The sequence below is a fragment of the Pollicipes pollicipes genome, unplaced genomic scaffold, assembly GCF_011947565.3.
Source record: "Pollicipes pollicipes isolate AB1234 unplaced genomic scaffold, Ppol_2.1 Scaffold_4881;HRSCAF=5763_pilon_pilon_pilon, whole genome shotgun sequence".
NCBI classification, from domain to species: domain Eukaryota; kingdom Metazoa; phylum Arthropoda; class Thecostraca; order Pollicipedomorpha; family Pollicipedidae; genus Pollicipes; species Pollicipes pollicipes.
In genome coordinates, this window is record NW_023596576.1 from 34,034,823 (window position 1) to 34,106,539 (window position 71,717).

A 71,717-nucleotide genomic window follows, 5' to 3' on the forward strand; every position below is an offset into this window, starting at 1 on the left:
ATCCGAAATAAAGGCATGAAACGAGACCTACTCATTTCTAAATTGCATTTTTGTCGGCACAGCAAACGAGAAATAGAAATAAGTATATGGTTAGTTCTGGAACAGATCTTGCATGGGTGCCGTCTTTTTCTTTGTCGAGGCAACATGCTATACGCCAAATAACTTATTTCCTTCAAAATGAAATTTATTCAAGCGTTTTGCACAGGTTTGAGACCAGCCACGGAAAGAACGTCACTTGTTTATGAAATGATTACAACATGGTACAATAAAGCAACAGCTAAGGGTTTCAAATTGACAGGTATAAGTTTTCTGTCAGTGTCAACGCCATTGTTAGGTCTAGAAATGTGGAAGCAAAGAAACTCATTTATACCCCTTAGATTTATTCCTCATCGCAGCCTCCGTGTTTGCTTTTCAACAGAAGTGACTAGCTAACTCTCATAACATAATTGCTTAGAACTTAGTGCATCTGTTTTGAACCTGCACCGCTCTTACAAGCAGCCATATATGAAATGCCGTCGGTTGCACATAACGCAATGTAAGCGTACTGTACGCTTTCCCAGGCTACATTTGCTCACCCACCGCGTGGGCTATATTTTTCTACTAGGGAGGCATTTAACACACCTGCTTTGCACGTCCTGGAGGTTGTCGTCTATAATTGGGGTCTCGACAGGTGTTTCACGTCGCAAGTCATAAATATTGTGCGTAGTGTCTGCTCGGCCATTGTGTGTTCCAAATGTGTCTTATGCGCTCGATTGCCATCTTCAAAAGCTTTGGCTTAAAGTCAAGAATTTATGAACGCTGTGGGCCCATTCATGCGGGGTCCATTCGGTATTCAGCTAAGATGCTGAAACTTAAGACCTTTACCTGGCTATGTGTTGGGCCTTCTTACACAATGTTGAGGTCATCATTACGAACAGTTTTTTCGCTTCTCATCGCGATTTTTCCTTTGCGATCTCACTAGGCATGATGTTTGTTGTTGTTGTTGTTGTTTGCGACATGATGCGGACGTGTTCTTACGAGCCTTAAAAATGGCATGCGTCTTATACATACCCGAATGGAATCTCATGTGCACTTGTAACTCCTTTGAAGCTCTGTGTGAGAATGTTGATGTGCCTCATGTATGCCGTTGGTTTTGGCATTCTGTGCATGTCAAAACCAACATCAACGAGAGTCGGGAAGATGACAGGAAGCGTTCTCTCAGTTGGACACGTCCAAAATCTAGTCTCGTCGTAAGGGGACCCGGTTCGCTGATCGGTGGCTGTCGTCACTACACACTCAGTGACGACACGCCGCACCTCTGACGACCGCCGAAGGCTAGTTAAGGCTAGGTTAACTAATCACTGCCAGCTGCAATTTACTACCAGCATTGCATGCGATATTGGCGTGAAGTTTTGGCGCCCGTAGCTGACAATAGGATTGGTAGTTGATTTAATCACGCCTAACAATCCAGTTAAGGGCACCATCTCGTGGGAGAAACAAAAAGCCGTCCGAAGCGCATTCATATAGCCCGTAACGCTGAACCTAAAGCACGGCAAGAAATTACATCAGGCTGCTAGGTAGCGTAAGTCTGCCTACAGTTTTAAAGTGATGTACATGTTGCTATCTGGTGTTAAAGATTGCTTTCGAACAAGGACGTAGATTATAAAATATAAGCACTGTACAGCACTCAGTATACGTTGTAGGTGGTGAAGATGGGAACGATATGCGTGCGACAAAAATACAGGGAAGCACCCAGCGGTTTCAAAAATAAATGTTGCCAGAGACGTACAACGGCTGTCGAGTTACTGCCGCAGAAATGGTAAGACAGCTGGAAACAGAACAAACAGAACTAGGTTTGATGAAGTTTGTGGCCAATTTTTGGCTAGCTTTCCGATAACCAGGGATCTGAAATCGTAGCTAAGAAGTCTCCGGGAACAGTGGAAGCCTAAGACATGTAACAGCTGCTCTGCCCTCGGCCAGGGACGACGACACGGCCAGGACGTCCGCAACGACAGCGGACCAGGGACGCCAACACGACCAGGGACGCCAACACAGCCAGGACATCCGCAACGACAGCGGGCCAGGGACGCCAACACGACCAGGGACGCCAACACGACCAGGGACGCCAACACGACCAGGGACGCCAACACAGCCAGGGCATCCGCAGCAGGTTGACAGCTGTGAGATACGCAAGTAGCTCCAACCTGACCAGAGGGGCCCAGACCACTCGCTGGCCGGGGCTCAGGAATCCCGATCTCCGTGTACCCTGACAGAGGTAACCGGACGGCCCGGCAGTCGCTCCACAGCCCTGCAAGCCGAGCGGAAGTGCCGAGTCGAACAGAGACAGTATGTGGTTATGTGGGCCGAGTCCCGGGCAAAAAAGGAGGACTTTGTTTCCACTGATGTCGGACGGCCCATGTCTGGTCATCAGTGCTGCGGGTAGCGGATAGTTGAAAGCAACGCCGCATGAAGCAGCCGCCAACCATCGCACGACTAAATGGTTATTGTCTCAAGATGACGGTTGAGTTAGATAAGACCTGTTCGTGTGCCATTTTACCTGGCTTGGCTTGCCATCCCCGACCGCTTCGGCTCTGTCATCAGCGATGCATTGGAGCTAACATCAGCACGCACCCTGCGTTTATGGACCTCACCAATCCATAAACCCCGCTCAGGACGGCCAAAACTACTTATGGCTTACATAGCCAACTAAGCAGACGGATGTTGGCTGAGTTTCATGTTTCCAGCTGCTGCCAGGCTGTACCCCGTCACCGGCGCCGACTTCTGACGTGTTCTGGAAGCACCTCCAGTTGCTACCTTGGCAGCACCACGATTAAAGCATGATGGAAATCCCGGGTCCCCTGGCATCAGATCATTCATTTATATATTGCCGGGTGGGCCTAGCCTCCGAAGTTTCTGCGGAACCAGCGCCCCGCCGGGTCACGCTGATTCGTCCGCATTTATGGCCGCGTTCGGTCGCTATGTGGGTGTGGCCAATCAGAGTATTACGAGCGTCCGGCCAGGGATGTCACGTGCCAGCCGAAGCTGCCCCTGCTCTTCCCCATTCATTGGCGACTCGTGGTGCATAGGTCACGGATGGTATATCCGAACCCTGAAGATATACCGCCCGTGAAGATGATAGAGGCGCATCCATGGTCTGCTAATTGACGTGCTCCCAACCCATGTGGGTAAGATTGTTTTCGATGCGCACACCTGGTTCTCACACATAGGCGAAAGAACTGGGCGGACAATGACCCAGCCAGCTGATGTTTGCCATTCATCCTAAGGTGATAAATTAAACCTTTATGTTAAGATTGATGTGACCTACGCGCTTTTTGAACGTTCCTGCATCCTAGTTCTACTAGCCTTCCTGAGACGAAATCATTCACACGAGCTATGTTTCCATGTGACAACCAGTACCTCGCCATTTGCTTTGGTGATGATTCACACGTGTGCTCTGTTGTGCATCTCCGGCAGTGGTGCAGGCAGGAGGGCACAAGTCCCCCTCTTAGGTCCTGATTTGAGGGACTATGGGGTATGAAGGACTAATCGGAGGTCAAATCAAGGGACTCAGCCCTACGGGCCGTGCCCTCAGATACCAGTCATAGGGCCCTTTGCGCTGATTGAGGGCCCCCGAGTCGATGAGGGCCTTTGTGTCGGTCAGGCGCCACCAGAACCAAACAGTCGACTACATGTCAGCCTGGGCCTGATGACCCATTTCCCAGGCAGGGAAGAGGCCAGGGCCCACGATTTACATTGGTCAGGCCCTTAAGTCAACGAGTGGTTCTCTGTGTCGGCCAGGGGCCCAGAGTGCTTAACAGGGGGGCCTGCGTTAGCAAAAGGTCCCGAGTCGGCCAGGAGCATTATTTGAGGGGCAGGAAGAGGGGTCCCAGGACTCCACTGGAATGCTGAAGGACCCGAAGGGCACAGAGGGTCCTTCGATCCTTAAGTCTTTTGAAGGATCCCGGCCCGTAGAGCCAAGATCTCGAATGTCAGTCTGAGGCCTTTTGCACCAATTGAGTACTCTTTGAAACAATGTGGGGCTCTGCTTCGACCAAAGGTTACCAAGACGGAACAATTGGATCTGTGTCGAACCGAGCACTGGGGGCCCATTTCCCAAATAAGAACAAGGTTGTAACCAGGGTTTGCATTGGTCGGAGTTCCTGAAACAAAAAAGATCCTATGTCGGTCAGAGGCCCTAGTGCCTAACAGGGAACACTGTCCCGTTAAGTGGTCCCGAGTCGGCTGGTGGCCATGTCCGAGAGGGCCCGACAGGCTCCACGCGACCAAAGATTAAAAGCCTCATTGGAAGGCTGAAGGGCCGGCAGGGCTCGAAGGACTGGTTGTAGGTCACATTAACACGCGCTCGGGTGGGAGGTCAATTTGACCCTCCACCCGAAGGTTTTTCCGGAATGATATCCTAACGGCACGGCGCAGCCGAGCTAAATCTTGCTCAGCTGTAGACAATTGAATAACAGATGGTTTGGCGCCAACAATTTAGATACGCCTTGTACAGTCGCTAACTTACAGCAGGTCAAAGTCGGGCCATGGATTCAGTGAAGTCAATATTACGGAATGGCTCAATATGATGCAACAACGATGCGTTAGACGAAGATAGACATCCCTGAGATAGTTTCTTAGGTAGCATTACAATTGAATGAACACATTCCATTGGACTGTAGTCAGGTATAAAAGTCAGACCACGGTCAAAACTAACCTGCTTTGTTACTCTAAGGCTTGCTGTATAAGATAGTTTTTGGTGCTCATTAAAATTCATTGATAACGGAATCCGCATTATGCATCTTTTATGGACTTCTCATAGGTCATGATAGGTCACCGACCTAAATGACCCAGTGTAACATTTTGTTTTTTAGGAACATACTATTTGGCGTAATTTTTGCCGCCCATTCAAATGCAAAACTCAAAGCAGTTTTGTATGATTTTGGTAACCATGACCTTCGAAAGGTCAAACAGTGTCACCGACCTTAAACGGGCATGCGGCCTTTTGCTTAGAACAGCTATCTAGGTTTTTGGGGGCACTTTGGAGACCAGCGCGGGGTTGAACCTTGTTTGACCTTGTTTGAGCTAATTTGACTCGAAGGCCATGACCCATGAACCTCAAACGTTGACGTAGGTAAGTTCAAGTACAGGCCAATATGTCCTGTAAATTTGGTGTCTCTAGCCTTCTTAGTTCCTGGGATCTCAGAGAAGTCAAATTGACCCCCATCCGAGCGAAGGGTATCCAACCGGCCACCTGGGCGCGTGTTAAGGGCCTTCAACCGTAAGACTGTTACCTTAAATGCCAGTCAGAGTTTCTCTTGCACCGATTGGGGAACACCGAGACAATGCGAGCCCCTATTTTGGTCAGAGACCACCAACATGAACAGTCGGCTCCGTGTCGGTTTGAGCCCAGGGGGCCATTTCTCAAGCAAGGACAACGCCGTAGCTAGCGATTTGCATTGGGCGGAATCCCTGAAACAATGAGGGGCCCTGTGACTGCCAGGGGCACAACATGTCTAACAGGGGGCACTGCCGGCAAGGGGTCCAGAGTCGGCCAGGGAAACATTTGCTGAACAGAGAAGAGGGACCGAGACAGGACCCCAAATGCCAGAGGGCCTTTTGCGTTGGTCGGGGCCCTTTGGCACTGAAATAAAACAATGGGACCTAATGATGAGAGTTCACAACGAGACCATAAAGGGGCTCTGTGTCGGTCAGGGCTCCCAGCACCGAACCCTCACCCGATTTCAGCCGACGGCCAGTTACGCCAAACTAGAGTCTTCGGGCCAATTATGAGACAGCCTGTGGCGATAGGGATCTTGTTGCGTCAGTGAGGGCTCCGTGTCGACCCGGCCAACTGCCCCGGTCGGAGAGCTTCCACATCAGGGAGGGGACCAATGAATGACGCGGCTCTTTTAGGCCCCCGACGAATCCATCGGAGGACCAGGTCGATCGACCATCCACCCCCGTGTTGTGAGATTTGCAGCTGGTAGGTAACCCGCGCTGGGACGGGATGGCCCTTAACAATCCTCGGCCTGAAACGGTAATGTACCTAGTGTTTTACGTCCACGGGACCCCTGACTCGGAAAAAGACAAGAGGTCTCATTAGTACTCAAAATAGTGGATCGAAATAAGGTCAGAATGCTTAAGGCTAGCACACACCTGCCTCAGAACGTCTGTCCTTTTGCAGGATTGACTTGTGAAAAATCCCTTAAAAGCTTTGAGCCCGCGCGCTCCCAATCTGAGGAGAAGGGATGCCGAAGGTTGAGGTTACACTTTCCGAAAAACCGAGCGGTGTTGGCCTTTGCAGATATCACGAGGTGGCGGGAGCTGGGCGCACGAGAACGATCGTCGTCAAATAATGCTCCGAAAGCCTTTCAAAATGAAACCGTGCCGTCCAAAGATTGGAAAGGGGCATATATTTCAACTTGATAATGTTGAGAATGTCCTCTGGGCAAATTAACAGCTCGAGCAATAAGAAAAAACGAGATTCTACATTTACCCTTCTAGCTCCACCATCGGATTCCAGAACCAGTTCGCGGCACTGTAAATGCTAATCCATTCCTATTATAAATATAAAAATCACTTGGTGTCTAGTGATATTGGATGACGCGGCTTACGCTGTCCCACTGACTGGCACCTCCGCTTTGAAACTTGCTAATCTATGTGTGCAAAAACCCTCCAGATGCGTCGTGCTACTCAATCGAGTCACTGAGCCAGTTGCAAAGTCTCTGAGGCAGCCACGCGATCCGCGGTTGCTGTGGTCGACTCCAGCAAAGCCTGTGAGACTGACAGTATCAGTGACCGCATGATCACCGAGTGTGCGGACGAGTTAGTTGCTCTGCTCTCCAAGGTTTGTAACCTCTCGGTGAATTCAGGTGTTTTCCGGGGAGGTGGAAGCTGGCAAACACATACCAATTTTAAGAAAGGCGACGAAAAGGGGTCGTTGAAATACCGAAGTATATCCCTGCTTCCTCTCTTCGGAAAGATACTGGAGCGGATTGCGTATGAGCTGTTGCGCCACGTCCCGCCTGTGTTGTGCCATCATCACCATGGTTTTATTCCTCGGCGTTCGTGCAGCACGAACTTATCCACTTACTTAATCGTTTTAGAGCACCACATCGGACGGATGCCACTTACACCGATTATTCAGCTGCTTTTCAGAGCGTTAACCATGAGTTCCTGATCCACAGGCTAAAGCAATCAAGCCATTTGAGGAGATCTGCACTGAAATGGTAGGTCTCGTATCTGTCCGACAGACGTCAGAAGGCTATCGTCAGCGGGAAAAAAGTTCCGATTGGAAACTGGTGACCTCCGAGGTTCCGGAAGGATCACCCTTGGCTCCCTCCTTTTTTCACGGCTTGTTGACGATCTTCCGTGCGTCATTGAATCCGGTTGTCTTTTGCATGCCGATGACGTGAAAATATTCCGCAAAATTGCGTCCCCGGCTGAGGGGCTGCTGCTGCAGGATGATCTGGATCATCTGGAAGTGTGGTCGGTCAAATGAGGCTGACACTCAACCCTGCAAAATTTAAAACGTTCATGATGATCCTCAGACGTGCTCCCGTCCAGAACAAACATTATATCGACAGAATTGAGCTTGAACCATTGTGTAAAATCAGTGACCTTGGCGTAACGCTGGATACCAAACGAACCTCTTTGACATAGTCAGTAGGGGCAATCGAGCACTCGATCTCCCTATTCCGTCCTTCCAAGTCGGTTCTAACTGATCAAAATTCAACTGAAGCGCAGTGATGGCTGTGTATTTTGCAAAAGTGCGGTCGGTTTCAGAATATTTCAGCGTGGTTTGGACGGGCTGGCCAATGCCCACACAGTGCCGGTTGATTGAGTGCAGCACAAGTTTACTCTTTCTGAGAAGCGTCTTCCAAGGTAAACTGGACTCTCAAATCTTGCTGAGCCGTTTCCCCTTATTTGCGCCACCTTGGTCGACCCGCACCGCAGCTCTGCTCCTGTTCCTCGCGCTCGTGTGCAAGCAGTACAGAGCGGTCTGATTTGCAGACTGTCAGGCGTTGAGAACGCTTTATTAGCTAAGACCACTAGCGCGGATATCTTTCACAACAGTCTTGGGTTTTTAGATTTCAAGTGATCAAGTGTGTTTTAACCCGTAGTTTCTTCATTTAGCCTTAAATGTCATTGTGCTCATTTTACTGCGTACTGTGTATTTATTGTATTATGTTTTATCGACGTCGCCTCTGAGTAGAGTGCTGCTCTGTTCGCGGTAAAAGAAAATAAAGAAAATAAAGAAATACAGAAAGAAAGAGATACACGACAGGACAGCTGTCTAAATGCTCAAATTAAGGCCCTAAAGCGTTCAAGGTACATAACGTCCGCCCCCGTTAGTTTTTCGACTCCAAAGACAACGGAATTCCACCTTCCGGTAGCTTGCGGCTTTTGTTACAAGTTGACATATGCGGGATTTTTTTGGGGGGGAAGGTTTCGCAATCAGGGGGCGATTGCCAATCCTTTTGCCCCCTCCCCATTATGAAGGAACTGGCCGTGCCCCTGATTCCTGGAACAACTATATTTGGACGGTGAATACCATCGACAGCCGTCGGCGCTAGCTGCAGTACTTGCTAATTTAGCGGAACTCGTCGATAGTTGTTTTGACATGTGGCAGACAGCCGACCAGCGGTATAATAAGGCGGGGTAGTAGGAGACAACGATCAAGTCTGAACACGTCTTGTGTTCTAACTGTCCTAAACGCAACATGTTGACGGCCCAGAGATGTAAGACACATTTTCTTAGCCCGCGCCCGGTCGGGGTATCAGACAACAGCGCGCGGTCGGGGTATCAGACAACAGCGCCCGGCCGGGGTATCAGACAACAGCGCTCGGCCGGGGTATCAGACAACAGCGCCCGGCCGGGGTATCAGACAACAGCGCTCGGCCGGAGTATCAGACAACAGCGCTCGGCCGGGGTATCAGACAACAGCGCAAGTTGTCACATGCAGGTTTTTTGGGGGGGAGGGGGAGGTTTCACAATCAGGGGCGATTATCAATCCTTTCGCCCCCTCCCCATTATGAAGGAACTGGTCCGTGCCCCTGATTCCTGGAACAACGATGCATACCATCGACAGCCGTCGGCGCTAGCCGCAGTACTTGCTAATTTAGCGGAACTCGTTGATAGTTGTTTTGACATGTGGCAGACAGCCGACCAGCGGTATAATAAGCCGGGGTAGTAGGAGATAACGATCACGTCTGAACACGTCTTGTGTTTTAACTGTCCTAAACGCAACATGTTGACGGCCCGGAGATGTAACACACATTTTCTTAGCCCGCGCTCGGCCGGGGTATCAGACAACAGCGTCCGGCCAGGGTATCAGACAACAGCGCCCGGCCGGGGTATCAGACAACAGCGCTCGGCCGGGGTATCAGACAACAGCGCCCGGCCGGGGTATCAGACAACAGCGTTCGGTCGGGGTGTCAGACAACAGCGCCCGGCCCTGGAAGGTTAACTTCCCTCCCCTGGGATCCCCAATTTTCAAACCTTGTACCAGAAAAAGATACCCTTGTGAAGGTCTGGCCAAATACTGAAGATGGCAATCAAATGCTTGAACTTGGCCACTTGTGAGGTCACCAGAGGTCACGAAAGGTCAAGCACGGGTCGTTGAGATAGATGCAGTTAAAACATATGACGACATGACAAGATGGATATTGAAAGCACAGACATAACCGTTAAAACTGTGGGGAGTCTCTTCCAATCATCTCTGTTGCGCCACATGGGTCAGGTCGGATCAGGTCACCGTTCAAAATTGGTCTTCCAGTAGCCTACAAGAACGATGCCTTTCTGCGCAACGTTCCTTTGACTAAGTTTATTTTATTAGTTGCAGCTCTAGGAAAAGTATTCCAGACACAAACACTTACTTTAGGGTGACTTAGAGTTCATCTGAGGTCAACTTAGGTCAAATTTAGAAACCGCTCAAGTGGAAATAGTTTAAGTGCTAACCGGGTCCATGTGGTTAGCCTAATGCTTTTCTGCCATTAGAAATAGCGTATTGTGCATCTACAGGACTGTTCAAGACCGCATAGCTGTTGTCTATACTACACATAGGTTCTTCGACGCTTGGCAAGGTATTAATAACAAGCTAAGAACAAGTGCGTTGGTACATAACATAAGACGTCATCAGCTTTACAAGCACAATAATGAGATGGTTACACGCGTTGCACTCGTTCATCTAGCCTCTCCGCTATTGGCAACTAGGTCACTGATCCTGGATGACCCCATATGACCGCGCGTGTCCTCACACGTTGTAAGGATATGACAACATGCTTTCGGTGTATTATTCGAATTATGCGTCCAAAATTAACTAAGAAAACTGTCTGTTATGAGCTCACCATTATTTTTCCAGAACGTGCCATAGAGATGGGTCATGATTTGGGCCAATGTCATGTGCTCTGTGGTCATATGATGGTTGTACATGTACGTTCGCACACTTTTCCACGGGTACGAACTTAAAAACTGCACCAAAGTACACACAAATTTGCGTTATTTACGAAAAATGGAGCAATCCACCTAACTTCAGGTAATTGATCACACATTTTCGGAAAACCGGAGAATTTAAACTGTACGTATTACCAGGTTCTATTACTGCGATAAGTCTGAACAAAGGCAAACGACACCCAAAAAAGTTTTACGCGGTCAAAGTATTTTAAAGGTTGATCTGATCTCTTTAATCTGACCTTGGTCACTGATCTTGGTAGATTTAAGTATTCTATTGGCACAAAGGCTGCTGAATTCATAGAGGAAGAGGTACAGAAAATTGTGTGCTGCTACGAGCGTTCCTTTTTTGACCTGCGCTCAAAAAACCGTAGGGCGAAGTTGAGTTTCCCGGCCGGCCGCGAGTTAAGTGGGCGAAATGTTTCCATTTTGGGAGACATATCTTCCGGTGAAGTCACGTCCTCAGGTGGGGGATGTATCTTCAAGAGGAGGGCGTGTCTCCAGGTGGGAATGTATCTCCAGGTGAGAGAAGACACGTTCCCAAGTGAGGAAGGGCTTGCCTCCAGGTGGAGGGCGTGTCTCCAGGTGGGTGGGTGAGAGGGGGCGAGAGGCAGGTCACTAGGTGGGGGAAGGCGTGTCCCCAGATGGGGGGGGGGTCTCCACGTGGGGTCGTGTCTCCAGGTGGGAATGTGTCTCCTGGTGAGGGGGAGGTATGGAACATGTCCTCCAGTTGGAGGGCGTGTCCATGTGGATGGGGGGAGGGGCGGGTCTCTAGGTGGGGGAGGCCGTGTCCCAGATGTGGGCGCGTCCCCATATGGGTGAGGGGAGGAGAAGAGGGTCTTTAGGTGGGGGAGGGCGTGTCCTCGAATGGGGGCGTGTCTCCAGGTAAGTGAGGAGAGGGGTGAGTCTCTGGGTGGGGGAGGGGCGTGTCTCCAGGTGGGGAAGTGTCTCCTGGCAGGGGGGGGGGGGCGTGTATGTCCAGGTGGAAGGAGCGTGGAGGTGGAGGGCTTTCTCCAGGTGGGGGCGTGTCTCTAAGTGTGGGGACGTGTTTCCAGGTTGGGGACGTGTTTCCAGGAGTAGGGCGTGTCTCCAGCAGGAGAATGGGCGTCTCTCCAAAAGGAGACGTGTCTCCAGATGGGGGGGGGGCATGTCTCTATATGGAGACATGTCTCCAGGTGAGGGAAAGCATATCTCCAGATGGTAGGCATGTGTCTCCAGGTGAGATCGTGTCTCCAGGTGGGAGTCTCCAGGTGGGGCGTGTCTCCAGGTTGGGGAATGTCTCCGGGTGGAGGGCGAGTCCCCAGATGGAGGGCTTGTCTCTGGGTGGTGGCGTGCTCCAAGGGCGGGGGTAGGTCTCCAGATGGAAGGCATGTCTTCAGACTGTTGATACGGCCTCAGTGATGAGGGATTAGTCTCTCAGGGGAGGCAGATGAGTCTCGATAATTGGGAACCATGTCTCCAAATGGGAATTACATTTCTAGGGGTTCAAGATACATATCTAGGGGCGAAGCTGCGTTTCCAGATATCGGGAACACGTCCCCTCCACGGGGGAAACACGTTCCAATGGGGGGGGGGGGGGGGTACTTCTCGGGATTTAGAAGAAGCCTCCAGGTATGGGACATGTCGGAGACACAACTCATTCCACGTGTTCGCGCCTTCACGCGGGTTCACTTCTCCGGAGACTTGAAGACGCCTTCAAAAGACGGGGACACGCCTCCTAGTGGCGAGCAAGTCGCCAAGTGGAGGACGTGCTTCCAGCGCAGGGAAACCGTGTTGGAGCAAGGGACGCGTCTCAACGAGTGGGGAAGTTGCAAGTCTCCAGAGGCGGACACATCTCGAGAACTGAGGACTCGTCGCCAGCGGTGGGCGGCTTGATCGTGTGTCGCTGCCGACCGTTGGCCGGAGCCGGCGGCTGGAAGCCATCCGCTGGCGTCGCAGCCCACGGGCCGTCCCGCCGGCCACTTATTCCGATGAGCTGCCTGTGGAGTGGTGGGCTGGCGGTGGGCGTCGTCAGGCGACCCGCTCAGTACCCGGCTCGGCCGCCGCCGACCGAGGCCCGGCGGCCAGGCGGCTCGCGTACGGACGCCCCAGCAACGGTCGGCCAGATCCCAGCCGTGACAAATCTAATGAAGAGTTGTCGCCGTCCACCCAGCCGCCCGCCGGCCTCTATATTGGACCGAAGTGGCTCGCTTTATAACCTGTCAGACTTGGTCAAAAGCCAAAGCCCGCAACAGGGAATCGGTTTTAACTTGCTCGCTATTGTGAGCGTTACTAATTGTGGCCACCTTGAATTATCTAAGCAATTAACCAGCCCCCGGCTAGGGAATTGTCTTCCCTACGGTTTTTCGAGCACAGCTAAGAACTAAACGCTCGCAGCAACACCAAATTTGCAGTGCCTGTTATCCGGCAATTTGGCATCTTTCGTGCGAATTTGAAACTGTTATATGGCAATGTCAGTGACCAAGCTCAGGTCAAAGAGCTCATCCCCAAAACACTTAAACACGCATAATATTTTTGAAGGCCATTTGTCATTGTTCAAACATGCCATAGTAATAGAATAGCATAGGACCCACAGCTTGCATGGTTCAGATGTTTAGAAAAGATGAAGTCAGCGACCTGGGGCCAGGCAAATTATTATCGTTTTCCGTAAACGATGCAAATTTGTACATATTTTTGTGCAGTTTTCGTGTTTGCAGCTTAGGAAGAGTACTAACTATTGTATTTCGTAAATAATGCGAATTTAAATGCGTTTTTGTGAAGTTTTTGCGTTCGTATTACAGAAAAATGGTACTAACCCATATGCACAACCATCACATGACCACAGAAAACATGATATTGACCCAGATCATGACCTACCTGTATGTGTGCCTGTGGCAATACACATGCTGAGCTTAAAATAAGCAGTTGTTTTAAATATTTTTGGACGCAGAATTCGACTACTCCAGTGAAAACGTCTCGTGATATAATTTTGATACATAATGAGGTTAGAATAGGTCACGCACAGACATGCTAGGTCATATGAGTTCATCCAAGGTTAATGACATTTGTTGCCAAAGGCGTGAATGCAAACGGCATTTAAGATCTTGTTAAGATATACATGGGTTGGTATTTCGGCAACATGTCTTTATCGAAACAAGATGCCTTTTGCTATTGTTTCGATAAAGGCACGTCGCCAAATTATCAACCTACCTATATCTCCATTCTCACGTTTTTTCTTCGAGGAATAAAAATATTACTGTTGTTTTATCTATGTGAACGATGTTCCTCGCGAACGCACTTAACAACTCACGTAGTATTTCATTTGTTCATTAGTTTGTGATTTTCAACCACAAAGTAATGAATGAATGGAATTGATATATGCAAATAAATCAATATCTTTATAAGTCAACATACATGAACTAATAAATTAATGAACTAACAACGCTAAAAGTCCTGTTAGTAGTAACCTTAGTCACTACTAACAGGACATGACAGCGGATGCTGACGTTCAAAGGAAGGCGTCGCCAGACACCGCATCGCACCAGCTACCCGGATGCCAGCCAGGAGACGGATGCCCAGATGCCAGTCAGGAGACGGATGCCCAGATGCCAGTCAGGAGACGGATGCCCAGATGCCAGTCAGGAGACGGATGCCCAGATGCCAGTCAGGAGACGGATGCCCAGATGCCAGTCAGGAGACGGATGCCCAGATGCCGGTCAGGAGAGACGGATGCCCAGATGCAGTCAGGAGACGGATGCCCAGATGCCGGTCAGGAGACGGATGCCCAGATGCCAGTCAGGAGACGGATGCCCAGATGCCAGCCAGGAGACGGATGCCCAGATGCCAGTCAGGAGACGGATGCCCAGATGCCGGTCAGGAGACGGATGCCCAGATGCAGTCATGAGACGGATGCCCAGATGCCAGTCAGGAGACGGATGCCCAGATGCCAGTCAGGAGACGGATGCCCAGATGCCGGTCAGGAGACGGATGCCCAGATGCCAGTCATGAGACGGATGCCCAGATGCCAGTCAGGAGACGGATGCCCAGATGCCAGTCAGGAGACGGATGCCCAGATGCCGGTCAGGAGACGGATGCCCAGATGCCAGTCATGAGACGGATGCCCAGATGCCAGTCAGGAGACGGATGCCCGGATGCCAGTTTAGGCTGGCCTCCGAATGAGGGCGTCATGAGGAATGCCTTTAGGTGTTCTAGGCGCACTCAGAACGGCAAGGTGTCCTGAGGTGTTGATACACGTTTCAGGCACACTCGGAACCTAAACTCTGACAAAGATTCACTGAACGCTGGAATGCAGGTGAGCTCTGCTCGACCGCATGAAGACGGTTCACGTTACCGCCTTTGAGATTAAAAAACACATCGCTGCAACGTTCTACGTGCAAAAAAGGAGAAAGCAGGAACGCGATAGAAAAAACAGTCACCATCCGCCTTGGCGAACGTCCCATAGTTCTTTGCCTGGTCAATTTTGAGCTGTGTGATGCGATGACGCATCGGCCGAACGTGTGCTACTTCCACACCGAATGAATGGGAAGAACACTGGCTGGCGTCCGATGCGACCCATTGTGAGCACGCTCGCGCTGTTTCACGAGTCTGTCTTCCCATATCGGCCAGGTGAGTGTCCAGAGTCAGTGGTCGACCACCAAGCGTCGCGTGGTTAGAACGGTTGTCCCAAGCACGTTAGAGCTGGTTGAAACGCTCATGTTCCGACCACTATGCGAGGGCCGCACTACCGGGCCCGCGATCGGCTCAGACCATGGTCGCTTGACCCTGACCCTGGTCACCCCGGGTCAGGGTCAGGGTGTCACGCTGGTGCCAGGGACCAGACTCCGGAGCGGCACCACCGGGGAAGAGGTCGGCTCGAGATGGCTCCCAGCCCTCCGCCGCTCTCCCGGCCCCCGCCTCTCACACTCTCGCCACTCCGCCAGCGGCAGGCGGTGACTTGCTGGAACGGATTACTATTTACGAGATTGATGTTGCGATGGCGTGGTGTTCAATCCCTCCATCCCATGTATATGCAGTTATGTAACGGCTACTTCCAGCGATTGAAGCAGCCCAGGCAGCTCCGTGAAGGGGACCAGGCTCCACGATACAGTCATGTTAAGAATACAGAACGGCCATGTTCAGCGTCCGACAATATCCGTCAGAACGTGCTGCAGCTTTGCGTGAAAACCCAAACTATTGCAGTTCCTACTAGGCCTGTGAAAACGCGCACAATTAGGCAGTATTTTCCAAAAGCAACGTTGTCTATGTAGAGAAGCTAGAAATCGTGGCTACCATGTTTTTATGGGTCTTGTGTTAGCGAAAGTATCGTGGGTTCGAAAGCTGACCGCTAGTCTTCGTGTGATTAGGCATTTCAACCAAAAGTTGTGGCCTGGGTAGCGAAAGGAAGAAATATGCGACATATCAAACAAAGGGACTATATTGATTCCAAGGCAGATGGAACACGGACTTCGAGACAATATTGAGACCGAAAATTAGTTGAATACAAGACCAGCAGCCGTTTCCTGCCCACGAATGACAAGATCAAATTCAATCAGGTAATAAATATGATGCCATGGAAACAGGCTATGAGTAACACCTAGCTTTAACACCCGGCGGTGCACACGGACGCCACGAACTAAAACAAGGCTCAGATCAATAAAGGCTTTCCACATCGCCCTGCTGAATACTCTCTGGGAGCGCAGCAACAAGCCCATAAATATTCTGCGCGAAAATTCGATCACAATCCAGTACGACTGGTAGCAAATGTTAACACCACATATCGCATCAGCGCGTGCATATATAAACGAACACGGGCACGCGGCACCATGGCCCCAGCTCGGCTCAAACACCGCAAGCTAGAGCAGCATCCCCTCCGACTGGAAGCGCACGCCCGCCCGCCCCGCCGCGTCGGCTCGGTAAAGCTGAGGTCACTCGAAGGTGGTCCAGCGGCTGGACTTGGGCGGCAGCGGCGGCGGCGGCTGGCCGACAGCGGACGGCGGCCGCTCCAGCGCCAGCCGCTGGAAGTCGAGCCCGTACTCGAGCAGCAGCGCCTCGTTGGAGAGACGGCCGGGCGGCCGGCGCGGCGCCGCGCTCGGCTGAGACCGGCTGTCGCTCAGGGGGCGGCCGCGGCCGGCCAGTCGGCCCGGCTCGCAGTACGGGTACACCGGGTTGTGGACGGCGGCCGGCGCCGGCGCCGGGGCGCCGTTCAGCGCCGGCCGCGCGCCCTTCAGCGGGTCGAACAGGTCGTCCTCCGTGGAGTCCAGCCGTATCAAGTCCGCTTCTTTGGTCTGCGGCGAGGAGCAGCGACGCTCAGTGGAGGACCCGCCCCGCCCATCTTGACGGGTAGAAGCCTGGTCGCAGGAGCGGGCGGACCATCCGCCACGTGCAGATGGCATCGTAACCCCGATGACTGCACTCAATGTGAAACCTCAATACCTTGCGGTACCATGAACGGTTAGCTGTTACAGTCACGCACTTTAAAATAGATGTCCCGCACGAAAAAACCTGGTGGCACTGGAAATAGAAAATGGCAGCTATCACGTAACAAAGCAGCTATGTCAAATACCGAACACGGCCTAGAGTTCAACAACTGTCTTTTACACATCGGGTGTGTTTTCACCTGTCAAACAATACACATACTAAGTTACAACATGGGTTCTATTACGTGTACTAGTCACACACATTACTAATGAACGATGCAAGGAAAAACATGCAGACTTTTAAACATTTATGAACACATGGATGACAAAGCAATGAAACAAATACACCCGATTAAGTCGGAGATCCCCTGCAAAAGTCCACCCTCATTCTACAAGCCACCACGGATAATATCCATATCAGATGTAGTCATGCATGTGCAGAAGGAGATCTTGCGAACTCACTCGGAAAATACCAAGAACAGCTACACTCATCAACACCATTCATCGCACCCATGACCATCACTTCACACAGATGCAGCAGGCGAAGCATGACTAACATCGTTCACACGAAAGTCCAATACTGTATGCCTTACTTCTTGTCAACACAGAGCGACGTCAGCTCCATCATCTCCAACATGTCACTCGCGTGCAGCCAATACACTTGCCAGACACCGCAATGTGATATGCCGCAGCTGCTGCGTGCTACAGGAACTAACGCCGTGCGCCAGCATTGTGTTGCAATACTTTGCCGGCACCAGTGTCTCAATGCATCTGGCGCTTCGGCGGCGGCGCGCCCTCCAAAGCCTGAGCAGGCTCTGAGCGCAGGCAGGAGGCGGTGCTGGCGAAGCCGAGGCTGGAGGCGGCGGGACACCACTCTTCTACCATACCGGGACATGAGCTTGCAATGTATGCCGTCGCAACGCGTAACTTAACCATCGTCATCAGGCACCGCCATCACGGCTGGGCACAGTGGGACAGTGCGCTGTTTACGCGTGGTGGACAGGACGCAGTGTCGCAGTGCGATATGATAAGTGCGGGCACAGTGCGACATGATGGGCTGTTGCCCGCCCAGTGTGGTACCCGCGCGATCACGGTAGTGCTCGGGACAGAGTGTATGTTCATGGTTGGGATGAAATGGGCAGAGTACATGTCCAGGATGGGCTGTTTCCCGCCCAGCTACCCGTACGTGTACTGCGGTGCTCTGGGTCAGAGTGTAATAGGGTGGGCTGTTCCCCGCCCAGTGTGGTACCGCGCGGGTACGGCAGTACTCGGGGTCAGAGTGTAATAGGGTGGGCTGTTCCCCGCCCAGTGTGGTACCGCGCGGGTACGGCAGTACTCGGGGTCAGAGTGTACCAGGATGGGCTGTTCCCTGCCCAGTGTGGAGCCCGCGCGTGTACGGCAGGAGCCAGGATCAGCTCGAGAGACGCAGTGCCGGCGTGAGGCATGCCGCGCCGTCTGCAGGTTGAGGCCAGAGGCGGCCAGGTGGCGCGCGCGTCGCCGGTGACCGGTGGCTGGCGGGCGAGCATGCAGGGGCGGGCGCGCCGCCACACAGTACCTCGGCCGGGCGGCGCCGGTGGCGTGGGGGCGGGACGGGCGGCGGGGAGGCGGACGGCCGAAGTGCGGCCAGAACGGGCAGCGTCTCAAACACCGGCTGCGAATCGGCACCCGTCAGCGGCAGGCTCTGACGGGACAGACAGCGTCCCGGCAGGGCCGCGGCGCGCCCTCACGACGCCTGGGGTACCCGGACACGTCGGACCAGGGGACCGACGGCACGCCAAGGCAGGGGGCGGCACGGCCCGGACCTCGCGGCGCCTGGGGTACGTGGGGACATGTCGGACCACGCGACGGACGGCACGCCGGGGCAGGGGGTGGCACGACCCGGACCTCACGGTGCCTGGGGTATCCCAGACACAGTGGGCCGGGGATCCGGCGAGGTGAAACCCGGACTCAGACATATAGTATTCAAACAGGTGTAGGGGCACAGACCATCCAGTGCGATTATTCCACCCACCCATCACACGCCTCACCACGTAACTGACACGACACAATAACACGGGACGTTGCTCACCACGAGCGGATGCATTGACACCAATTCATCATACACCACAAAAGCCCGAGAAATGGGTCCACAATCTAACCTGCTATCGTAACAAGGTCAAGAAAAAAGCAGTGACGGCGCCAGCCCCCTGGAACAGCTCAGGCACTGAAACGGGCCACAGGCATCCGGGCAGATGCATGGCTACGGCCAGTGAATGCTGTCTTTCCAGGTGCTTCCAAGCTAATGGGGCTCTCAACTAACGTTCAGAACCGTAAAATCATACCCAGGTTGCTCGAATCAATGCCAAAAAACATTGACATGCGTCAGTTTGAAGTGAGGTTGGTGGTATGAAATAACTGGGCTGAAAAAGCCAAGGCCAAGCCAAAAGTTTGACGAAATGTTGGTCGTAACCAGGTCTTTTAATTAAAAACCCGCGACGCACGCCGTCACGCTCCTTGTATGGAACGACAGCGACTGCATTGGCCATAGTAGCACTCAGGGGTCACTGTGCAACCGGGACCCAAACCCGGGCCCCCAGGTGGACGTCAGACGCGCTACCGGCTTACGATCACACGCAGCTGCCAGCGGCTGGCGGCGCTCGGGGACACGTCGGCTGCGCAGCGGTCCGCCGCTAGCTCACCTCGTCGCCGCGGCCGAGCAGCACCTCGTCCACCTCGTCCAGCAGGCTGGGCCCGTCGGACGCCGGCCGCAGCTGGAAGAGCTCGCCGTCGGACGAGCCGGGCGCCGGCGGGTCGATCACGCGGTATTTGATCGGTCTGAAACGGCACCGCGGGGAGCCGGCGACATGGTCAGGTGATCGAGGGGTTACACGCAGGTGGGGTGGACTTGGCGGGTCACGTACAGTACAGACACGGGGGAGAGAGAGAGGGGGTGGGGTGAGGGGGTACGGCAGGTCACACAGCGGTGCAGTCAGTGACAGAATATGTCACATAAGCTCCGGGCGTCAGTAAAGATGCACCACAGCACGCCACATAAAGCTGCGAGGATCAGGGAAGACACAGCAGGTCACCCGTCAACACAAGGCTCAGGGCGTGGACAGCAGGTCACACACAGCTCTGAGCCCACGGGGAAACAAGCAGCTGCGCAAAAGCCGCACGAGGTAAGAAGTGTAAGCAGTGACACAGACTATACGGGTTAACCGCAGTCACGACACGTAAAGCACGGCAGCGGCACGTGAGGTTGTTTTTGACGCATCGCAATGCAAACTTCCTAAGCGATGATCACAAACGTACATGCTAAAACAGTGACCGTCCGATACAACTGCTCCATGCACGCTTCACATGAGGAGATCAAAGACGTTCATTGAAACACAATGTACCGATGAGTGAAATCACAGCCTAACTACGTGAGTGAAGTGCGCGAGAACCAGCTGGCTAAGAGCGTGAAGCCTGACCAGGCGGGTAAGCGTGTGCCAGTCTGCGTGTGGTATTGCCTAATGCGCACCAAGCTCACGCACAGTTCTCAGACAAGTCACGTCGAAGGGCAGGAACCAGAAGCGTTCGTTCTTTCTCCACCAACCCTGACTCACTGACTACAAACGGGCACCTGTATGCACGCGTGCCGACCCCGGCGGCTTCCGGCGTCTGCGAGCGTGCCGGGAGGCCACTCACTGTGCCGTGTGTGTGGCGGCGGCGGTGGCGGCGGCGGCCGCGGCGGCGGCGGCGCGGGCGGCCGGCCGCGCCGCCGCCGCGCCCGACTGGCGGCGGTACGTCACGGCGCTGGTGCCGCGCTGGATGCCGCGCCGAGGCCGAGAGGCGGTGGGCGAGCTGGGCGCCGAGCGCGGCTGCGGCTCGCCGTCCTCGTCGGCGGCGGCCAGGCGCACGCCCGCCGGCGCCGGCTGAATGTCCTTCAGCCGCGACCTGAGACAGGCGGCCGCCAGGTCAGGCCCGACGGCCGGCGCCGGTACACGACGGTGCCGATCACAGCTGCACGGCGCTGGACAGACGCCCGGTCGTGCCCAGGCGACATCGGCGCCGGTCATGTCAGAACGGCACAAGCCAGGCAACGAGGGACGGGCAGGCCGGCTCGACGTCACAGAAAGTCGTCCCTCAAATCGCCCAGAGCAGCCATGACACTCAACTTGCACCATCGCCCGCGCCTCTCCTTTCCAACAAGCCCGTGACAAGATTACGTAAGTTGTTCAGTGCATTAGCGAGGAGCATTATTCACATAGATCAGACAGCAGCATTACCCTTATTCCTCGAAGAAAACTAGGAGAATGAAGATATAGTTGGGCTGGCGTTTCGGCAACATGGAGAAACAATAGCAGAAGTGAATTAACTTCTGCTATTGTTTCGATAAAGGCATGTTGCCGAAATATCAAGCCAACTATATATCCACTCTCGTGGTTTTCTCCGAGGAATAAGGCTAATACTCCTGTCTGATTTCAGTCCATGACAAGGGCTGGACCCAACTCACGCCGAGACAGAGAACACCCATCGCCGCACCTGATGTCCTTGTAGGCCGAGCGAACCTTCAGCTTGCCCGTCTTGCCTGTCTCCTTGACGTTCTTCACGGCTGTCTTGATGGCCGGGTTGGTCTTGCTGCGCACTGTCTTGAAGAACGCACCGCCCTCCTTGCGCACGTTACTGGTCCACTCCTTGTACTGTTGCGCCAGCCGTGAGCTCGATTTGTCCATGTAAAGGCACGCCTCCAGCTCGAACTCGTCCGAGAAGCCCTGGCCCGAGTTGAGCATCTCGAGCCGTTCCGTGATAAACTGTGGCAGTAGACAGGTGCCTCAGCGTCAGGGCATGGGCACTCTCCCACGCCTCTCACGCGAGGAAGCCATCGGCATCCCCTCCCCCTCTCTGACTTACTGGGAAAGTACAGACCTGCAAAGCGGATGGTCCTGGTGGTGGTGCTGTTCAGGCCGTTTGGGATTTTTAAAGAGCGCCACACGCGTTGCAAAGCTTTGGAAAGCGTGACTCAATGGAACAGCACATGCAACAGAGCGGTGACTTCCCATCTGATATCTGATCTGCTGGGCTAGAGTGCCAACCGCGACTGAATTTTGATCCCATAGGTTTGAAAGAAGAGTTGCGCAAATAGATACAAATACGTATTTGATGCAACATAAATTCACAGCATGGTGGCCATGTGCGGCATCATGAGTTACAAACCAGCTTCGGTGCTCAACACACACATGGCTGAAAGTTCTGATACCTGGTGGAAGATCTGCAGGTGGAGCATTTTCTCCAAGAACGGCTGTATATGAGACGGCCGACTCCTGACGAACGCTTCCTTGTCGAACGTTATTTTGGCACAGTTCTGTGGAAACCTGCAACACACTGTCCGCAGTGAGTCCGGCGTCACCAACAGTGGCTGTGCGACATGCAGCCACACAACGGACAGTTTCGTGACTTCTGTTCTCGCCATTTGAGAGGAAAAGGCGAATTAGGACTAACCCCAGCCATTGTGGAATGAGCTGTTTTCGGCACGCTCCCAATGCTAATGAGGCACACACAGTATTTAAGGCTGCATGAAAAAAGTTAGTCTCGTCACGCATGACAACCATTGCTTCGTTGCATTATTTGTGGAGAAAACCCGCTGACCTGTTCAACGTTCAATGCCCTAGTCCGCTCGACAGCTCGCGCAACCCCCAACCCCGTCAGTCCACAAGGCCGGGTCCCTGCCCGTCCCTGGCGGCTCGCGCCCGCCTGCCGGTGCGCGCGTTGGACGGCAGAGGCCGCGCCGGCGCCGGCGGCCGACAGGTGGCGCGCCGGCGGGCGGTGTGCGCTGCACTGACCGCAGGGCGTCCCGGTAGCCGCCGATCAGCTGGACGAGCGCGCGCAGGAAGGAGCGCGCCACGCCGTCACCAGGCAGGTTGGCGGGGTTCTTGAGCTGGCGCTTCAGGGTGGACACCTGGCGGTCGAGGTGGACCGGTGAGGGGTCAGTTTATGTGGCGAACGACTGAGCCCAAGGATGGACACCTGGCGGCCGAGGTGGACCCGTGGGGGGTCGGTTCATGTGGCGAACGACTGAGCCCAAGGGTGGACACCTGGCGGTCGAGGTGGACCGGTGAGGGGTCAGTTCATGTGGCGAACAACTGAGCCCAAGGGTGGACACCTGGCGGTCGGGGTGGACCGGTGAGGGGTCAGTTCATGTGGCGAACAACTGAGCCCAAGGGTGGACACCTGGCGGTCGGGGTGGACCGGTGAGGGGTCAGTTCATGTGGCGAACAACTGAGCCCAAGGGTGGACACCTGGCGGTCGGGGTGGACCGGTGAGGGGTCAGTTCATGTGGCGAATGACTGAGTTCACGCGTGGCTGTCCAATCTGTGACGGGTGCGCAGTCGCACATGGCCCAGCATTCAGTCGTAATGGAGGACAACACAGGACCACAGCATTCTGATGGGTTCGCCGTGAGTTGGCGAGCGCACAAGAGTAGCGTCGCCTAGCCCGGAGTACGCAGCGCAGGAGAGAGCTGCGCCGACACCCCTCGGCGCCTACGCGAGCTGATCCTATTTCATCCCTCCACGTAGTCGTACCCTGCCCCTTCCGCGAGATGGACCACAGGTCACCCTCATTCCTCTGTGGTGCTGTGCCCTGCCCTCCCTACACTGACCGGGCTGGTAAATCAGCCCTCATCCGTTCGTACACCCGTGCCCTGGGGCCGGGCAGCGAGCGACCTGGCCACGCTCGCCGGCCGTCGCCGACTCACCACATCCGCAGGCAGCGTCTCCAGGTCGTTGAAGGGCGTGTCGATGCGGTTGTTGTCGGCGTCCAGGATGACGGCGTCGCCGATGTCGGCCAGCTTGGTGCGCTGCATGATGGCCGAGCTGGCGCCGATGACGAACGGCATCGGCGCCGACAGGTAGTCCATCAGGCTGGCTGGCAGGACCGGGATGAAGATGTGCTGCCACGACATCGGGTAGATGATGGCGTTCGCGGCCTGCGGCAGACCACGGCACTGCCGTCGCACGGTCGCTCAGACGCACAGACACGGACAGCACCAACACCGCGATGCACGACAGTGGCCTACCTGACTTCTGACGCGAAGAGACGCGGTCGTTGAATTATCTCTCGCCGTATATCGGGTGACCCTCCCCCCACGCATACTTTTCGTGATATTTCCTTCATTCACCCTCTAGTCACCCTTATTTTGCATGGCGAGGCAGAGGCAACGCCCGTGAACACAAATAGGTCGAGATGGGAACCCCAGCACAGAATATAATGTGTCAAACATAACTACAAGACAGGCTTGTTCCATAAAATCCAGGACACTTTCAAGCACCAGTTCCAATGTGAAAAGGCCCCCTCCCAAAGGACAATTCAGGGCTAGGTGAGCCACTTTGAGAAGCATGGGACCGTGGAGAGCCTCAATGCAGCCAGTGAAAACCGTCCCAGCCACTCAGGACGCCCCAGGAAGCGCACAGCCGAGCTGGTCGAGAGCGTGGGAGAGTCAGTTCAGCAGAGTCCGAAACACTCTGCATGGAAGCGGAGTCAGTCCCAGAGCATACCCCGTGAGACTTGCAGGAGAGTGCTAGCACAGGACACCCGGGCTTACCCGCATAAAATGCAGACGCAGCAGACCCTCACAGCATCAGACAAGGAGCAGAAAAAGATCAAACCTATTCTTCGGTCGGTTGGTAATGACATCATGAACAACTTTGTACTGCGCCTCAAGAAATGCACGAAGTTAAATGGAGGTCATCTCAAACACAGGGTCTAGAAGAAGAAAAGGCCAGACTCTTATGTTTTTATATGTTGTTTAAAATACAACCAACTAGTTGCGACCGCAGTTTCATTCAGTTCCGACAACAACAAAAAAAATAAGAAATGAAACCGATCGAAAGTTGGCGCATGTAAATTTTGCCACCCGCATAGCATGCTAATGTTCCTGCTGTCACCGAACCACGGCGGCCAGCCCAGCCAGAGGCAGCTTCCCGCCGCAGTACACGGTGTTGGCTCGATGTGTCAGGATTTCATAGCACGTTGAAAACTGGGGAGACTCTACTCCCAAGGAGTGGGTATTGAACCCAGAAATATCGACCAGAGCACAACAACGTGTACCGAACCCAGAAATATCGACCAGAGCACAACAACGTGTACCGAACCCAGAACAACAACGTGTACCGAATCCAGAAATATCGACCAGAGCACGTGTACCGAACCCAGAAATACCGACCAGAGCACAACAACGTGTACCGAACCCAGAAATATCGATCAGAGCACAACAACGTGTACCGAACTCAGACATATCGACCAGAGCACAACGTGTGCCGAACCCAGAAATATCGACCAGAGCATAATGTGTACCGAACCCAGAAATATCGACCACAGCACAACGTGTACCGAACCCAGACATATCGATCAGAGCACAACAACGTGTGCCGAACTCAGACGTATCGACCAGACCACAACAATGTGTACCGAACCCAGACATATCGATCAGAGCACAACAACGTGTACCGAACTCAGACGTATCGACCAGACCACAACAACGTGTACCGGACCCAACATATCGATCAGAGCACAACAACGTGTACCGAACTCAGACGTATCGACCAGACCACAACAACGTGTACCGGACCCAGACATATCGATCAGAGCACAACAACGTGTACCGAACTCAGACGTATCGACCAGACCACAACACTGCCCGCTAGTTCATCTTTCCCAGCGACGTTCCTCTCCAGCCGGCCCACCCACCTGTACGCAGGCGCTGAGTCGGGAAAGTTTGCGCGACGTCACCACAATGCGCCGCTCGTACAGCATGGAGGCGAACATCACCATCATGTTGTTGGAGTCCACCGCGTTAAAGTACTCAGTCAGGTTGCGCTGTGGAAACAAATGCGTGATGGTCGAGTTTCCGTCTCAATGGTGAAGCGTAAATAGACCAACGCATGAATTACATCGGCAGAAGATTGGCCCACAGCATAGATTACGTTGAACAACGGGACAGGGTTACGTGGAAACGCAAACTCCGAGTTCACTTACGTCTTGCGGTATGCATGGAAGACTGTAGTGATCGTTGGAAGTTGCTGAGAAGACCTGAAAACACAATACACATCGGATGTCAATGTTTCCCACACGCGCGTTTAAAACGGCAATGTAAAACACAAATTCACGGACCTACAATGTTTATACCGGTTGCAGTCCTGGCCATGAATCAGTGTCGTATGCAGTGCGTGTGCCTTTGCAAACATCAGTTATTTACTCTCCAAGTAGGCTCTTAAGCAGGCGGCTGACGACCCGTCGCTGCCTGCTAAGACGACCTACACAACAACACTGTGTCATCCCTCAACACCGCGGTTACACAAAACACGAAGGTGAACCAAGCGGACACAAGTCTAGAACCATCTACACCGGCATTCGCAAACGTCTGGGGCACCTGCCGGCGGATTTTCGGCGCGTCGACTGCAAATGGTCAGGCGGCCTGGGGCTCTCCCTGCTCCGGTGGTCCCACCAAACACTCACAGGAAGTCGAAGTGACAGTTAACCCAAAGGGAGGGGGGGGCAGCCTGACACGGGCTTTGCAGGTCATGCCCGAGCTGACCTGCAGCGTGAGTTCTGGCCGAGCGTTTTGACCGATAGGATCGGCCGCAGGCACCATCCGGGAAGGTGGTACGGTCCCAAGACAACCGTAGGGTGTTGGCACCGCTCACAGCGCATCTCTGAACGCCGTTACGACTGCTCGGCGCACGTTTACTTGGATTTGACAGACAGCTATTTCCGCAAATGGCTTCTCAACTGCCAGAAAAATTACAACAAAAGACCCAAGTGAAAACAGCTCGGGCGTACAGGCGAAATGGGTCAGGGAGCTTTTGAACCTTTATCTTGACATTTCGAGGACAAGAGATGAGTTCGAAAAGTTTGGAGGGCAGGAAAAGGAAAATACAGCTTAACCGAAATGAACGGGTAAGACCGCAATGTCCCGCACATCAACGACGAATTCATCGTCTGCGTTCAAAAGAACAAACTTCAAGTAACAATCACCAACTGTATAGGCTAAGGACTCCGTGTGATAGTTGCACGAGTCCTGCGGCCAATGACAGGCGGGCGTCACGTGAGCACGCAGTGACAACGTCAGGAGGCCGGATTACAGATTACATGGCTGAGATCCCTGGGACCTGAACACTGCACCACACACTCCGCCTTTTATCTCTGGGGAAAATAATGGTGTGTACCGTTAGTCCTAAAAGTCACTCGTGAACTGAGTGTAACGACGCCACACTGTGATCACGATGACCATGCGCCAGGTTTTATCTTGACGGCGCCTCGGGCCGGACGGTACACAGCGTACAGCCAGGTGCGCTGACGGCGGCCGAAGTGGGGCGCATTGCTACCGTTGTTACCCCAAAACGCAAGAGTGAGGTGTGTGTTCTGTCCAAAGGCTCCCCCTGACGGCCACCACCTCTGATGGCCACATGACCGGCCGCCAGCGCCGGGCCCCGCGTCCGTGGCCCGGACCGCGTGCTGCCCTCCAGCGGCCCCTCGGCTCACCTTGCCCGTCGGCAGCGGCACGGTGACCGGGCCGCCTCGGTCCGGCACGGCGCCGCCGTGCAGCGCCTGCAGACACGTCCACAGCTGGCCCTGGTCGTCCGACAACGTCAGCTCCGACAAACAGTCCAGCAGTCTGGGGAGCAGAGGCGGCTCAGCAGGCTGGCGAGAGGACGGACGGGTAGTTTGGCAGTCTGGGGAGCGGAACCCGCAGGTGACAGATGTTTTGGCAGTCTGGGAGGATAGGCAGTGCAGTAGTTTGGGAAGTGAGAATGACAGGCAGTCATAACCGGGGAAGGACCAGCAGTCATCAGTCTGGGGAAAACGAGCGCTTTAGTAGTCTGAGAAGGACATGTGGCTTCAGCAGTCTGGACAGGACGAGCGATTAAGCAGTCTAGGGACTACGAGCCGTTCAGCAGACTGGGGAAGGAAGGCAATGCTGTAGTCTGGGGACGACAGGCAGTTCAGCAGTCGGGGAAGACGACCAGTCAGCAGTCTAGGGAGTGGAGGCAACGGGCAGTTCGGTAGTATGTAGGGGACATGCAGGTCGGCAGTAATGGGGAGGACAGGCGGCCTAGGAAGTCTCGGGGAGGACAGGCGACCCAGGAGTCTGGGGAGGACAGGCGGTTCAGCAGTTCGTGGACAGGCAGACGAGAAACCTATGGAGGACAGGCAGTCCAGCACTCTGAGGAGCCACAATGACGGATATTTCATCAGCCCGAGATGAACGCCAATTCGAATAGGCGACCACTCGCAATGTCCGTGCACCTCAGCTATCATTCATGAAACACACGAAAAATTGTGATGCAAACATGACATTAAACTGAGTAATGATAATCTCGCTCGGTATGAACAAACACAAATCGCCTCATTCCGTATGGGTAATTGTCTAAAGTGACAGGCCACTGTGGCGCAATGACTACATTTCCCGTACCCGTAGGACGACCAAAAAGGTCTGCAAACCAAACTAATAGGAAGGGAGTCAGATCGCACACATCGTCCATAGTCCATCGCGCCTACCGCAGCTTTGCCAAGGACGACTGGGACCTGACCCCAGCATGACCCGTGAGGTGAGGTGGGGGCTCCCTGGCAGCTGACCTGGCCCCCTCTATCGGCCCGGGACTCACTTGAAAAACGCGTCGTGCCACGGGAACGCGCTGAGCAGAACCAGGGCCGTCTGCTTCTGAGGCGCGTGCCGGCAAAACCCGAACGTCCACTTCGAGTCCACATTAGTCAGGACGAACGAGAAGTGCTGTACCGTGCTCCTGACCACAGCCACGCAGCCGGATTAGATGCCATCGCACCATCGGCCAGGGCGAGGGGAGGGGGAGGGGGCATGTCGGCGTCGCACAGCAGGGCCGTCAGAAGCACAGATGAGTACGGCAGAGGGGTGTGGCGGACGAGTCACAGAGCGCAGCGGCGACAGGTGGGGTCACTCTGGCGGACGTTTCAGACGGCCGAGCGATATCGGTCGCGACTCCGCGACCTACAAGTCGGGCGCATCGGAGGTGATGGTCACAGACGGCCGAGACAGAGGTGCCGTACGTCACGACGGTGACAGTGGCCTGCTGGCGGCGACTCTCGCTCAGATACCTAGATGCGTCGGCAATGTAATGTTTGCATCGACCTTTGTAACGGCTCAGCCGACCGCTAGACGGCGGAGGCCAACCCAGCGAGGAGAAGGCCGGCCGGGGCGTGCCGAAATGTTCGACGTCACGACACACCTAGCATTTTACGTCCGTCGCGTCATCTGGCGTGACGATATGGCTCAGCACAGACTGAATGCAAAACACTCGAATTGGAGGTTGGGCTAAGGACACACCACGTTATTTGCGGATGCTACATTAAAGATGAATAGTCACAATTTCAACTCCAGTAACAGCGTGATGATGTCAAAGCATAAGTGCTATTTTGCCATGCCATCTTGCCGCTGTGTGATATCATTGCCGAAAACCGCCACGAAAACGCAGTGCACATGCAGTCCGCGATTCAAAAGACATATAAGTGCTTAATGTGCGTGCGGACGTGCCTCGTATTGGTCACTGAGAGGTTTTGGTGGTTGGTGGTCACCGTTTCCGCGGTGTACTGCATAAATTGGCACGCCATAGTCGCTTACGAGCTGGGTATATGTCCATCTCACTGAAAAACCTGTGTTGCCAGATGTGAGACTACTTTAATATTTTTCTGTTGACCTGGCATGTGACATCATAAGTGAATGCCAGGTCATCTGTTTCACCTCCATGAAAGTACTCAGCTGCATGCCACCACTGCGGGTGGTTAATCGGTAACGCAGGTACGGAATGCGGCGAGCCCCAGCAAGCCGCGTGGGTGAGCACGCCCCAGCGCTTGATGAATTGAAAAGAACATGGCAGAGGCAGCACGGTGCACGACACAGAACATGGCAGAGGCAGCACGGTGCACGACACAGAACATGGCAGAGGCAGCACGGTGCACGACACAGAACATGGCAGAGGCGGCACGGTGCACGACACGGAACATGGCAGAGGCAGCACGGTGCACGACACAGAACATGGCAGAGGCAGCACGGTGCACGACACAGAACATGGCAGAGGCAGCACGGTGCGCGACACAGAACATGGCAGAGGCAGCGCGGTGCACGACACAGAACATGGCAGAGGCAGCGCGGTGCACGACACAGAACATGGCAGAGGCAGCGCGGTGCACGACACAGAACATGGCAGAGGCGGCACGGCGCACGACACCGAACATGGCAGAGGCAGCACGGTGCACAATACAGAACATGGCAGAGGCAGCACAGTGCACGACACAGAACATGGCAGAGGCAGCACAGTGCACGACACAGAACTGGCAGAGGCAGCACGGCGCACGACACAGAACATGGCAGAGGCAGCATGGTGCACGACACAGAACATGGCAGAGGCAGCACGGTGCACGACACAGAACATGGCAGAGGCAGCACGGTGCACGACACAGAACATGGCAGAGGCAGCACGGTGCACGACACAGAACATGGCAGAGGCAGCAGCAGGTTAGGTTAGGTTAGGTTAGGTTAGGTTAGATTAGGTTAGGTTAGGTTAGTTAGGTTAGGTTAGGTTAGGTTAGGCGCACGACACATACCGTTCAAACTCGCATGGAAACGTGAACTGAGGCACCATCTTGAGGGTTTCTTCATTTTGGTACGAGTCCGGAAACTTCTGAATGATCCACGGCTTCTCCTCAGCGTTGGATGGGATGACCACCTCGCAGAAACAATCAAAAACGTGTTGTGCATTGTCCCTGGAACATGCAAAGAATGTTGCAGGATTGTAATATTGCAACATGATATTCGAATTATCCTTATATTACAATGAGGAGGTTTATGATCGTATGATTTCTATTCATACTCCCTTTTGATGCTACAGCCCTGTAACAACATAATCCATGCAATATCGACGGAATCCATGATGCTGAGCCCATTATTTTTCTAGCGCACTAGCCTTCCATTCAAAACATATATGACCATATGAATAATTGTGATGAAAGCTACCCAAATTCCTGTAACGATATCCTGGGTAAGGATGTTGTTTAAGAAATAAGAAACATATAAGCCGCACAAAATATACACACCCGTCATTCCCTTCAGCATATTTTCACAAACAACTGAACTCACATGAAAAGCACTTGGTCTCAATGCTGACAGTTTATGCCTGCACACTTCCGGTGCAGTGCAAAACTGTGAATGGCTGGTGGAAAGTCCAATACTCAGGAGAAAACACTAGTTTGCACTTTAAAGTAACACAATGGCATTTTCCTATGCTCCATCCGACCCACGGGAATTAAACAACCTGTCACATGTCTGATGACATTCAAATCGAGAGGGATGTAATGAATGGTCAACATACACAGTTTTATGCTGGCAGAGAAAAACTATGCCTGGTGAAACCATGCTTCCCCCATCCCTCAATTGTCCACTAATACAACTTTAAACACATACTGATGCACACATGTGAGGAATAGTACTCACCGAATTCGTGACAGCATTCCGTCAGCTCACCACAGCAGAGTCAACCTAAAGCCCATACTCCTGGTCAGCATTCATTTCATGTCAGTGCTAAGGGCACATCTTGATTGTGAGTGCAGAAGAAGCGACACTGGGAGAACAAAACACATAACACCAAGATCACAGTATACATCATCACCACAAAGGTCATTTACACTCAACCAAACTTACACCACTCACCATCCACCTATCACATGTAAGTCTTAAATGGTATGCAACCAGTTGTCATTTAAACCTTCACCATGATATTGCCCAGCTACATCTGATGCCAATCACAGATCAGCTGTGATAAAGCCACAGACTATGGCCCCTTCCAACTTTAGGTCATACTCCAATGAAAGAACATCACCAATTATTAGCATTGTTAAGTTGTCTGTGCCTTGTGTGCCAACATGGTTGAACAGGTACTTGAGATTGCTGCATCACTGGTATTTCAGACTCAGAAGCCCATCAGATGCCTAGCAGGGCCAAAATGATGCACTGGGATGGAGGCCACATTAAGGATGTGAACTAAAACCACTGAAACAATCATACTGCTGTTGGTGCAGGCAGTGACAAAAGGCAGACTGCAGCCCCTACCCCGGCTCCACTGGCACCGCGCCCCTTGATATGCATCATCTCATATGTGAGGGCCACAGAATCAGTCCTACCCTTACCATTTCAGGACTGAGGTGTAAGGAGAACTGATTTTGCCTCTACAAATTCAGAACCAATGTGTAACTGGTGTGTAAAGAGAATTGATCTTGCCTATACAAATTCAGAACCAATGTGTACAGGGTTGAGGACAAAAACATCGGGTGAACATCCAGTTGTCAGCTGGTTTCATGACAAAAACAACCAAGATTATTTGGAAAAAGGGCACACTCACTGCTGGGTCCATTTCCTGCCCATAAGTGACTTAACAATAAGGCTTGTAACAAGGTTAGCTTTTACCTTGCACCTAATAACCAGGTAAATATTATTGGCTGGGAGTGCATGCATGCTGAGGTGAGTGCATGGCTTGCTTCACAGCTATGTCTACAAGATGGGCCCTTGATAAACTGCAAAGATTAAAATCCAGCATAGCATAACACATTTACAACACCACTATGGCAATGAGGTAAAAAAGGACAGCCAGTGCTGAGCATTACAGCACATTTAGCTTCCACCATAAAAGTTATGAAGTTGAAATGGGAATTTTATGGCCAGATCAGATTGAATGCCCAGATCAGGATTCACATAAAAGGTTCTACTTAGTGTCAACTCTGATCCCAGAAATCCATTCAATCAAAATGTTTGGACTTAAGTTTAAAAGATAATAAAATATAGCAATGTTGCCATTACAATGGAATGGAAGGTTATGGCAGGAAGAGTAGGTACCATGGGATCAAAACCCATACATCAGGTATCCCAGATGCATGTCACAGACAGCATCCTTAGATTCTCTGAACTTCAAAATGTGAATCACAAAGCTGATCCATTCCTGTATGAACCCAGCTACGAAGACAGAATTCTTGCTTTGAAAATGTGATGCCTGCACTACACAAAACTGAAAGAGGACTTGGCCATGATATATCAGGTCCTGTTGGAACATCTTGAGGGCCAGAACAGCAATATTAGAATGGGGCTAGTCAGACCAAACCCACAGTCAATACTGAATGTCATGAACAGGTCAAATAGACTTCCTGCTGGAGTGGTCACTTTCCTTGGTTTAAAACAGTCAACAATCAGCCAGACAAGCAGCACAACAGCTACTCAGAGGAACAGTCTTGAGCCTAGTCCACAGTAATGATAGAAGACACATTCTGTGATGGGGTTCCATATGGGAGGGACAAACATTGACCACAGCCTATCAGAGCTTTGCTCATGTTCTATTTCCATGCCCTCTTGCCTGACCCAAAGTCCTAATGATAGCTAGATCTTGATATAAGAATGAATAGCCTGCAGCTCCTGAGTTTTCAGCATTATGAGTTCAAAGTTATGCTGGGCTAAAAACCTTAAACATACCAGGAGATACAAAATGAATGGCAATGTAGTGCTAAATAGCAATTACATTGAAAATAATCAACATCAGCTGTGATACTGCTCATCCTCATGAGTGACTCTTGAGGACTTCCCTGATACTGCATATACCTCTCCTTTAATATGCTCTCTCACAAATATACCTCCCTGGTATATTGAGTTATTTACTTGGCATACAAACTTTGAACTCATAATAGCAATGAGACCAATTGTGAGATTCTCTTTCCACACCAACAAGACTTCTTGCAAACTTTGGGATGCCTGCTGTCCATGAGCCCACAACTATGACTCCCACTGGAGATAGCACAAGTTGTGAATGCCTTAATGTATTTTGATGAAGCAACAAAGGTCAGTGAAATTTGTCATAATGAGACGCAAGGAAGCTGTTTGTGACGAAAGGTATTCACTGCATATTACACCCATGGCAGAATGGCTGTTGTTTATTATTTGTTGGTCTTTTGTTGGTCATTCGCGGCCTGGCCGCCTACTTCGTACGAGTACGGCACCAGCACCGGTTCTCCACCCCAGTAAGCAGGCCACACACACATTAAACGAGCGCACTTAGGCGAAACACGGTTCCTTCGAAGGTTAAGCTGAGGAGCCCCATTACATCCGCTAAGTTCACTCACCGCCCAAGTCACGAGTATGGTCAAAGAAAATATCAAGCAGCGCCGTCTTATTGTCCTTGTTCAGGTCAGCTGAGGTGACGCACAGTGGGCGAAGCCCCTTCAGGTATTGCCTGCGCATTTTCTGTCTCCATATATGCTTCCATATCTGGTGAAAGTTTTTAGCTAGTGTAAGATTCTGTTTGATATTGGCGACCGCAGGCTGCTGTACTTGGCTGCAGCGCTGTGGGTTGGCATTGTGACCAATTGGCTTCCAGGTAAATCGTTTGTTGCCTACCATGCCCGTCTTTTTGGCAGTGCAGCTGCTGAAGGTAACCGGTTCAAAGCAACGCTATTTCATGCTGCCGTTGGATACCATAGCAACGTACTATACGAGTGAATGTTGATTTGCTTGGACCGGGCCGAGCGAGATATTGGAGCGAGTGCATCGAGCAAGTGAAATCAGACGGATTGAAGTCGGGGTGAGTCGGTGCCAGGGGAAGAGGTTGGGCCAAATCACATATATACTTGACGGCTCTGGATGGTGATCTGTGTTTGCATGCTTGCATTTCACAATGTGAGGTGTATAGAATGCTTTCAATGTGCAGGTATGGGGTCGGTTGGATTGCAGGATTGAAGTATTTGAATTGCTGTCCATTTTAGGAAATCACAGGGATTTACGATCCGATGGGTAAAAGGGAAATTGATCATGGCTTAGATCACATAAGATGCCAGTACAGACCAGTTACACAATTTGCCAGTGATTCTGGATTGCAATTTCTTATTGGGCAAGGTCTTCTTACATTCATGTCATTGAGAAGACAGGTTTTTGAAGTGCTGTTGGTATGATCAACTTAACTTTATTGGCAGTGACATGGTCTGACACCTCAGACTGTGTGCATTCCTGAAATGTTTCTGTCTTGCCAACTGGATTATTTTGAATTTAGGGCCAGTATCTGGTAACTGGTCCACAGGTAGGTTTTCAAATCCATCCAGGAAGCTAGTCTGTCAAAAATCTGCACTGTGCAGGATGTCTATACAGCATCAGTGTGCTGATCCTTATGCTTGCACACAGTAAAGTCAGTTTGGGCCAAATTGTACTGAATTGGCACACCCACATTGTGACTAATGTTTTTGAGTTTTTTGGTATAATGTTAACTTTGTAACACCACAGTCTGTTGAAACATTGGCTCTCCACATGCTAAAATTAGTGCTAACAGTGCACTTAACTCTGGGCTTGGCTGTACAAGAGATATGCTTTGAATGCTTTGTTGATGTGATGTTGCTACTATACTTGACATGCTTATGCTCATTGCATTTGGTATTTTGTAAGTATTTTGGTATAACATTGCCTTTGAAGCATAATTATCCATTGTAACCTTAATTTTCTGTGTGCTGAAATTGGTGCTAACAGTGTGCTAAACTATGAGCTCTGCTTTACAAGATAAAGGCTTTGAATGGGTTGTTGCTGTGATGCTGCTGCTATGCCAGAGATGTTAACATTTATTGGAATATGTCTTTTTGCAACTTTGCCAGTGGTAGGTATCCTGTGACCAAAGCTGCCCCTTAGTTCTGTGAGAAAAATAGAAATCATCAAAATGGTCAAAAGCCTCAAAACTGTTGACAGTGAATGACAGCATAAGTGACATTTTTTGCAGTTGATCAAAATTGTGTTTTGAGTCTTCTTGCTACTTGTAATTTGCCACTGATAATTAATACAGCTTTGGGGATAGGACTAGATTTAGGAGCAATGCATGACAGTTTGAAAGAGGTGGTAGCAAAAGCTTTCACAAATGCTGTTTGCTGAAATCTAGAGTCCCATGAATTTGCTCTTTATGGACAATTGTGGACATTGTGTTTAAAAGGATGTTGATTTACACATCACAGTAAAAGAAAGTGACCCCAATATGCTTTGCACACGCTTCAACACGCGCTTCATTTCTTTCAACTCCCGAAACCTCTTCAAAATTACAGATGCAGGCGATCAAATAACACGATTGAAGTAAATGCTGGTTATGTTTATTTCAATACTAAAAAATAAGATGTGATAGTTTTATAAAATCAATTCACTTGGGCTATGTTATACCAATGACTTCAACTACAATGTTGTTTGAAAATGCCTGCGTTGTGAAAAAACCTTGAAGGATATTCTGGGACACTTTGCTGAGCGATTTGGCAGAAATGTGGTCCAAATGCGCAAGATTTCTTTGGAAAGTTGACATTTAACCCCAGTGAAGCAGATTTTGGCTAAGCGTGTGATTAAATAACGCTAAAAATTGTGCAGGTGTTGCGTCGTTTCATTGCAATTTCAGGTCCACGGCAGAATTTGGTGGCAAAAGCTTGAGTGGCCGCAAGGCACTCCACGGCCAGGCTTGCCACGTGACGTCATCTGACCTTTAGCGCGGTTGCCGCCACCGGCCGCAGACCATGCCTGTCAGAGGCATATAGCGAGCGTCGAAGCGACGCAAGCCTACCCCGCCACGGGTGGGTGGATTGAAAGGCAGGTTTTGTAACTAACTGAGCCGTCAGACGGACTTCAAGTGTGTTTGCTGTAGCGCCGTTACGTTTTAGCACGCCGCCCATGCAGCCTGAAGAGGCCCTCTCCCATTCATGTCTTCCCTCTTTTGAAGCTTTTAACACTTTTTCCGTGTTACGCGAGGCCACATATACCAATCCCACGGGGGCACTCAGGGTTGGCGCCACCAGGGGGACAACGGGGTAACTGCCCTTTTCCATTTTTATAGGAAGCTAATAAATCCCCCGGTCCGTCCTCCGCAATGTGAGGCGCAACGCGTGGGGACCCATCCTTGAAGTTGTCAAGCTTCATGGTCTTCTCAAGATCCTGCCCCTCCGGTTCAGCCACAGCTGGAGCCAGTGCCAGCGCGCGTCAGGGGCTGAAAACCTGCTTCGCTTAATGGTGACACAAATAGGGATGGACGCAGCAGCAGCGTGCCACGTGCATTACCTTTGCCTGGATCGGGTGGATCCAGCTCACGCCGCAGTTGCCTTCGTTCGTCGAAACGCACCACGTCAGGGAACGTTTGACTGTGTTTTGGAACACATCATGAGTAGCGTTGGTGCAGACTTGGAAGGGGATAGGTGACCTGTGTGAATCTGAATTATCGTGTCGTCTGGATAGTTTTATCGTCACCGTAATAAATGGCCAAAATTACCCTGCTATTATTTTTGTTTCATAAGCAAACTAAAAACTTGTGGTAATCGGACGTCAAGGCAGGTTCATGTCGTAGCTGCGGGCTAAATATACATGAAATGTCCCCCGTGCAACTTCTCCCACTAAGCATAAACACGTTTATACACTGATACGTTATTTGGCCAACTGGTCTAGAAGATAATATGCACCGTGCTAAGGAGAGGTTGCCGAACTGCTATAGTAGAATTTTCGACGGCGTGGGGCAGCGGACATCATACGACGTTGGGAGGGAGAGGGGATGATATGCATTTGGATAATATTATCTTTCCAGTCCATACTCTCCTGGCCAATGCCAAAGTATTCAAAAAAGTTTTGCGTCTCAGCCTCTGCCACCATCCACGGTTCCCGCGCCCCATGCTCTTCGGTGTTGTAGCGCAAGGCACATGTGGAGTTCGCAAAGCAGTGATGATTACGAGAACGCCAGCTATTAAACGACTGACGTCGCACCCATTTTTCATTCACGTGTTGTTATGATGATTTTACGACATTGTCACCCCCCGCATCGTTATAAAAAAATTCGTGGCGCCGCAACTGCGAGTAACCTGGATCTCGATAGGACCTCTTTCTGGTCGTTTTAAGGATGTGATCAGTTGATCCATATAATCCAGGTTTTGCGTGATTTCCTTTGTTTGAGAGAGCTTTCCCGAATAACCGGGGACACTAAATGGCCGCGTTCCTTTTTTTGTGTTAAGTTTTTGCGTGACCAAGTTGTCTACTTCACCCACCATATCCAAACTTCCTGTTATGAATGGTGTTCTGCTGTCCAGCCGGACAATTTAGGCCGTGGAGTCACACCCGCCAGCCCCCTCAGCTTAATTGCACCCCACCTCTATTGAGATCAGTGTTAAACTTTTCCGACATCTGGGTGGAAAATGACACCTTGCCATTGTCTTTTATGCATCCTCATACTTTCTTTTCTTTCATCCTCTCCACCACAAAACCAGTCAAATTAATGAACTTTTTCTGAGCGCACCATTTACTGTCATTCAGAGCTTAACGAAGCATTTGGTCTATGTTACATTTCCGACCTGTGGTATGGATGATGTTGGCATCACGTGGTGCATTCAATAGCTGCAATCTGACTTTATGTTTCAGGTGACCCAACGGAAGAACTGGGGCCCATCCTTCATCATATCCTGCATCCGGCAAAATGCCATCTACCAGAAATGGAGAAGACGATGCCTATTCTCTGGAACTATCATACTGAGCGTCCTGCATGTCTCATCCTGTCTGTATTTGACCTGACCTGGGTCTGTGCATCATAATACAATCCCGAGGCCCATATGTATCCTTTAGTTCATAGTGAATTGAAGTGAGCCACATGCCTACAGAATGTGTATTATAGGCTCACACACAAAAACATGCTAGAACTGAACAATATTTGATGACAATAATGCAGCAGGCACTGACAGCTTCCATCAGCATGGAATGAGGCTGGGAGCTGCAATTTACAGGCTAATGGCATATCCAACGGCATTGAAATGTTCTATTACACCACGCCGTCATGGGTCATGGGGACATTCACACCACAAGGTAATGATGACAGGAGTGCTAATTATTCGGAGACAATTGCAGGCAGTCGGAATGTCATATAACCACAGATGCCGCTCTGATCAGACGCACCGGTCTAGTTCTAACATGTCTTGATTAGTCCACAACCCGTCGATCTCCAGCCACCCTCAAACCAAGATAAGATACAAAAATAAACAACTCAGGATCGTAACACGAGCACCAGATTAGCCCCTTATAGCGTTATCCTCGCCGGAAGCGAGATTGCGATTGCCGCCCCAGACACGGCACTGGCTTACGTCTGTCAGCAAGGACGGATGAAGTTCATAGGCATATGAAGCGATACTTTGGAGCTTGGTCGTATAATCCAGAAAATTTGATTCAAAATGATCGTGTTTTTATGTGTGCATTTTCCTTTCTCGTTACGCCATGCATTCTTGGTGGTTTCCAACGTCACTTTCTGATGAGCAGGGGCCCGTTTTAAAGCTGCTCTTTGCGGTTTAAATGACTGAATTGGAGCTAGCTTCAGCTGAAATACCAAAATTTTATTTTTAAAAATGATAAACCACGTTGCATAAGAACCGTTCAAGTAATGTACTAACTTTGCTATGTAATTGAAAGGTGTATCTATTTTCCATTCATTGCTGCAGCGTTAAAGCTACGCTGCGTAAACCTCCACTGTGGCCTTGTTTTGGCTAAATGACCGTCATTTGTAAGAATAAAACTAGTTATCAAAGGAAGGCGTTAATGTTTTCGACAAGCCTTTGAAATGTCAAGTTACTCTATGTGAGTTTTGGGACATTACATTGACTTTACTGTCCTGCTGTCAAGGGGATGTGAATTGAGTATGCCGATTCCGCGACATAATTTTGATCTAGGAGCACTGGATTCGACCTGGAAAAAACGCGGGGCGCGCGTTGAACGGACGTATAGATTTGTGTGGAGTGTTGAATAGGTGAGGGGTATAGCGTTTGATTTATTTAACGTGCACGTTGGCGAAACAACCCAAATTTTCCCCGTCTGTGGCGCCCTTGATTAACTCTTCTAAAGCCTAGTGTTAAGGAATGCATGTTATTTAGGTGAATGATTTGCTTAAAGGATGTTTCCAGGCCGTTTGCACGCAATCAGGTGAGGCCCTCCAGCTTCAAGGACCATAATGCACCATACACACCCATGAATACGGATGGGACGATTACGAAGTGTAGGTCAGTGCCGGGCTGTGAACCATGTGTATGGATGCCATTTTTTAACTGACTTCAACATCATAGGTGTGTAGTTTTCCATGCAGTGGTGAGTGCTCCCGCAACTTGGTTTCTATATGTGCCCTCTAATTTAGAAGAATTTTGGACACGGAAAATCCGTTTGTGAACAGGTTTTGTCGGTATATTTTGTTATGTGTCATTAAGTAGTCGTCCCCTCAGACATGTTTCAAAATTATGCATGTCATATGTACGTCATTGGTGTTTTGTGTAGGCAGCGTGTACCTTGGTTTAAGTGACATCAAATGAAGGATGTAAAGTTAATAAGAATAATATTGTCTTGCTGTAATCACATATTTTTGATTGATCCAAAATGTTGTTATTCAGGGCGTGGGAGCTGAAGGGATCAGGCCCCTACAGTCCCCAGCAATCTGGTAAAATTTGATGTTGGCCATATGGGCACTGCTGTAATATATTCAGTCAAGGCTGCTGATATTCCTTTTAACAGGAGAGAGTTGTTTTAGGATGATCGCAAAACTATGTCTATGTGAACGCCGATTATTCAGTCCCTCTTTTATGTATGTAAAACATTTTTCTTCGAAGAAGGGGCGTTATGTTGGCCACATGCCGATTATTCAGTGCTCGCCAATTGAAGGTCAGCGCTGAAACGTGTCGCCTTCTTGGGTATTTAGTGCCTGATAAATGAATCGTTGCATTTATCAGTTACTTGCCCCTTTATCACCTGAACGCGAGTTATGAATGTCGTAAGCGAATAGAAAGAGGAGTGTTATCGTCTAGGAGAAAGAGGGAACAACGTTGTCAGGATATCATTTGTGTAAATGGCGCATCGTGAACACTTCTTCAAAGATGACCAGGATTCAGGATTAGGATTCGACCCGTCTTTCAGAGGAAGAAACGGATGCGATAGTGTTTCGGGGTGGTCTGGAAAGGAAATGGGGGGCCAGGATTAGCGACAAATGCTTTTCCGTCCGGAAGGACCTCTGGTGCCTATTGAATACCGGACTACAAGAAGTTCGACAAAAAATACGGACGTCCCTATGTTTTCTGTTTAGATTCTATCCTTTCAACGGCGAATTCGGTGTTTTTAAGGGTTGCTTTTGATACCAAATATCGACATCCTTTCAAGTTTTTTTTTACATCCGCACACCCTACCAGGAATGGGTTTTGGAGCACTGATTTAGATTGTTGATCATTTAATGCAAACCTTCTATGTCGCTATACGACCCGAATTGGTGTCATACAAACGACCCGAATTTATTTCATACAAACGGCCCGAAATGGTGTAGAAATAAGAGTCGAGCGCGGAAACCATCCCCGAACAACACGCTCTCGTAGGTAGTGCGCAGTTATTCTGTGTGAAGTGTTTGTCAAAAGCAAGCGTCCGGATCCTTTCAGGACGCATTTTTTTGCAGCATGTTAGCATTTAGTGCCTTTCAGGCGCGCGCTAAAACAACAAAGGATACGTGATAATGGGTTCATTCTACCACTTTGTTTATTTGCCCTCATCGCTACGACACTTCAGAAACAACTCCATTTATCAAGTTCGTAAACTTTATCGTGCTGCAAAACGATCAGGAACGGTGTTCACGCAGTTCACTGCGCTGAGGGCGCCGGTATCACCACACTATACCGTGAGCTCCTGTAGCAGACCTGATCAGGAAAGGCAGCGGGGTGCAGTCACTGTCAGCGGGTCCAGTGGTCCCGTCACTTAGCAACAAGACTTGTGGATAGCTGAGTGTATATGTGCAGGGCGCACGTGAAGCAGTTGTTTAAAGGGAGTGTTCCACATTTATATGAGAATTTGAATTAAAACAGCCATCTTGAGGACCTTTCGGTGCTGTTCACCATCCTGCCTTTTTAGAATCTAAGCTCCTTTCGTTTCTGAACTACACGCCCGCGAAAATGGGAAAGGTATATGGGTAGAGTATTGCAAAGTCGCCTCGGCATTCACGACATCATAATAACATCATTCAATCCTGTCATGGTTACACAAACAGATAATTGTGAGAACTGATAAACAGAACAGAGGATTGGTGAGCAGAGAATTGTGCTGTCGAGATCGGTCTTTTCCACTTAAAAAGGATGCAAATTTAGGTGTAAGTATGCCAATACGACTTCGAATACCATAATAATGAATGGTTGATATGGTTGAAATAGTGAGCTTGTTTGATCATATCTGACATTTGTTTCAGTGCCTTCGAAAGTGAAACACTCCCTTTAAGGCACCAGGACAAACCAACATCGATAGCTCATTGATGCGCTAGATAATGTACCTCTAAGCAATTGTGGGGGTATGTCAGTCCGTTCGAAGCGTGTGGGTTTCTGTTGGTGGGGCTGGGACTCGCTCGTATAAGAATGAGCCCCCATCCGTTGCAAATCATGGCGGCCCCAACTCCGTCAGAAATTTTGGCTTCGCTCCAGGGTCTATGCACTCGTAATGGGCAAAACTCTATGGACCCAGATCGCAGGTCGTTATGAATAAATATGTCCTCGTAAGAATAAACCTAACATAGTGAACCCAAATAGTAATACCAAACGTCCGCAAGTTGGCAGACCTGCACTGGTCGCGCATGCGTAACAGCGAAACTAACCTTCCCTGCCGAACCTTCCCCCTCGACTCACAATGTTCCAGCGTTATGGTGTCAAGCGCTGTTATATTCCTCGGCAAACGGGAGCTATTTTCACCAGTATTGCTGGTGAATGGGGGTAGGCTACCTCGCTGCAACAACCGGAACTGATCATTAAGGCAGGCTGAACGGAACCAAGGTAGATGTGACTGAAAAGAGATGTCTTTTACATTGTAATTGTTCCGTGCTTATCGCAAAAATGCTCGGTCTGGTTGAGTTCTGAGGATATCTATTTCGGTGCCGTTTGCGCTGAGTTATGAACGGAGTTATATAACCGGGAAATATTTAAAACCACGAACGGAGTTCTATAACGGGAGATATTTATAACCCAGAACCAAACATGAGCCCAAGCGACGGACCAGCACCATGGTATCAATAATCAATGACAAGGTATTGGGAGCGGATTTATCGTGGTCGCGACTAACCGTCACGTGGCCATACGGGTTTGTCGGCAGCGGGCCGCTATCGCGTGGCCAGGACGTCTCCGGTACGATGGAGGGTGTGTGCCTTGCAGCAACTGATCAGCTCGTACTCCGGGAGTGTTTTTGCTTATGACTATGGAGGGTCTGGTGCGGATGGGCCGCAGGTCGGCCGGTCGGAGGGCCTGAGAATGGTTACCTGGAGAAGGCCAGCAAGCAGAGTAGCTTAGTCTCGGCCGGTGCCAGGGTATTACCGCTGTCATTCAATAAAAACATGCTCTATTTCCACTCGAGGTGAACACCCATGCTTGCAACAGCACTTTTGATTGGAGGGCTTGGGACCTACATAAAAGTAATTGATAAGTCAAATGTGCGAGGTGCCAGCATATTTCATGAGCTGTGTGATTCCTTTCTTTTCGCCATGAAGTTTCCCGCTTTCTCCAATTTGTGATAGATTTGTCTACGAAGTTGGCTCAATAGGACGCAACTATCTTCATGATGGTAGTATTTTAGTGTATAGTGTTATTGCCCATGACAAACTACAGCGTTGGAATCAAATAAAAGGGCCTCGTTAAGTGTGTTCAGCACCGTCCATTGCGTGTTTCTTAAATAACCTACCATGGAAAAATTATCAAGATGCCTCAAGCGTTTTAAGTCTTACGCATGTGCAAGAAAAAGAACCACATAGCAGACTGTTTGCCCCAGTTCTGAAATGTAATGATAAATGAGTGCCACGCCCGTCGACACTATATCAGCATTCTTGTCAATGTCTCATTTCCCCGCTCCGCGTCTCCCAGCTGAAATGTCTGCGAGCTCCAGTGGGCATCCTGCGTGACCCGGTGTCGCGGGTCGGTGTCGAATGTCGGTGGTGGCTGCGGTAGGCTATGGACACCAGGCTGACCACGGTAGGTGTCACAGGGTCGGCCCCACTTCGGCTGTGAACACAGAAGCACGCCGCGCCTGTTTCCAGGAGTCGGCCATGGAGCCGGACCTGGGCCGGCAGCGCGACCATCTGAGCAACGTGATCGCCAGTGGAACGCCAACCGGCTGGATCTGTTCGAGCTGTCCGAGCCCAACGAGCAGCTCGAGTTCCCATGGAGTGATGAGGGTACCGTACCGCACCACCTCACGACACCGTCGACCTGCCCTTCCTTGCCGTGCCCGCCCGGAATCGCATCGCCGTCGCAGCCGCCCCAGCTCTATCTTTACCCCGCCGTCACGAACCGGCGGCCCGTTGTGTGGAGCTGCCGCTGGGCCAGCCCTGATCCCACCAGGCAGGGCCGTGGCTGCGACGGCCGCCGCCGGAGGCCGCCGTGCCCCGCCGGACCGCTGTCTGCGGCCGGCACGTGTCACGCTGTGCGGCCCGGCCGCCGCTGAGAACGGCAGCCCGCAGCGCTCCCACGGCCGCCCGGGTATGCGCCGCCGCCCTCCGCAGGATTGCGGTGCTCCGACCCGGCGCTGCACCGCGCTGACCGTGGCAGCTGGTGCATGCAGGCGTTACCAGGTCTGAGCGATCGAAGTGGGTTCCCTTGACCTGCGGACACAGGAAAGCGTGTCGTGATGGCGCCCGGGCCCAAGGGGGAGGGGGGGTAGCGGTCCCCAATTACCGTGATATTTAAAATTAAGATGGTGCGGTGTTGCAGGGGTCCATGTGATGAGGACAAACACACACACACACACACACACACACACACAACACACACACACACACACAACACACCACCACACACACACCACGCACGCACGCACGCACGCACGCACGCAACGCACGCACGCAACGCACGCACGCACGCACGCACGCACGCACGCACGCACGCACACGCCACGCACGCACTGCGTCTCTTCGTCATCACGCGGTAGCTCTATTCTACTCCAGAACTAAAAAGTATCTGGTACATACACTGTGACTCAACGCTGGTGGACCGTCAAAACGTAACAGTCCGCTCTAAATGCTGTTTTTCACAAGGTTTTTCACTTCCTGTTTAAGTCCCGCTGTACTATGTCGATATTGTATGGTGCTTCAGCGAGACAAACGTGACAGGTAAGGTTGCGTTGATGCAAAAAAGTTATTTTCATGGTGGTTTTGGTCTTTGACTTGTCTGTTTTCGGGATGGAAGTACAAAAAAAGCATTTCGCGATCAAAATCGACACACCAATTTTGGCGGGTCATGTGGTCCCGCACTTGGCAGACATGTTATGGTCCGTAAAATGCTGAGGCCAAAAAAACGTTAGTATTAGCACGGTTCGTAGTCGAGATGTGGAGAGAGACCTGCTGCTGACCCGACGGTAAGTGGCTCTTGGCGACTGGCTTTGTGCGGTAGCACGAAATGACTGCCCGCAAATATGTCCCAGTCACGTAAGGAATGCAATATTTCACCCGCAAGCCGGCAATGTTTGAAAATTGGAACGTAATATGTCAGAAGATATTGCTGGCAGCTCCATGACTCGGGATTGGGTCACCGGCAACTTAGAAAGTTTCATTTCTGCTTGTGTTATCTTTCTCCTGCATCTTTCTTATCACGTGACAAGCAAATAAACATGAAGTGGTGTGAAAGGGAACGACGTAAGCTGTCCCTTTGGAACTGTAATTTTCCTGAACCTTGCTTGTTGCATGTCACAAGCTTTCAAGCTTGTGAAACAGGCTGTTGTGTCTAAACAGGATTTTTCGTCTAAACGTGGTTTGGCCTTTCTCTTAAGGCAAGGCTAGGCGGAGAGCGGAGAGCCCGGTGGCAGCAGCCCAATCGGTGGCCCTCTGCGGCGTTAATGGAACATGCAGATGAGCGATAGCCTGTCGCGTTTCATGCAAAGAACATGAAAAAACATGTCCCCTTCCTTCCCATCCCCCACAGGGCACGCCGTCATGGGGGGTGCCGGTAGTGCATGGGTAACACGGACTCGGGTGGGGGGCAATTTGACCCTCCGAAGGTTTTCCAAAATAAATTCGAACTGCGCAGCTTAGCCGCACCGAGCTTTTCTTACCTGCAGCGAATTGAATATTGATTCATTTACTAAACCAATAGATTTGCCTTGTAAGGTCGCTGACTTATAGCACTCAAAGTCAGTTCATGGCTTGTCAGCGAAGGCAATCCCTGGAACACTCATTTAATCTGATGCAAGAGCAGGGTGCTAGATGAACCCGTACATCTTGAGACGATCTCTTGACAGCTGGACAATCGAATTCAGGATTTCTACTAATTGCATCAGCTTTGGGTCAAGTATGAAGATCAAGTTGAAGTCAAAACCAAGTTGAGACAGTAATAAAAGCCTTATTCCTCAGAGAAAACCAGGAAAATGGAAATATAGATGGGGTTATTTTTCCGCAACATGCCTTTATCAAAACCATAGCAGCAGTCTATTGCTATTATTTCGATAAAGGCATGCTGCCGAAATATGAGCCTTTCTTTATTTCCATGCCTCTGGTTTTTCTTCGAGGAATAAGGCTATTACTACTGTCTTATCTATGTGAATAATGCTCCTTGCAAATGCGCTGAACAACTTACGTAATTCAGAACCAAGTTGCTGTCTTATCGGAAACTTTGCTTTGTGGGGTAGTATTTGACGTTCATCTCGAAGTTATTTAACACAGGTAGGTTAACAAAGTTGTTTTTTGAATGTCATAAAGATCAGAAGAGGTCAGTGACCTAGAATGGCCCAGTCAAGGTATTGCTACTGGGACATACCACATGGCGTAATCGACGCTTATCTAATGTGAAAAATAAAACCAATTTCAGGTTTTTGGTTCCCGTTACCTTCTGAAGGTCAAATAAGGTAGCTGACCTGAAGTGAACACCAGTGACCTGTTTCCTCCTAGTAGAGGTATTCAGGTTAAACGTGGTTGCATAGTGAGGTCTGGAAGAACTTCGGACACTGATCTGGAGTTTAACTTGCTTGACACTAGTCGCCCGGAGGGTCATGACCTAACAACCTCCAAATTGGACAAACGTGAGTTACACATGCCTACATTTCCTCAAAATATAGTGTATTCAGCTCTTTTATTTTTGAAATATCAGGGATGACATTGCCCTTCCTCCCCCTCCCCCCCCCCCACCCCCACCCCCACCCCCTGCCCACCTGAGCGGCGTTGTATTCATCCAGTCACCTGAGCGCGTGTTTAGCTGCGCGCCTGCGAAGCCAGAGGTACGGGGTCCGCGGTACTCTCGTCGTCCCCGGCAGGGTGAGAGGCGGGTGGCGCCATACGGCCTTAGCTGCTAAGGGCGTTGTAAAGCCCTACCGACAATGTTGGTACCCCGTCACTGTCTCAGGCATTTCGGACGTCGTCGCCGTATCACAGTATCGTTTTATGTTTCATGTCGGGTTTGGAAGTAGAACCCGACTTCGCTAGATGGATACGGATCCGAGGCACAATCTGTCAGGGCTCGTCCCGGCTCACTGGTGGTCGTAACTCTTAGTAGTTGTAATATGGCTCGGTACCTATATCAAGCCACTGCCCTCTCGTAATGTATTGAGTAAAAACCCACGCATGTTACTATGCGTGAGGGTCCGTGTTCAAAGCGAGAGGCAGGCTACAGCCGTCAACTTGGTAGACCTGTGCGTGCCGTTAGTCGTCATGCCCGTACGGGACTTGCCACTGGGTAACTCTCCCGTCACGGCAATGACACGCCGTCGTGGCTACGCCGTCTAGCTCACCCCATTGTTCGGAAGCCGGCGGAATCCGACCTGTGACAAGTGGCCGGCGCACAGATGGGGCGCCAGCGCGTGTCCGCGCCAGCGGTGGGTGGGGGATCTGAACCTGTGACAGTGGCCGTGCACAGATGTGGGGCCCCAGCGCGTGTCGCGCCAGCGGTGGATGGGATCTGACCTGTGACAGTGCCGCGCACAGATGCGCGCCGGCGTGTGTCCGCGTCCAGCGGGGCGCCAGCGGTGAGCGGGATCTGACCTGTGGACAGTGCCACACACTAATGGCGCGACACTGTGTGTCGCGTCCAGCGGGCCGGTGGGATCTGACCTGTGACACGTGTCGTGCACAGATAGGGGCGCCAGCGGCCGGTGGATCTGACCTGTGACAGTGCCGTGCACAGATGGGGGCGCCAGCGGCCCGTGGGATCTGACCTGTGACGGTGGCACGTGCACAGATGGGGGCGCCAGCGGCCGGTGTGATCTGACCTGTGACAGGTCGTGCACAGATGGGGCGCCAGCGGCCGGTGTGATCTGACCTGTGACAGTGCCGTGCACAGATGGGGCGCCAGCGGCCCGTGGGATCTGACCTGTGACAGTGCCCGCTCACAGATGGGGCGCCAGCGATCGGCTGACCGGACGGCCGCCGCCGCAGGTTTTACTACCAGGACTCGGGCCAGAAGGTATGCACCAAGTGCATCCGCGTGTCGTCGACGGCCACGGCCGGCGACGTCATCGTGGCGCTGGCCGAGAAGTTTCGTCCGGACATGCGCATGCTCTCCACGCCTCGGTTCGCCGTCTACGAGATCCACGAGAGTGGCGGTGGGTGGTGACGGTCGGGCGCCGCCCCCGCCGGCGGTCGGGTGCGCTTGGTTTGGGGTCGGCTCGCGCGGCTCGGCACCGGCTGACCTCAGGAAGGTCATTGCTGATGAGAAGTGAATGGGTTTAGGGCTCCTGGCGACTGCGGTGAACCTCGGTACCTCCTGTTTGAGAGGGAGTTGTCAGCCTCTAACGGGCGGCGTTGGTCAAAGGATGTGGCCTGGTAAAGACAGATTACACCACGCTCCACACACTGTAACGTGCCACCCGTCGTTTTATCGCGCTGACTGTTTTGCCTCACCTGGCCCCTACTGTAGCGTGCAGCTCCTGAACGCATATGTGGAGACAACGTGGCCAACATGTTGTTCCAGAGGAGCGTGAGCTGGCAGTGGGACGAGAGGCCCCTTTACGTGCAGCTGAACTGGAACAAGGACGACCGTGAGGGACGCTTCCTCCTCAGAAACCTGGACGAAAAAACCTTGGGTGAGACCGCATTGCGGTATGGACACGCTGTGCTTGACGGGGTACGACCCTACAGTGGTCCCTTTGTCTAGACCAACCTGTGGCATGCTTGTACAGAAGGTGGTGAAATATTGTGGTGGTACCATGCTATTTTGAAAGTTAATCGCAGTTGGAAACAAATTATGGCGGGATGAACAACTTGCAAGAAAGTTCGAATGCTCGGCGCTCGGCGCATTTAAGCAAGTACGGATGTTTGCTTTGAAATTCTTCCACGACGGCGTGTTAGGGGAGGCCTGACGCCGGTGATAAAGCCTAAATGACAACGCTGAGTGTCCTCTTTAGCTGTCCCGCAACCGATATTAGTTGTCCTGCTTCACCCAAGATCCAACTGCAGTATTTGACACGAAAGTTTGAACGTTTACCTACACAGGAACATGCCCGGATTTTCACACACGTTTAGTGGTAACGTATTTGCCATCCGCTGTCGCCACAGTCGCTGAAACCTGCGAAGAGATGCTGCGCCGGAGATGACAACTTTAAAAGGAAACTTAGCAGACGCGAGAAGAAACTACTCAAGAAGCAGGACAAATTGCGGAGAATGCAGAGCAACAACGAAAACGACCCGAGTGTGGCGGAGAAACTCTACTCCGGTGAGGTGGAAGGGTATCAGTCATTACTGACAGCTACACATCCTTTTAAAAGAGCGGCTTGATGGAACTGTTTGGCTTTGCTTAGATATGTTCCTGTGCAATTTCATCACCATTGGTTTCGATGTGGGCAGGTCAGCTAGGTTTGTGAAAGAAACGACCATTTCAAGCGAATGAGTGAAAAAAGAGAGAGATAGAGAGAGAGAGAGAGAGAGAGAGAGAGAGAGAGAGGGGGGGGATGAGGAGAGAGAGAGGAGAGAGAGAGAGAGAGAAAGAATGAGATAGGGAGATCGATAGAGAGAGAGAGAGAGAAGAGAGAGAGTAGAGAAGAGAGGAGAGAAGACGAGAGAGAGAGAGAGAGTAGAGAGAGAGATGAAGAGAGAGAAGAGAGAGATAGAGCGAGAGATCACGAGAGAGATCGAGTAGATGTATATATATATATATATATAATATCTATATATATATGTATTTATATAAGTTTGTATGTGTGTATGTATACAGCGGCGCAAATGGACACGCTGTTGCATGTCATTGTATGGTTGGCACGGATTGCGCGGCGCGCTGCCCCTGGCTCCCACCGGCCGCTCACCAGCGCCGGCGGCGAGCCGCAGGCTGTACTGGGCCGCCCGCGCCGCACCGTTCAGCGCCGCGCCCCGGCGGCCGTCCCCGCCGAGGTGCAGGGGCCTGCTCCCTCGGCGCCGCACCTGACCGAGTGTCCGGCTGGCCAGAGCTGCCGGAGACGAGCTTCACGCGCTCCATCAGCAACCCGGAGGCGGTGATGCGACGCCGCCGCCAGCAGAAGCTGGAGAAGAAGCTGCACCAGTTCCGTAGCCGCGACGGCGGACCCGACACGGGCGGCACGTTGAAGGTGGGAGGCCGGCGCCGAACCGCGGCAGACGGAGCGCCGACCGGCGTATGTCTCAAGGTGGCCCGAGAGCGGGGTCCGGCAGGGGCACAGAGGGATGCAGGGGCTCGAGCTGGCGGCGATACGTCGTGTTGGTCCGCAGATTGCGGTCCGTCACGTCCCTGTGTCTGGTGTTGTCGTGTCAGGTGTCTCTCATGGGTGTCACGTGATTAACGCAGTCGGCGTGCCGTGAAACCGAAATCATCACCGGGTGTCTTTCCATCGAGTAGTGCTGCGCCTGGTGTCGCTGTGTCAGGTGTCTGCGTAGTTGCCACAGCGTCAGGCGTCGTGGTCTTGCGTCTGTTGTGGCTGTGTGGTGTCAGGTGTCGCCGCGTCAAATATCGCGGACACATGCAGCAGCGGACGCATGCACACGTGCGTTGTCGCTACGTCGGCCGTCGCTGCGTCGGGTGTCGTTGTGCCATGTGACGCCGCGTCCGGTGTCACGGTGTCAGTTGTCGCTGCGGCGGCCGTCGCTGCATCGGGTCTCGTTATATCATGCGACGTTGCGTCCGGTGTCACGGTGTCAGTTGTCGCTACGGCCGGCTGTCGCTGCGTCGTGTCTGGTTACGCCATGTGACGCCGCGTTCGGTTGTCACGGTGTCAGTTGTCGCTACGGTGGCCGTCGCTGCGTCGTGTCTGGTTACGCCATGTGACGCTGCGTCCGGTGTCACGGCAGCAGTTGTCGCCGTGTCAGGCCCCGGTTTCAGGAGGCGAGCACTGTGCTGGGTTGACCCGTGCGCCGTTGCGCCGCCAGATATACGGCGAGAGCCTGTGCAGTGAGGTCCCGTACAAGACGCTGCTGCTCTCCGTCACGGACGCGGCCGCCGCCGTCGTGGCCGAGATGCTCGAGAAGTATGGCAAGCATGGCGAAGATCCGGCCCAGTACGCCCTGGTGCAGGTGGGTTCCTGCTGTCGTCCGTTGGCCGCTACCGGGCCCGGACGCTCGGCGAAGTGTGCCCTGCCGCTGCCGCCGGCGCTTGCCTCGGACTGACGCTGCTCTGCTGCCATGCTGCCGGCTCATCACACTGGCTGCGCGGCGGTTACCGCTGTTGTTGTTGTGTTGTTGTTGGATCTGCGCGTGCATTCAGTGTTACCTGCTGCCCAAGAGCGGCTCTACTGCCCGGATAGGCTGTGCGTGCGTGCGTGTATGCGTGCGTGCGTGTGTGCGTGCGCGCACGTGTGTGTGCGTGCGTGCGTGCGTGCGTGCGTGCGTGCGTGCGTGTGTGTGTATGTGTGTGTGTGTGTCCTTTGTTTTGAATAGTTGTCATTCCCATTATAACAGTGTCGGCTGTAAATCGGCGTCGTAGTCTTTTTCTGTAATTTACTGGCTGCTGTGTTGTGTTACAGGCCTTCCGTGGGCGTTTAATCTCGGGCGTGGCTTTTTGTTTCCTTCTCGCCATTTGTTTGGCGTGATTCATTTCCGGCGCTGCGTCCCTGGATCGTCCCCGTGGGTGTCTGGGTTCTGGCGGTCGTCTGGTACGGTCACGGGCGTGGCGTCTGAGGTGTTCTGGCCGCGCCTCGTTCCCAGTCACCTGTACATACCCGCTGTCGACCCACCCGCCTGACTCACTCGTCTGACACTGCGGCGCGGCAATGGAGGGACTGTAGTAGTATTGGCCAGTGAAGCGCTGGACTGGAACCTATGTGGTTCTGGCGTTCAAGTCTGCGCGGGGCAGGGGCACTTGCAACCGCCCAGCAGTTGCAGTGCCAGTGGTTGTTCTCTTTGTTATTGTTATTCCATCCACCAAAGCAGAACCCTGGTTTGGTGCCCAAGGCGGGTTTGGACTTACTGCTACCTGACATTCATGCTGTCCCGCTTCATCTGCAGCCCTGCTGCATGCGTCTTGTGTCACTCGAAGAGTTGCAACGTGGACGGTCATCTTCGCGTTCTGCAGTGTCGCCGCTCGCGGCTGCGCCGCCCGAGAGTTTTGTAGCGTGGCTGACCGCTGGCCTGTTGTGCGGGCCCAGGTGGTGACCCAGGAGCCGCAGCCGGAGACGGCCGAGTACCGCAGGCCGACCGGTCCCTTCAAGGAGTACGTGCTGGACGACGACGAGTGCCCGCTGGCTATCCTGATGAACCACCCGCCGATGAGAGGTGAGGCGAGGGCACGGCCGGCGTCCGCTCCCTCTCGCTGGAGCCCGCTGCTCGGTCCGCAGCACGCTGTCCGCCACTCCATGTGCGGCCCATCACTCACAGCCGTTCTTCAGCCTGCCGCACGTTGCCAACTGCGTGAGACCATTCTGGAACCTCCCCCCCCCCCCCCCCCCCTCCCACACACAAACAGTGACGGTCAGGGCGCGGTGTGTTAGCTCCGCGCGTCCGAAGAGATAGCTTTTTCTTGTCTTGGAGTGGGACGCAACGCGTCCTGAGTACAAGCGTCCGCTTTAGTTGTCTTCGTCGCGCCATTTTCGTAGCAGTCTTGATCTGCTAGCTTTTGTGTTAGTTGTCTTCGGAAAGTAAGCAAAGTAAATGCAAAGGAGAGATTTAGCCACGGAATTCTAGCATGAGGAATGTAATGATACTTGATGAACTCTCGAGCTACTCATTTAGAAACCAGTGTAATTTTCAATAAGAAGAAAATTAATCCCTTGAATAGACAGCCCTTTTGATCGTCTCGCCCGCCCTGCCCTGAAACAGCTTGAACATGGTAGCTCTCAGTTTCAAGGGCAAAGTAACGTCACAAGATACAATGTGAATCACCTGTCACACACGCTTGATTGTCCACGCAGGTATTACAATAGCACATACATCGCCGTTAGGGGAATTAAGGTAGGCACATTCTGTAGACATGTCATTACGATCGGTGGTCTCCAAGCGTCGCATTTAGGTAACGATCACTACAGGGCCGTTTATTTCGCATCAATGATTACAGTTTTCCCTCGATAGGTTGATACGTTCTGTCGTCCTCTGTTGGGTCGCAACTGCGAAGGTTTCTATTCACGCTAATCTATGAAGCGAATTGAAGTTTTAACCAAAACATTAAAGAAAACACTCCCGCGCTACGGGCTCGCACGCACACAGACACACTGGCACGAACCTGTGCTTACGTACCACAATACGTGTACACTTACGAGGTATCAAAAGACAAAAGGTATTGCCTTTTTTGCAGTACATCAGGCCTTGAGTAACTGATATGTGATAAGTAACGGCACAAATACATAACGACTAAGGGCACAAACAGGAGTAATATTACGTAGGTGAGCCAACTCATATATAGGCGTCTAAACATATCGGAGGTCGTACTTTTAAGCCAGCTGCAGGTTTAACAAACATGCGTGCAAGGTATGATCTACAAGCACGTCAGTTCCTTCAAAAGCTGAGAGGCATGCAAAAAATCCAATATTTCATCAACATGATCACAATAGTCACAGCCAATGAAGGACTTTACACTGAGGTGCTGCTCCATATTCATGGCGGACTTCGACAGTGTGTTGTCGCTGACGCGCCAGCACGACATTCCACCAACGCACGCACCATATACGTACATATGCAGATGTCTTATGCAAGGCTTGGATCTCTCTCCATAATGTTCGAATAGGTATAGGTTGTGTGTCCTAGTTGTAGACGGCGAAGGACGATTTCTTCAGGTCGATTGGTCCCCATGAATGAGTCCCATTTCCCTACGTTTTCCTTAGCTGGTTTCAGTGCATGATGTGGCCTCTATCCGCGCCGAGTTTTGCCGACAAAATACGGATGGTGGAATGCAAGGTCGTTAAATGCCCCCTGTGCCCCATTTGGCTTTTATGCATTTGATATGCCAGGACAGTGGCTAGTGCCTGCACATCCGCTGTTTCATTTCCAGTTGTGCCGCATTTGCATGAAATACAGACGATTATTATCCTGAATCCCATTTCTGGTAGACGATGTGAGGCCTCAAATATCCATCAGCACTGAGTGGTTCGATGTATATTTTTCAGCGCGGTAACCATGGATAGAGAATCCGTGCATGCCACACATTCCAGGATCCTGTTGCTTTCCGCGTAATCCAGCGTCTACGAGATGGACCCGGCCTCATAAATCATCATACCTTTACATCGAATGCTTCTCTCTCCGTGCATATAAGCACAGCCAACCCACTCAGCTGTTTTTAAGCGTCCGTAAATATGTATTTAAAGTCAGTGGTATTCGTTCTTAGTCCGCGGAAACCATTTTGCATTTAGAATGCATTCAGAGTATCTTGTGCTCATTTTATTTCACATTTACGTTGCTTCCAAGGTGATTTAGAACTTTCCTTAGCCGCCACGTCATGTTGGAAATCGAAGTTAAGTTCGTTGCATATATTCGTCGTCCTTGCATCCAAAGGAAACCCGTAGATTCTTTTCATGCAATCCCTTTCCACTTGATGCATAGCGGAAGTTTCGGTGCTCAGTCTCTGGCACAGATGGTTGTCGTAGCTTCGTGTCATCATGCAGTATCGTATTGTTAAATCATGTTGTCACAGTCGAAGGGAAGGAACCTGCGCCACATCCCCGACCTGCTGGATACTTTAGGATTGGCATTTGCTTTAAAGCCTCGCATTGGTGCATTCGACATGTTTTTTTCAGCTTGAGTCTGAAATCCAATGTGACCCAGCTCCGAAGAAACGTAGCATGTTCACAGAAAGCCTGGTTGGTTATGACTGTTAACCTCGGGTATTTTAATTATTTCTCGCTCTTTCATAAACCGTCGAAAGAGAATGGCTTTGCACTTCGGAGGCGAGGATATAAACCCTTATTCGTCTGCCCAGCCACAAACACGACCCGGTGCCATCAGTATTTCCTCGATTAATGGTATGATCCTGGTCTCTTGTACCCACATCGAGCAATCATCGGCATACAGCGCCTAGGATATATTCAGGAGCATGATATAAATGACACTGAAAGTGTCATTTATGACACAAATGACACTGAAAGTGTCATTTATAGTGACATTGAACTGAATAGGGAATATCGCTGCACTTTGCACCACTCTATTGTATTGTTCCTTCTGGTGGCAAAGAGGTGTCAAAGGTGCAAAGGGGTAAAGAGCCCACCGTGTGTCACTTGAAAGGCTCTACCGTCTAGATACGATACTTGGGAATTCATAAGGTATCATTTGAAGCTAAATCGCTGCATCTTCGCTGAGAGCGCCACCTTCGATGTCAGGTTATATGCGCTTTTGAAATCAAGAAAGACCTGTGTTGACTTGACCTGACCTGACATGACCGCTAGGGCGTATTTATGATGGGAAGAACTCCTCTGACCTCAGGATAGTCGAATAAGATGATCAGAGATGCAGATGATAATATTATATCGTACTATTTTGCTATATTGTACCACGAAAACCTTTTGAATGCCATTCTTTCATTAATGTGCTGAGCAATGTCAACTGAATCGGTCTATATAATTCAGGTTTGTCGTCCGGCTGCCTAGGTTTCGAAGTTGGAATTACGATGGAGTGTTTACACGGGGAAACTTTCCGAACGCCAAATGTAATTGAACGTGTCCAGAACTTGCTCTTATTGATTCCCATTCGTCTGTTTGAAGACTGCATAATGAATCTCATCTGGGCCCACCAAGGTGTTTCCATACAACGTAAATGACTACTGAAGTTCGTCCACATTGAAAGCAGTGTTGTTTGCTTCATTATTGTCGGGAGTAAAGTTCGGCATTTGGTAAACCATTTCATGTACACGATACTGAAGTATGATGAGGAGTAATGTTTTCCTAAAGCATATCAGCCTTCAAAAGGTCATCAATGTCACCACCGACTGAGACAGGGTGGTCTGCCCTCACCCCCCCCCCCCCCTCCACGTACACGTCGCTGACCACTCCCAGATCTGCCACACCTCTGCGCATTGTTGCATAGCAGTGGCCCGCCTGTTCCCCCCCTCCCCCCCCCCCATGTCACACATGCACATTGAGCGGAGCGTCATGGACGTCTTCCAATGCCGCCCGGATCCCGCAAGATTGTGTTGTTTAGACCGCAATCGTTAAATGCGTCGGAAGACTGCTGGCATGATGCCGCCCACTCATGCAATGACATTGGGGGCTGGCTTCACTTCATGGTTGTGACATCTTGTATCGCTAATCGGCATACGTCGAACATTTGAATGGAGCATAGGTGCGATTTTCTGTTCGATTCCTTGTGCAGCGACACTCTCGAAATTCCCTCTATTTCAGCCGATTAGATGGCTTATAATTGGTTATATTAGCTGTTAAGTGTATTGGCAAGGAGCCTTATGTTTACAGAGCATAATTATGATATGATGTGATACATATTATAAAATATAATATTAGGCTTACAATTGGAACTCTCCTTTGCAAATTGACAAACGTCTAGTCATTTTTTTCAGGTTAAGTAGAGGTGGTCACAACGGGTGCACCTAACAGTGAATAACCAGATGCGGTTGCATTACATTTATGCTACATACGCGCCGGTAATGTCAAATGGGTATGATTGCTTTGTCAAAATTGTTTGAGTACTGTACAAACGTGATCTGGCATATGCTAACAGCATGTCGATGATTTTTGACATGTTGGAACTAATGAAGTGCTCAAGCTAACTTATGTTTGGTTTTGCGTTCAGTTTTGCGGGTGAATAAGCATGTGCAACTGCGACGAAACAATACTGCAAAAGTTACGCTCCAAGTGTCAAGCTTCAGCACCTCTTAGCACCACGTTGTTTACGCCACATTATAGGCTGAAGTGTTCCACTGTGTGAAGTTGACTGTGCATTCCATGCTATTTTAAATAACAACCATCTATTTTTGGCCTTAATCCAGTGTATGAACTTCTTCTAAATCAACTGTTGGCTACCATGGATAGCGAATGATGATCAGACTTTACTATAAGCCTCCAACATGCAACGGGATTCCTGCACATTGCTTTATTCCGTCTATATGTAACATGTGCAGTCTTTTGAAATGACTATATCTCTGATTGTACCTCCGTCAGGCGAACTTACATTATTTTATTACATTGATTTACTTACAGCATTCTGTGAATCCCATGTGAAGTCTCTTGAAATCGGTATATCTTTTATTGTAATTGGTTGTTGTTGGGCGAAATTACATCATCCTATGAATGTCGCTGAGTGGCATCACGGCTCTCTTGCATGGCTCCATGTTTTGCGTGGATTTAAAATGTTATTGTTTTAAGTCAAAATTGCATGTTAAATTGTCCCTCCGTTTTAACTTAAATTTATGTACGCCTTTTGTAACCGGCTCTAGATAGTTGTGAACCTTCCACAGTAAGCAGTAATAGCTTGGACTGGCACTCACTGCTAACCAGTTAACTTACAGGGAGTGTTCCACGGTGGTATGGAATTTTGCACTGACAATATCCATCTTCAAAATGCTTCGGTGATGTTCGCGGCCCTGCCCTTCTTATGGCCTAAACCGCTCTAGCCTCTTAGCCACGCGCCCGCGAGGATATGCAGCCTTTTTCGTGCCGACTAGTTCAGGGTCGCTCAAGCTTGACCATGACAATGGCCGCACCATGGCAGAACACCACGACAATGGCCACAGTCGTAGCGTTTGAAATTTGCTGTCAGCGCCGACGAGATTCCTTATCGGAAGACCATTCGCTGACGCTAGCGATACGTCCGCGATATGAGCGATGCCTTAGGGGTGAAAATCGTTTTGGGGTCACCCGATAACTTTGTGCTTCCAGAGAAAAATTGAGGCAGTTGAAATATCTGATCAGTGGAAGGGAATTGGTAAAAATAAATGATATCAAGCACTGTTAATCAGCATTCCCTGCAATCCTACGCACACAATGAAAAAATTCAAAATCCGACTAGACGCATCCCTCTTTAAGCAAACAGGTTTGGCGCGTTGACTGTGAATAGTATTCAGGGCCGAGTTTACTGAAAAGTGCATGTTTAAGAGCATAGGTGTGTACATTAAAAGTGTTTATATAAATTCTGAACTGCAGACCACGGAGCTCTAAACCTGTCTTGCTCATAACGAGCGAAAATGTTACGCAGTCGCGTCTTTGCTGTCACAAGGGGAATGTGTCGTTTTTTGTCACTGTGATATCATTTGTCGCCGTTGAAGTGAAGAAACTTGCCACCGAATGCGCAGCCAACGGCAAGCGGGCAATGGGGGCATGACTCTCCGTAAAGTTTTAGTTTATTTTGGAGGTGCAATTACGTACGACACGTACTTGTCGTTTCTGGCCCGCTGACTGGTGTACTTCTTCGGTAAAAGGGCTGTGGACTGAACTAGCATTGTTACAAGCCTCAAACATATTATTGATTGCTGCCGACACCAATAGCTTGATCGAAATACCTGCAGATATTTGTTTGCCAAGAGATTGGGCGCACTTCCTTTAATCAAAAAGTACCCAAGGGTCTGCATCATTCCATGCAGTTCAGGAACACAGCCGCCCCGTGCCACTCTGAACATCGTGGTCAGTAACACAGCCGCCCCGTGCCGCTCTGAACATCGTGGTCAGTAACACAGCCGCCCCGTGCCGCTCTGGACATCGTGGTCAGTAACACAGCCGCCCCGTGCCACTCTGAACATCGTGGTCAGTACCACAGCCGCCCCGTGCCACCCTGAACATCGTGGTCAGTAACGCAGCCGTCCCGTGCCACCCTGAACATCGTGGTCAGTAACACAGCCGTCCCGTGCCACCCTGAACATCGTGGCCAGTAACACAGCCGCCCCGTGCCACTCTGAACATCGTGGTCAGTAACACAGCCGCCCCGTGCCACCCTGAACATCGTGGTCAGTAACACAGCCGTCCCGTGCCACCCTGAACATCGTGGTCAGTAACACAGCCGCCCCGTGCCACCCTGAACATCGTGGTCAGTAACACAGCCGTCCCGTGCCACCCTGAACATCGTGGTCAGTAACACAGCCCTGAACGTGCCACTCTGAACATCGTGGTCAGTAACACAGCCGTCCCGTGCCACTCTGAACATCGCGGTCAGGAACACAGCCGCCCCGTGCCACTCTGAACATCGTGGTCAGTAACACAGCCGTCCCGTGCCACTCTGAACATCGCGGTCAGTAACACAGCCGCCCCGTGCCGCTCTGAACATCGTGGTCAGTAACACAGCCGCCCCGTGCCACTCTGAACATCGTGGCCAGTAACACAGCCGCCCCGTGCCACCCTGAACATCGTGGTCAGTAACACAGCCGCCCCGTGCCACCCTGAACATCGTGGTCAGTAACACAGCCGCCCCGTGCCACCCTGAACATCGTGGTCAGTAACACAGCCGTCCCGTGCCACTCTGAACATCGTGGTCAGTAACACAGCCGCCCCGTGCCACTCTGAACATTGTGGTCAGTAACACAGCCGTCCCGTGCCACCCTGAACATCGCGGTCAGTTGCCGTTTGACGGACTTGTGGGGTTGCCAGGAATAACAGTCAAACCCTGTTAGTTTTCTGTTTTCTAGGTGATGGTTTCAAACCATAAACACATGTTGGGTTCTTGATCATTTTAAAGTGGATTTGATTGTAGAATATCACCGCTGGTATTATACGGCGGTGTCTTGACTCCACTTGTCATTGACGAGGCATGCAAATAGTTACATGTTAGTAGGTTTTTTTCTAACAACGGTGTGCCATATCTGGGTTTTGTTTTTTTTCTTGTTCTTTTTTGCCATCTTTTCATTAGAGTGGGAACATTGGTGGATGGTTGCAGTGAATGGCCTGAACATCTGGCGAATTATTTTCGAAAACTGACATTTTTTCCTGGCTAACTAGAAATTCATAAAACTGCTGCTGAAAGCGTTTGCGTGCGAAGCACTCGGCAACGCCGCTCGGTCTGGGAAAGGGTAACTGTACTGACAACTGCCCGCCTACTGGCCGGGCTGCGGACCCGTCGAATCCCCACTGACTGGCTGCGGGCCCGTCGCGCTCCTACTGACAACTGCCCGCCTGCTGGCCGGGCTGCGGACCCGTCGAATCCCCACTGACTGGCTGCGGGCCCGTCGCGCTCCTACTGACAACTGCCCGCCTACTGGCCGGGATGCGGACCCGTCGAATCCCTACTGACTGGCTGCGGGCCCGTCGCGCTCCTACTGACAACTGCCCGCCTGCTGGCCGGGGCTGCGGACCCGTCGAACGCCTACTGACTGGCTGCGGGCCCGTCGCGCTCCTACTGACAACTGCCCGCCTGCTGGCCGGGACTGTGGGCCCATCGCACCCCTACTGACTGACTACGGGCCCGCGCGCCCCCACTGGCTGATGCTTATTTATTTAACGAAGGCCCCAGGAGTGCAACAAAAACCCTAGGTTTTTTGGAAATGGATAAAAACCCGGTTGCTTGAAACCGTTGCTGACATGTCGCCCGTCTTTGGTGAGTCCCGTAATGAGCGCCGCTTGTGGGACACAAACGAAGTTACTTCTCTGCTTGATGTTGAGTTGCGAGATGCATTGCCAGCCACTACTGACGGAGTCGGCGCGGTAATGCCATGAATAATGGGGAGAACAGAACCTGAACTACGCGCGGAATGGATTGTGTCGCGATGCAGCAGGATTACATGGAGGGAATCAGTGTAGGAGGGAGCTTTAGAACGAACATTCTACGAAACATGAGCGGCTGGGGCGTGGGCTCACAGAGCGCTTGCACTGGCTTCAAATAATGAATGACCTGCACTTGCTGCGCGGCACCTGCCATTCCAAGAAGGCTGTGTGCGGCTTGTTACTTTGTTTATATGCGGAGCTTCAGCTAATGCTTACGCTCCGCATGGCCGGAGGTGGTGCCTGATTGCTGAACCTGTGCTCGCTGAGGTAGACCGTCGGCGGGATGTGGGCCCTCACTCTCGACCTCTCCATGTGGCCCGATGTGCTTCCCTGGCCTGGCCTCGTGGGCCGGGTGAGTCGGCGCTGCGCTCGTCGCGCTAGAGCGACTGCCGCGCGCCCCTGTTGTCACCTCCGACTGCCCACCTGTTGTCACGTCCGACTGCCCACTTGTTGTGCGTCCATGAGGCCCCGCCAACTGTTGCACCTAGCCACACACAGACACGACGTCAGGGAACGGCGGGCCGAGTGTGTCGTGAACCGGCTCGGCACGGGGCAGTGGCGCCAGATCTCGATCGTTTCTCCCGGTGGAATGGCATGTCACTCAGACGTTAAATGGGTCGTTGCTGAGGCTCGCGCAAGCTTGACCAAACTTGTGGCAAATTTGCATTGGGTACGAAGCCCGGTCACGTCTGGGTCATTTGTCTCCTTTCGCCGCCCGGCGGCGCGCTAAACGTTTCCAGCGGCGCGAGCTCGCCGCCCTCGCGCTTGGTGTATCGTTGGTCGATAAGTCTGCACATAACTTGTAGCCTAGAAGTGACATGCAGGTACTGCTGTGATGTTCCCGGCGATTTGTATGTGCTTTTAGCAGCTTTTGTTAGGCCACGTGCCGTGCCTCGGCAGTGGCGCGTGGGGGCCGGAGGGCTGTTTGCCTGGCTTCACCTCAGTCGTTTACGTGGAGTGCCGTCCATCCTGGTCTATAATGCGCTGGCACGGAGACAGCGCGGCGCCGGATCGCCGACTCCCGGACACGGCCATTGCCGGCTGTCCGGACTGGCGGCCCGTCTCCAGGCGGCGCGCGGCCGGCGGCGGCCGTCTGTATCGCGGCCACCGCCGCGCTCCTGACGCTGAAGTACGGCGCGGCTGTTCCGAGTGGTGCTTGACTCGGTCAATGCATGTCATCAGCAGTGTGCTAATGCCATGCGGCCCATTTACGCTGCGTGTTTTGCCCTCCTGATTGATGTCCGCGAATGCTTGAGGTTTTGTGACCTTTGTTTTATGGAGTGATCATGTAAGGACTTCTCTTCGCTCCCTAATTTAAATCAGCGCCAGGCACGAACTCGCAGGAATTAGAGGAAGGGGGAAAATGAACCGGCATCACCTGATGTCATCTTAAAAGCAGCCATGGTTGATGTGGAGTGCAGGTGAACCATATTTACTGCCCACGGGATCGGGGACTTTTGTACTGTCATGCGTGTGGATGATATTGCGTGTGTATGGATTTTGTCGGATAGTGGGAAGCAGATGTGGTCTGAACTGAATACGGATGTTAAAAGCATAGTCGCGACGTGTGTTTTACACTGTGTCGGCAACACAGGGCCTTTCATGATTTTGTGTATTTGACATGGATGGTTTGCGTTGCACTGCCTGACCATATGGGAGGAGCAACCAATTGAGCAACTGGGCTGTGCACGCTGTAGTTGCCAACAGCGAGATCTATCTTTAATGGCCTAGGTCGAGCTCGCCAAACCGTGCAGCTCCGGCAGCAGACACCTGGACCCGGCCGACCCGGGTGACCCCGCCGACCCTGACGACCCCGCCAACTCGCGCGACCCGGGCGAGTTGGCTTGGTTTGGTATGGTTTGGTTTGGTTTTGTTCGTATCTTGGGACCCCAAATCGTGCGGCGCGACCCCGCCGACCCGCGACCCCGCCCACCCGCCGGCCATGCGCTGCCGGCGCTTACAGCAGCAGTGGGAGGGGGGACGGTCGCTGGCCGCAGCGCGGTGACCGGTGCTGACCACTGACGGGCTGGGGCAGACCAGGGCAGCGCGCCGTTCGTTTGTTTGCGTCGACACGTCAGGCATGACAAGAACGCTGTATTGGATACTGCCCTGCGCGCAATCCGGTGACCAAGACGGACGGTGTCACCTGATGCGGTTACTGCCAAGCATGCTTGGGCTGCAATGCTGAGCTTGTGCCCGCGCGACATACATGCCTGTGAGGGCATATACGCCTGGACGGGGGTACGCTTGGATGTAGGGTTGGGTGTACATGTCATGCCTGTGCGGGCGCGTTTGACATCAAACGGCATTAACGCCAGCCCGAGACACTGAGGCAAGCTGTCGATGCATTATGCGATTCAAGGATGATTCAAGGATGGACGTGTTACTTGTGCTTTAATTTCTTACCCGAAACGCAAATATGCTCTGCTTATTTTCCATGCAATGGCCGCTGTTCAGCGCGCCTAGACTACCTAGCCACCGTATTCGTGGAACGTCATTTTCGCTCTGTATGCCCAACTTTCCCGCAATCTTGTCAACTCTCCTTCATGGTCGAGAAATTCGTAACACCACGGGAAGTTTGAGAAGTTGATGGCTGTCCACGTCGCATACTAAATATTGACGTGCTTTCCGGCGGTATCCGCCGCCACATTCCGTCCTATCTCCTGAACATGAGGACGTGATCACTAGCGGCCAATAACGGCGTTTGCCGCTCCCATATTCCGAGACGATGCGCGCCTAGCCCCCATATCCTGGGACTGCGCCGTCCCAGCGGTGCGCCAAACGTGTCCCAGGAGGCGCTGGTGGGCTCCGGGCTTACCGCCGGCCGCGCCGTCCCGTGACGTATCTGCGGCTGTCTGCGACATCCCGGCGGCCCGGTCGTAACAGCGTTACCTCACTATCGAGCGCCGGCGCCGGTACACCGGTACATGTATTGATTGGTTGAGCGGCGAGTGCGGCCCGCCCGCCTCCGCTACCGCCGCCGCCGCCACGCTCGGGGGCGAGTTGCGCGCGTCTCGGCGTCGGCGACGACGACGACGGCCGGCCGCCAGTGGCGACCGCGCGTGGTCAGCTGGTGCAGGCGGGCGGCGGGGGGCGCGCGCGCGCGGGCCGACCGAGCTAAAGGGCAGAGGGGGCGGAGGGGCTCCGCGATGGTTTTCGGTGAGTGGGCCGGCGGGTGTCGGTCCCGTCTCTCGCTGTTGTCACACTGGCTTGCGTAGGCTCGGCACTTCTATTGCCATGTCAAGTAAGTGACCGCTGAAGTGCCTCTGGATCCCCGTCGCGCCCCGTCCGTTTTAACAATGCTGCCTGGTTGTTGGGTTCACTCCTTGATGCTCCTGATCCTGTCCAGTGTTCTGTTGGTAGTAGCGTTTCGTTGTCAGTTTGGTGTAAGCTCTTGTATGTTGGTTGTCCTGTGTTATGTTCTCTTCTCTTTCTCTCTCTCTCTCTCTCTCGCCCGGCTTTGTCTTCTCCTCTGGCCAGCTTAAGTCAAGTTTATATCTTCTAGTTGCGGGTCTGGTTTGCTTTTGTTTTTTGTTACTTGGCCAAGCCAGTTGCGTCCATTCACTCTACGTGTCGACAGTTTCTCATAGCTCCGCCGTAATTTAAGTTGTTTTGTTTTGCATGTTTTCAGCCTACCGGCCATCAAGTACGTCATTTTTCCAGCCTTTCGTTTCCTTCGGTAGTTCAGAATCGAACTGTTTATTGGAATGTATGTTTGGAACCTGTGTTCACACTGTGCGATTCAAATACAAGTTGTACCTTCGCATTGACAAAGTGGCGAAGTCGCTCAATCGTGACACGTTTTTATTATCATGACTGACTAAAATGTTCCGTTTTCAGACAAATGCGAAGCGTGTTTTGGGTACTCTTTTTCGTAGGTGTCAGGATAAGAAGCATACCGCTCACAATGTGTGTCACTGGGTCGCGAGGTCGCGCACGCGCCGATAAGCGGTCCTGACCTGGCCATGATTTCCTAACCATGCATACTTCGCCTTTTCCTCAAAGGAGGTGTTCCACGTTTGCATTATATTTTGATCTGAAAGGGCCATTTTGAAGATCATTCGGTGCAGTTCACAGCCCTGTCCTCAAAACCTAAAACACTCCAGTTTGTGACCTACACGCCCGCAAAGATGTGCAGACTTTTTCGCGCAAACTTTTTCAAGGCCATCCATGCATGCATGACGCCATGGCAACGTCATTTAAATCCTGCCACCTTACAGGCCAGGCGGCGTTCAAGGCCAGATCGTCCAGCCGTTCAGATCTCGCGAGCGCGATTTATAAATATACTGGACGTCGATTGGCTCCCAAACAGCGTTGAGCAAGCTATACAAACTTCAGTCACAGAGTACCTTTTGTGCTGCACAATTAAATAAGTTGGACATGTTTTTTTCACTTGCTTGTTATTGCGGAGTTAAGACTTGTAATCGAATAACTTTTGCTGCTGTGAGGCAGTCTGCCCGGTGAGCAATCCGATGCTACCGGCATCTTGTCACTGGTGCTCTCCGCCCTGGTGCCTGCGATGGGGTCCGCTCGGTGAGCAATCCGATGCTACCGGCATCTTGTCAGTGATGCTCCCCGCCCTGGTGCCTGCGATGAGGTCCGCCCGGTGAGCCATCCGATGCCACCGGCAGCTCGTCAGTGGTGCCGGGGTCATCGGCAGATGTGTGTCGTGCTGCCCCGCTCGGGGGATCCCTTTTGTCCACTCCCGTTCGGCGAGCATCGCAACTTGTCCGGTCGGCGGATGCATCATGGTTATAACGTGCCAAAGATGCCCAATGATTTGTGGGTTCTTTATCGACACGTGTAAGTGCTTTGGTCGTATCCAAACACTGGGAGAGAGAGGGAGAGAGAGAGAGGAGTGGTGGCTGGGGAGCTGTTTTCGCCGATCAGTGGCCCAGCGCCTTACGACCTGGCCACCAGGCTGCGTCATTTGTAGATGTGATAAGGTCATAATGATGGAAGGGGCTGTAGGTCACGTGCACCAAACAGAGATGTTTAGTATTGACCGCACGAGAGGGACTTGTGTGCTATGTTTTAAGGAAAGCAACAAGTACATAGATTGTGTAATTAGGCAAACATGTGATACGATGGCAGTGATACAATGTTCGACCCAGCATATCGTGCCGTATTACGTGCCTGTCGTCTTCACCACGTCGATGTTAACCCTTCTTCGGTATCCGTATGGTGCATATGATGTTTTGTAGATTCACTGTCACTTTCAGTTCGGAATTTGGAGATTTTTTTCCGTCTTTCGGGCATGCCAGTGTCACTGGGTAGTGTGACCCATTTCGTACTGTATCGCTCGCACAACCCTGTCCGTTCCTGTTTACTTTCGTTTGCAAATTGACTTCGGGAACAACATTAGTGAACTGGGACTGAAATCCTCAAATCACGCTATTTCAAAAAGATCCGAGTTCTGCACGCATTTTTGTTTCTCTGACTTGAATCGTTTCGCCCTAACTCAGTTTGTATCGCTCCAGGTATGAAAGGGATTGTTCCACATTTGTATTGGGTTTTGAACTGAAAAAGTATTTTGAAGATCATTTGAGGCAGCATACCCTTACCCTACCTACCCTACCCTTCTCAAGATTTAACTCCCTCTAGTTTCTGAGCTTGACGTCCGCGAAGATGTGCTGACTTTTCCGGGGAGACTATTTCAAGGTCGCCCAGGCGTTCATGGCGTCATGATAACGCCATTGGAATGTTCCCATTCCATTAACCATGCGGCGACCAAGGTCAATAAAAGTATAGCTGTCAAATCGTTCATATCTGGCATTTATGAGTACGATCTATAGTCATAACGGCCGTCAGTTGGCTCTCATTCAATGTTGTACAAGGTATGATGACTTAATTGAACAATGACGTATTGACGAACATATTTACTGAACAGAAAAATTGTGTTATCTAGAGCAGTCTTTTCCACTTAAAGGTATACCATTAAGTTTAAGTGAGCTCAATTCATCACATGTGATGATTGCTTCAATGTCTTCGAATGTAAACTATTCCTGTTAACGCCCTGCGACGCGAAAAAAACACCAGTTGAGTTAGTGTCATTTCATTTGATGCAGGTGATCGTGCTTTTATTTGCTTCGGATCACGTATGTCAACATTTCGGTCACATTATGGCATTGTGGAGCTGGCCACGAATCATTGCTATAGCAATTAGGGCTGCTTAACAGGTCTCTAAGAAAACTGTCATTGTTGGAGTTGTGTCTGTAGGTGTCATTTTGCACCCCAGTTAAGGCGTCCGTGATCGTCGACTTTCAAGTCCTGTAGTAGCAGATTGAACAGCTTTATTATGCAGTGCTGGACATGTTAAGCCTTTACCGGACAGACGGCTTTCTCGCCCTCAGTCCGAGGTGAACCCCAGCTAATCTCCGCCAGCCCCAGTTCATGGAAAAAAACTAAACACCTTGGTGTCGAGCGATATAGGTTGTACTGGACAAAGCTAGTCTGAACTTGCATCGTATTTTTCATTGAATACCATCGATGGCCACATTTAAGCCATATTCATGCGGGCTTTTTGTTTCAATAACTAGTCTGTGAAATCACCGTGATAAAATGTAATGTCTAATGAGAGGTGTAGACAGACAGCCTGTTGCATTTTGTCTTATGTAGCATGAAAGTTACAACGACAAAGCTGTAGGTTTGGGTAGCACGCCAACCTCAATGCTGTTTAGTGCCGTTCGCCTAGCTACCTAATTGCTGTTTTTCACGGAATGGGTGTATCAATTAAATATTGCTCAAGTTGTCAGCGTCGTAGGGAGCATCCAATCAATACCTGTTTTAAAAGGACGATCACAAGCGAGCGAAAACGCGTGTTAAATGATTGGCTGACCAGTGCCGGGCTCGCCTGGTTGCGTCACGACCAGTCCCGAACCCGCGTGGTTGCGTCACGGCCAGTCCCGAACCCGCGTGGTTGCGTCACGGCCAGTCCCGAACCCGCGTGGTTGCGACACGGCCAGTCCCGAACCCGCGTGGTTGCGTTACGGCCAGTGCCGGACTCGTGTGGTTGCGTTACGGCCGGTGTCGGACCCGCCTGGTTGGATTACGGCCGGTGCTGGACCCGCATGGTTACGTTACGGCCGGTGCTGGACCCGCCTGGCTACGTTACGGCCGGTGCCGGACCCGCCTGGTTGGGTTACGGTCGGTGCTGGACCCGCCTGGTTGGGTTACGGCCGGTGCCGGACCCGCCTGGTTGGGTTACGGCCGGTGCTGGGCCCACCTGGTTGGATTACGGTCGGTGCCGGACCCGCCTGGTTGGGTTACGGCCGGTGCTGAACCCGCCTGGTTGGGTTACGGCCGGTACCGCACCCGCCTGGTTACGTCACGGCCAGTCGGAGGCGGCCATCAGGTGCGGCCAGCGGCCTATTTCGATGGCGAATCACTAAAAAAAAACAAAAAACAAAACGGAACGACATTCTGGTATCTTTACAACGTGGAAATTGCCGGGGGACGGAACTTGATCAGATTATGTGAATTTGTAAAACGAAATGTGTTCACTGCACGGGTTTCTCGGCGTATTTTGATTGAATTGGCGCGGAACCTTTTACAGTGCAGTGTATATTTTGTCTTCATGCGTGTTTGTTTTTCGCTCGATGCATGTATCTCCAAGGTGCACTATGACTAGCAGTGTTCGCAAGCCCGTCAAACGGTGATAACATGCTGCTGTCGACTGGTCATGCTGTCGACTGGTCAGCAGGCGCTGCGCGTGTGCTCATAACCACTGCTAAGTGCATGCCACAGGTTACGATGGTCGAGCGTGTGTCCATGACACATCCTAACACGCCCACATTTTCTGATCGTCTGATGCACAGACACGACCTGGCACGGGTCGGCAGGGTTGTCCAGCGGACAGTCACCGCTGCCAGCAGTCCCACCCTCTGCTGCCGCCCGCCGTTCGCGGCCGGCTTCAGTGCGTCACTGTCGCCAGAGGCCCCACCCTCTGCCGCCGTCCGCCGCCCGGCCGCTCGCGGCCGGCTCCGGCACGCTTCGGCAAGCTCTTGAGGATTGTCGCCGGGAGGGGCCGGCGGCAGAGGCCAGACTGAGCGGCCCTGACTGCCCAGAGCCCAGGCTGAGCGGCGGAATCAGTCGCCGGGAGGGGCCGGCGGCAGAGCCCAGACTGAGCGGCCCTGACTGCCCAGAGCCCAGGCTGAGCGGCGGAATCAGTCGCCGGGAGGGGCCGGCGGCAGAGCCCAGACTGAGCGGCCCTGACTGCCCAGAGCCCAGGCTGAGCGGCGGATCGCGACTCCCGGAGACAAACCACGAGGTACGGGGTTCGATTCCCCGCGGTGCCCGCCCTTCCTGCCAGGGTGAGGGGAGGCGACGCCATATAGCCTCAGCAGCTGAGTGCGTTGTAAAGCCCCAATGACGTGACAGGACATGACTTCCGGGAACGATGCATCGTTCCAGGTCGGGAAGACGCCTCGCTTTGCCGCGTCGACGGGGACCGTCAGACGACGCGCGTTATCACCTCGGGAGACGAGGTCGGCGCTCGCGGAGGCGGCTGCCACGCCTCGGGCGCTTAATTGGGGTCAGCGCGGAGGCGGCCAGTGGCGCAGCGCACGGTCGGACAGGTTATCTCGCGTCCGGTGCGGCCGGCGCCTGCGCTCCAGTCGTCAGTGACGGGCGGGATGGCGGCTTCTGGTCATGCTGTCGGCCCCGTGCACGTACTGGGCTCCAGTGGTCGGGCCGGGGTCTGGTGTGCGCCTGCTGACGGCCGCGCCTGGCCGGGTCGCGGGGAGATGCGCCTTCTCCGCCGTCAGTGCGGGCCGACATGATCTACCGTACTCCTGGCCGGGACGACCGCGAGCCGATCTGTGACTGAGAGCCGGCGGGGGCGGGCGCGGGCAGTGACTGCGGAATCAGTCGTCGCTCGGCCGGGGATCGGCGACCGGACTGTCGAGCGGCGACTCCGCCGATCGCTCGCGGCTGGCCGACGACTCCCGGTGGATCGGCGACCGGACTGTCGAGCGGCGACTCCGCCGATCGCTCGCGGCTGGCCGACGACTCCCGGTGGATCGACGGCTGGACTGCGAGCGGCGACTCCGCCGATCGCTTGCAGCCGGCCGTCGGTTCCCGCTGGATCGACGGCCGGACTGTCGAGCGGCGACTCCGCCGATCGCTCGCAGCTGGCCGACGACTCCCGGTGGATCGACGGCCGGACTGTCGAGCGGTGACTCCGGCGATGGCTCGCAGCTGGCCGACGACTCCCGGTGGATCGACGACCGGACTGTCGAGCGGCGACTCCGCCGATCGCTCGCAGCCGGTCGTCGGTTCCCGCTGGATCGACGGCCGGACTGTCGAGCGGCGACTCCGCCGATCGCTCGCAGCCGACCGTCGGTTCCCGCTGGATCGACGGCCGGACTGTCGAGCGGCGACTCCGCCGATCGCTCGCAGCCGACCGTCGGTTCCCGCTGGATCGACGGCCGGATTGTCGAGCGGCGACGCAGCCGATCGCTCGCAGCCGGCCGTCGGTTCCCGGACCAGATGACGTTCCCCAGAGGAATGACCTTCGACCGCGGTGACGGTGCGGGGATGCCCGAGCCCGGGCGGGGACTGGCCGGGGCGCGTGGCAACCGCTCAGGTGACGCCGCTTGCCGTGTGTGGGCGCTCGTTGGTGTGATTATGTCAAACTCGGGCCGACGTGATTGTGAAGCACTGCCCGGCGGCTGATTGAATCATCCGCTGTCAAGCGGGGGCGATTCCAGGCAGACGGGCCCGAAGGCGGCCACCCGGCGCCATTCTGTCCCTAATTTGATTAGGGCTGCGGAACAGTAACCATTGGATCGATTGGTTCTAAGACACCCAGCGATACTCCGTTTGGCCCATACGGCTCAGCGGGGGACCGTGACCCGTGATAGGACGACAGCGAGGCTCTGGACCGAAAGGTCGAATAATGAGGCTTTGCCGGACAAAAACCTCACGTTTTTACGAAGAATCAATGGGCAGAAGCCAGTGATCTAGAGGAGAGACAGTGTAAGAGTGACGTGATACCACTGCCATTAAGTCAGCATGTTCATCATACATAATTGCTGATCGTTCGCGCTGGAATGGTTTAGGGACGCGTCGGCCAGGTCCGTCCTGCAACAGTCTGTTGCGCGAAAGTCAGACCCACCTGCTTATTTAACACCAACCTCCACGGGCGCTGAGCTCCAGCGACTAACACGATGTCCGACTGAGGTCAACCGTTCTTGTCTGTTCGACATGGCCGCAGTATTGGGCATAGTCCGGCTAGCGGGGGCCAGATACTAATGTGCTTCGCTGATTCCCTTGCCCACTTTATCGCCTGGCCGGGCCAAGGCGCGCGTGCGCACATCTCGTCAGTCTTTGGGACGGATGTCGTAGCTGACTCACCGCCACCTTAAAAACGACTGGCCACCATCACTCAAAGCGTGGCAATGGATCGAACTTCTATTGCCCCCGTGGAAACACTTGCTGCGCTGACGGCACGGCAGTGTAGCAGATCGCAGCGTTTTATCGTCGTCCCCTCGTCCTAGTCATAGCTAGCGATGTTTTGCGAAGTTTTCGCGTCATTCGAGCGATCTCAATTCCTTGCATGTCGTCAACTCGGTCGTACGGCGTGTGCGACCTCGCCGCCTGTCGCATGAGTCACCTTGAGTGGGCTCTAAACCATGATGAGGGGTGGCACGACCCGTGAAATCTGCAAATTTCTGCCTCAAAATCAGCCAAATCTGTTTTGCTCGAATAGCGTTGGAACGGGCATCCTCGCAATCGCCTGACTGTGGAGACACTGACAACCATCGCCAAAAGCGTCCGAGCCGCGGGAGATAATTCTTTCACAGCCTGTTAGCCAATTAGCGCTGTGCATTTTTAACGTTCCCAGCCATGGTATCACCACCCGTTGG

At 52.3% G+C, this 71,717-nt stretch overlaps 2 protein-coding genes across 2 annotated transcripts in view; one reads left to right on the forward strand and one right to left on the reverse strand.

Annotated features, from left to right (window-relative positions):
- Positions 1 to 12,223: 12,223 nt before the first annotated feature.
- On the reverse strand, positions 12,224 to 33,942 carry LOC119100280 (DENN domain-containing protein 1A). Its single transcript, XM_037223388.1, has 16 exons — positions 31,312 to 33,942; positions 30,426 to 30,584; positions 28,454 to 28,591; positions 27,330 to 27,462; positions 25,824 to 25,877; positions 25,536 to 25,664; positions 23,545 to 23,775; positions 22,631 to 22,746; positions 22,048 to 22,162; positions 21,333 to 21,601; positions 20,615 to 20,744; positions 20,496 to 20,533; positions 19,505 to 19,640; positions 18,382 to 18,477; positions 16,510 to 16,694; positions 12,224 to 12,410 (listed from the first exon to the last, which is right to left on the reverse strand). The coding sequence occupies exons 1-16, from the start codon at positions 31,326 to 31,328 to the stop codon at positions 12,224 to 12,226; spliced, it is 2,133 nt and encodes a 710-aa protein (XP_037079283.1). The 5' UTR covers positions 31,329 to 33,942.
- Positions 33,943 to 48,894: 14,952 nt separating this feature from the next.
- Positions 48,895 to 71,717, forward strand: part of LOC119100281 (afadin) — a 65,653-nt gene continuing 42,830 nt past the window's right edge. The window contains exons 1-5 of the mRNA XM_037223389.1: positions 48,895 to 48,917; positions 49,369 to 49,505; positions 50,231 to 50,370; positions 51,164 to 51,307; positions 52,378 to 52,504. Of these exons, the coding sequence (XP_037079284.1) occupies positions 48,895 to 48,917; positions 49,369 to 49,505; positions 50,231 to 50,370; positions 51,164 to 51,307; positions 52,378 to 52,504 (571 nt within the window). The remainder of the gene's footprint in view (positions 48,918 to 49,368; positions 49,506 to 50,230; positions 50,371 to 51,163; positions 51,308 to 52,377; positions 52,505 to 71,717) is intronic.

What these genes read in the sequence shown, in the direction of transcription:
- LOC119100280 (XM_037223388.1), bottom strand. An exon ending in GACTCAGCGCCTGCGTACAG is followed by an intron (nt 23,776 to 25,535) that starts GTGGGTGGGCCG and finishes GGTCTGCCGCAG; the next exon opens with GCCGCGAACGCCATCATCTA. An exon ending in CGCCCCCTGAGCGACAGCCG is followed by an intron (nt 12,411 to 16,509) that starts GTCTCAGCCGAG and finishes ACCACTCCACAG; the next exon opens with GCAGCTCATCGGAATAAGTG.